Genomic DNA, 71,148 nt, shown 5'->3' with positions numbered 1-71,148 from the left:
TAATTTTTTTTTTTTTTTTTTTTTTTTTTTTTTGGTTTTTTTTTTGTTTTGTTTTGTTTTTTGTGGTTTTTTTTTTTTTTTAATTGACTACTAGAGCAGCTAAGTCAAATAGTTCTCAGATATTAGGCGATCTCTCAGCTGAAAGCACCAATTGCTATTTTAGGGATTATTTCAATAACAATGAGGGGGTGAAGGTAACTTCTAATGCAGAAACAAATTTGGTACATTTTTAGCATCGAATTGAATCCTTAAAGATCTACAAAGGACAAGGTCTTTATAGATCAGAATAACAATGGTTAGATAAAAAATTATATTTTTATAGTTATTGCAATATCCTCAGATGTGGAAAAGAAAGTTCTTCCCCTTGGCATGAATATTTTGAAGGAACTTTAGGGAGCAAGTTTTATGGAAAGTAAATCTACTTCTATTTAAAGTCTAGAATTTCCCTGTTAAAAAAAAATAGAAAAAATACTATGGTGGATAAGACCAACATTTTAGTTCTTTCCTTTTGACAATTATTTGGCAAAGTCTTCTTTGGAAGCAGTCAGGTTGAGGTGACCAGGAAAAAAAAGGATCAAAGCTGGGTAGTGCTAGTGATATCTTAAGTTTTATCTTACATATTTTTCAGATTCTCTGCTGCCTTGGTGTATAACTCTGAACTTCATATTAAGTGTTAGTAGGGTCTCTTCACAAGGTAGGTAGACAAAACAATCCTTTTCCAGCTTGAGATCAAGGACAACTGTTACAAGCCTCAGGCCCAAAAAGCATAAACAACAGCAAATTGAAGAGATCAAACAAGGAGGATGGGACTTTATAACCGGAAGCTGTAATTAACAATTACAATGGGATGGGACAATTGACCCCAATATGTAAATGGACCAAAACATATAAAAATGTGAGACCTCGTGACCTGTCATCCATTTTGTTACCATTTTGGTCCATCTTGGGTGTAGTCTTGGGCAGGCTCTTGTACTGCCCAAGGTGTATCCATTGAGGCCTTTTAATACATACCTACTGTATTCTTTTAGCTCTGACTAGTCTTTGTTCCAGGTCAGCCTCTCAAGGCATCACTAGTAAGAGCAAATCCACCACCCATCCTGTACTGCTCCCAAGGGCTTCAGTTCATTCTGTTGACAAACATACACACCAGGCTTTATAGAATGACATAAGGAAATATGAAGAAAAGCTAATGCAGGAAAGCCAAATCTATCTAAGCTCTCAACAGTACATTGTTGTTGAAGGGCTTTGAGTTTCAAGTTTTTTGAGAGTGTTTTTTGGATGGTTCCTGAGGAATACATGCTCTTATCTTCTATATGCCTTTCTTGAAGTTCTCATTAACAGTCATAGATCTGACAGATGAAGAACAGTCCAAAGTCAGTAGCCGCTGTCTCACGTTAGATGAAACCTTTCACAGATGGAGTGAAAGTTATGGTGAGACTTCTTATTTAGGTATTGAGAATACTATACCCATCCAATCTCTTTTAAGGAGCCTTTTAAATTCTGTTGAAGCTCTTGCAACTCACTGTGAACAGGTTACTTTTACAAAGACAACAGTAAGGGCTCCCAGTGTCATCATAATAGTTACTTTTACAAAGACAGGTTACTGCTCTGAAAAGCGGATTACTTTGCTGTATTTAGAAGTAAGCATTTAAGCTCTTGAATAGTGGCTCTAGTACCTCTGGAAGGCAAGGAAGGCTCATTGTTCTTCCCTCTTCCTTGTAAATAAAGAGTTTGCCAGACACTGAGATAATCAATACTCAGAAACAAACCATGTACTTGAGTAAATGAGTACGTCTCATAAGGATGTCTTGTCATTGTTTTCTCCACAATGAGTTTCCCTCTCCTTTCCAAGGGTACAATTTTCTAGGACTTCTATTCAAGGTTATGTCGTTATTAGTATGTTTGTCGGAACCCTCTCTCCCACAGTGAGATGATTGCTCCTGCTCCCCCTTACCTCTACAAGACAGCTAAGGAAAACTTTATTGTTGCCTGGAATAAAACACATATCTTTCCCAAACAGCATTAAAATGATTATGTATAAGCAAATCCTAAATTAAAAGGCTTTCAAGGTGCACAATATGGCAATATGCACACATAGTGTTTCTGCATTTTTTTTTTTTAGGGTTAGTTGATTTGTATACCTATCAAATATTGTCCAGTTAGAAGAAATTGGACAATATTTGATTGTTGATTAGGTTGATTAGGTAATTTCCCCCTGTGTTCTGCCCCAATGAAATTATTCCAGGGGCTTTCTTGTTATGTCTTTTAAATTCTAGTGGAAAACAAAGTGTCCTTGTTAATCTAAAATGCAAGACTAAGCAGAATTCCAATAAGAATTCCGTAATATCTTGGAAAGTGCAGCTACTATGTTAAAGTGACAAAAAGTTAGAACTATACAGCTATACATTAAAATCTATAAAACTACAGATATACAGAAAACAGAAAAATCTTTAGGCATTAATATCAGCTTGCGAAAAGCCTTATTGTGTTCAGCAATCCTGAAGGCAGAGGACAAGCTGAGAGGTGCACTGGTGGTGGGCATTACAATAAAATAGACTTTGGAACAATTATTGCTGTTGCTATTCTAGGCCATGCATAATTTTTAGAAACATTTAGCCCTGTATTACCTGCAGGTAAAGAGAATGAGGATTTTGTAGCAGGATTACACAACTACCCTCTTCACACCATTTTGCGAGTTCTTTCAGCATCTAAATTTTATGTATTCCATAATTCATCCTACTACTTTCTCTAAGGTTACTACAGGCAAGCACAAACACCCTTCACCAGAACTTATAATGGTGATAAGAAATGTAGGGCAATCAGCACACATCATTTTAGGAAAAGATGGTCTTCAGGAATGACTGTGTGGCACTCCAGGAAGTGGAGCTGTAAGGTGTCCAGAGTGGGCCCTTAAAAGCAAACCACCTTAGGCAAAGCATATCACATTTTTTACATGAAAAAAAACCAAAACAAAACCCAAAACCTGCAAACAGGGTAAAAAAAAGTATTTAACACTAAATTTTGATCAACAAAAACCCCAAGTGGACCACAAAATAAGTAAAAAGTCTACATACTGGTATCCCTACCTAGTTTCTGGGGAAGGTTTTACTGAGTCTCTTCTGCCATCTAGTGACCCAGAAAAGGAAAAATTCCAGCATTCCCGTGGTGGTGCATGAAATCAAAATAAAGGTGATCAAAATAAACAGTTACAGAAAGCAAGATGGGAAGTGTCCTTCTGTAAAGTCATGGAATGATCAGAGTAAAAAAGGATGAAGAGAGGGAAGCAAGATATTTGGGAATTCAACAGTTACATGGGAAATGAAGTCTCAGTCTGGGCTCTCCTGTGGTTCTTTATGGCAGTTAAGTAGCATAGGAGGCAAAGTGATTGTTACAGGGAGATCTCTTATTTTTCCTACATCTGGTTTCAGGTGAAGCCAGGTCCCATAATCACTTATGAATGGAAAATATGCATAGTACAGACCTCAACTGACTTCAGCTGCAAGAATATTCTGCAAGAATAGCACACAACAGCAAGGATCAGTCCCTTTTTTGAAACACCTGAGCATGATTATTCAAAAAACCGTGGAGGATTAATGTCTTCTATGTGGTATTCCTGAACCAAAAATAGAGAAAGGCTTCTTTTTAGTGGCTCTCTGGGGAAGTACCTTTAACAAAGAAAGTATTCCAAATAAAGAGACAAGATACTTCAGAGACTTTCCTTATGTCATAATTATTGTAATATGGCCACACAGCCAGTTAGAGTCAAATGACAGTTTTGTAAGACAATTTCAGTGAGCACTTAATGAAACTTGGATTATTTAGGGCTATGAACAATGTGGAAGACAGGTGAGATTGTGTGATGCAATTAATTGCTTGGTATGGACACCAAATTTGTGTCCCTGATGTTGCTTGAGCTAAGATGCTCCAGCAGTGTGAGTTTTTCTTCAGAGAGAGGAAATAACACTGGTATGAACTTATCCATGGTCTTGTTTCTGAATCAGAAACCAGAGCTGTTAGCTCAGGCAAAGTGCCATGCTGATGAAATTATATCTGTTTCAATACATATATAAGAGACAGAAACTAAGCATGTAATGTATAGTTTCTCCTTGTTTTCCAGCACAGAATCAGACAGATGGATTTTCCAGGTGTATAATCCCACACCTGCAAAATTCCACTCTCTCATTTCTGCTAACTTTTGTTTTAACACAACTTCCAGCAATACACCCAGGTTACTATTTCTTTTTATAGATCAGGAACAGAGATGCAAAACTTTCCCAAGGGAACATGGGGTACAAAACTCACAAGTGGACACAAAGTCAGGTTTATCATGTTAGGTATAGAGCTATTCTCCCTAACATGGGGACTCCAAACATTGCAATGCAATTGGTGCTAAAGTAGGAGCACTTCCCTAGCAAGTGGAAAACAAGTAAACAAGAAAATCCAAATTTGGTATTTCTTACCTATCTTTAATTCTGGTAACAAGCAAGATTCTGCACCTAAATATTCAAAATTTTCTCATTTCATCTAGAAAAATGTGATCTGTATTTGCTGTCAGGGAACAATCAGATTGTCATGCAGGGTGCGCCCATCTCTCTCATATTTCTAGCCATCTGACATCAAAGGCATCAATCAATATAGCAAAAATAAAATATTCACTGTGGCAACCATGGCAACATATGCTTCTGATCAATGTCTTATGACGTAATGCACTGGTTGCTACAGTGAATCCCTATGCTGCAGAACACCATAGCAACAATAAAATGCTTTGATTCCCCCCCCACCAGAAAACCATCAAGATTTAAAGAGTGAACTAGTTTTCGCCAGTTAGTTTTCTAGTTTTGTATTCTCATGTTTCAGATGCATAGCTTCACAAAGCAGAACAGAAGCATGTGTACAGCTGTACACATACAATACACAATATTTTATTAAGTACTTTCATTGAGGAAACAACTTCTGTCTGATTTACATTGTCATAAGTGTGTGATAACTCCAGCTTCAGTGAAGATCCACCAAGTTTAGACTGATGCAAATAAGAAGAGAATTTGATTCAGCCGCTCATATATGAAAGTTTTGTGACCTGATGCTTGTTTTTATGTTTATACCAGAAAACAGCCTAGGGTTGCAGCAGACCTAATATTTTGTGGGTCTTCTTGCAGAATTGAGACAGTCCCACATGGATGAACTGTGGCCACAATTGTCACTCACCAGCTGCTCCCAATGCAAATCCAGCTGTGCTGGTGACTGCAAAGCAGGGCTGTGCTCCCCATGCCATGTACCTCACAAGGATAGAGATCTTCCCCTGCCCTGCACCAATGCCCTTGACACATATTTGTCTTCTACAACAGCTGGTGAAGCTGAGGTTCAGAGACACCTTCACACCTCTATGGCACTACTAAGTATTTAATGCAAGCTATTTCCAGTCAAAATTTGGAAGCCTGTTAGTGATCCACAGACTCATAACTTTTAGGAACAATGAATTTATGGCACTGCATAGTGAGAAGTAGACTGACCGCTGCATGGCAAAAAGTTTTAGGCCGTAGAAGGATTGGGATTTATGGTCTGTATCCTTGGCATCTTGACTCACTCTATTCCTAACTTTTGTAAGAAACAGGTGGTATTTATTTTGGAGAACACTGATTTGGCTTCATAACTTGCTGTGTACGACATGCCTCTTTGACAGTGTCCTTGTTTTGTCTGGAATAGGGTTATTTCTCTTCCCAGTGGGTAAAGTTCTGTATTATTGATTTAGGATGAAAATTATATTGATAACATACTGATGTTTTAATTGTTTTTAAGTAGTGCTTACAATAAGTCAAGGACTTTAGCTTCTCATACCACCCCAACAGTGAATAGGCTGGAACGGAGCACACGAATGTGGGAGAAAAGTCCTGGTTCCAGACAGGAGAGGCTTCATTTTTGCTGTAGCCAGGAGAGGGTGTGTCCAGGACCTGGTGGTTACTCTATACCAACTTATTATTCTGTACCACCTCATTATTTTATACCACCTCACACCACTGCTGAGGGACAGAGGAATTGAGTCTCTGCTGAGGTGTTGAGTAAGCGTGGAAATAAGTGAGGAGCAGTAGGGTAATGCTGATTTCCACACAGAGGGAAAAGTTGGATGGTTCTGCTTCTGACACTGACAAAGCAGTTGGGGTGGTGTAGCTGCAGGCAGGTTGAGCTCTGTAGTGACAGCATTTTTGCACGGGAATCACTCCCTCTCTTTTGTACGTTTTTGCTCTTCATATTGCTGCTGCTACTGCTTGTTTTCTTATCTCGTTGCTGTTTCCAGGAAGTTGCTCTTATCTCAACTGTGACCTTCACTTTTTGTGCCTCCAACTCTCTCCAGCCATTCACAGGGGGAAGGGGGAACAGGAGGAGAAGTGAGCGATTTGTGGTGTGGTTTGGAGGGTCTCAGTGAGAGTACTACATTGGGGAGTACTATTCCTAAACCATGACACACACAGCCCGAAGAGCTGACTCAAACTGTTTGTAAGGATATTCCATGTCATATGGTGTCATGTTCAGTTTAAAAACTGGGGGGTAGGCTGGCTGGGCGGCTGCAGCCTAGGGACTAAGTAACCAGTAGTTAGTGGATAGAAATCAATTGCCTTATGTGTCACTTCTTCTGTATTTATTATTACTTCTGTATTTATTATTATTATTATTATTATTATTATTATTATTATTATTGCCTAAAACTGTCTTTACCTCAACCCACAAATTTTACTTTTTTTTGCTTTGAATTCTCTTCCCTGTCCCAGGTAGCAGCCAGGAATGAACAGGTGACTGGGTGGTGTTTAGCTGCCTGCCAGTTAAATCACAACATATAGTCAACAACTCACTTGTTCACAAAGGTATACAGGTTGCAATGGCTGCTGTGATATGTAGAATAGGAAAAAGGTTGTTTCTAAAATGTCCTTGTTTTTTCCATCTGCCCCTTATCTTAGCCAATTAAGATAGAAATATTCCTGTTACCTGCCAGACATCCCTAATTTGCATATTTCACTACTTTTCTAAATTGGGTCGAGGGAGAACTCGGTCTTACTTTAAGGGCAATTTTCATTGATCGTACATGTTCTGAGCATGATAAAGGCTACACAGTAGATTTCCTGGAACTGTTGCACACAAAACTGCATAAAAGTTTTCCTGGAATTTTTACCAGTGACTTTTAGTGACTAACACCCTGTGAAAGCTACAGCACAAAGCTATTAGATATGTACTGACATCCAGTGGGTAGCTTGTGAGGGTGAGAAATTGAGTCATGCCACTAATGCTTCATTCACTTGTCACCTTCATTAGTTCCAGCCTATTATGCACTGCCATTCTGATAATTCTAACTTTGAAGAAAGTTAAACTCTCTTTTTTGCAAGACCTTTGACACAGAGCTACCTCCACATAGACTTCATTTGTTATTTATGAATTGACAAAATATTCATTTACATCTTTGAGCCTGTAGGTGTAGAGTGTGTGCTGGGTTTACGAGGCCAGGTTTTGGTAGTGGAGGGGGAGAGGGAAGTATGCTACAGGATGGCTTCTTTGAGAAGTTACTGGAAGCTTCCTCTCCATGTCCAATGGAGCCAATTCCAGCTGGCACAAAGATGGACTTGCCACTGGCCGAAGCTGAGCCCATCAGTGACAGTGGTAGTGCCTCTGTGATAACTATTTAAGAAATGGGGAAAAATCTGCTGCAGAAGCAGTCAAAAGAGAAGAGTGAGAAAATGAGAGAAAAAGTCTCCCAGGTCAGTGGAGAAGAAGGGCCAGGAGCTGGTCCAGGGAGAGAGCTGAGATTCCCCTGCAGCCCATGGTGCAGCCCATGGTGTGGCAGCTGTGCCCCTGCAGCCCAGGGATGTCATGAATATGCAGAGATCCACCTGCAGCATGCAGATAAGACCCACACAAGACCAAGTGGATGCTCGAAGGAAGCTGATCCTGCAGGAAGCCCACATTGGCTCCTGGCAAGATCCACGGCCTCATGGAAAAAGAAGTTGATGCTGGAGCAGGGTCCTGGTAGGCCTGTGGAGAGAGGAGCCCACACTGGTGCGGGTTTGCTGGCAGGACTTATGATCCTGTTGGGGACTAACACTGAGACAGCCTGTTCCTGAAGGACTGCACCCCATGGAAGGGACACATGCTGGAGCAGTTATGAAAAACTTGAGCCCATGGAAGGACTCAAAGGACTCACATTGGAGAAGTTTGTGGATGACTGTTTGCTGTAGTAGTGATGCCACAGTGGATCAGAGGAGGACTGTGACAATTCGTCTTCCTGAGGAAGAAGGAGGGGTAGAGACAACATGTGATGAACTGACCACAACCCCAATTCTTCTTCCTGGGCTGCTGGGTGGTGGGGATGGAGGCAGAGAAAATCACGAGTAAAATTGATCACAAGGCACAGAGGGAGGTTGGAGAGAGCGTTTTTAAGATTTGGTTTTGTTTCTCTGTATCCTGCCCTGAACTGATCAGCAATGCATTAATCTGCCCCAAGTTGAGTCAGTTTTGCCTATGATGGTACTTGGTGAGTGATCTCTCCCTGTCCTTATCTCAAGCCATAAACCTTTCATTGGATCTTCTCCCACCTGTGCAGCAGAAGAGAAGGGTAGGGCAACTTTGGTGGCACCTGGCATCCATCTCACCACAAGGTCAACCCATCACATGTGCTAGCAAGCATTTGATTAAATCAAATGTTTCTTTTGAGGTCTGTGATGCAGATTTGTTGCTGCTGGTATTGTGAGAAATGTGTTCCTGGGCACTGATAGTTCAGGGTCCAAGCTGCCAGGGTAACTCCAAGCTGGTGAAATGCACTATCCCACTTTTGTGTTGAGAGAAGCACAAAGAGTGCTACACTGGATTCCTAGCACCATCACAGAGAGAAAATAGTCACCAGAACACGTGATGGTACTTGGTAGCAATCCCCTCCTGCTTTCACTGCTGTTTTTGCTACACTTAAGATATAATGTCCCACATATATTGTCTTTAGATTAATCCATCATCAAACCAGGTGGGCAATCTCTTTGAGCAGGTGTAGAGAAATATCATATATACTCTGCAAAAATTGCCTTCCATCTAATCCAGCTATAGAGGAGTCTTAAAAAGGAAAAACACCACATTTCTTCTGCGGGAGGAAGGCTGTTACCTTCAGCCATATGAAAGACTTTTTTAGCAGTTTATGCATGATTGTATTTACTAGCCCAAGCAGCCCTTTTACCCAGCATATAATTGTGAAATGGAAAGAGCAGCCATTTCAAAAGACTGATATTAAATAGAGCATGGTAGGGAGTAGCAAAGAAGGAGAGTGCCACTGATGATTTGTAAACAGAGCACATGGGGTGTGCTCTTCTTAACAGTGAGAACTAATGTTTCTGATTAATTTTCCATGAAATAATATATTACTCTATTTCAGACTCTAAACTTACTTGAAATCCAAACCCTACTATAACCAGCATGTTGGATAATACTCATGGATCAAATCCATGCATTTTCTTTAGGATGGATTCACATTAAATATATGAGCTTATATCTGTCCTAATCAGCCTTATCAACATCCTTTAAAACAACTGAAAATTGAGGATGACATACCTAGGTGGATGAAGCTAAAGAAAAACACCTAATGATATAAAACCAGAAATAAAAAAAATCACAAGTAGTAGCAATACTGATAACTTTTCTGGGGATTAAGTTAATAAATTGAGCTTTACAGGGAACTAGCACTTTCACAGTAAGTTGAAATAAATAGCCCCTGGAAATAACTGTACTGGCAGCTGTCTAAGTTAATGAACTTGGATTTCCTGGAAAAGATTCTGCAGTAATTAATGGAAGCTTGAAAAATTAGTAATTGCTTTTCCTGAATAGACCATCTGCACAATTTTTATTTGCAGAATGTGTCAGAATTTTCCAATGTTCCTGTACTTCAGTTCTGACCTTTTTTCCCAAGCCTTTAGCATCAACAATGTCAAAGGATAGTAATCACTCTCTCTCCCTATTTCTGCACAGAACTTGCCAGTTTTCAAGTCCTGAAAGTTCTGAAGCTTAAAAGTTCTGAAGCTTAAAATCATAACACACTTTCTTCTTCAAGGAGATCCTGTGGTGGTCTCCTACATTAAGCTTGCTTGACAGGGAATATTCATGGTATGGACCTGATTTTTCCTGCATTTGACAATGGTCAAATGTTTATAAAAGTTCCTTATTGGTGACTCCAGGATAAATTTTCTCAATGGTTAAAAATATAGATTTAGAAGAATTAATGCAGGAAACTTTACTTGGAGGCTGGACATTTTCATTCATATGAGTTAATGTAAACAGTGATGAACTTCCTGCAGCCTCCTGTGGGCAGAAGGAGGACTGTGGCAGAGTGGCTAGCCCCCAGTTTGGGTGCTTCAGTGGCCAAGCTGATGAGGTAGAACAGGCTTGCAGCTCAGTTCATGTGCAGCTATAGCTACCTAGGTATAGGTAGGAATATATATATGTATATATCTATATATGTGTATGTATATAATTACCTCTGCAGAAAATGCAGATTTCTCTACAGAAAAGTAATTTCTCTGCATTTTCTTTCGCAGAAAAGTAATTGATCTTCATGCAGTAAAGACTTCTTTGCCATCAAAAAGGACAGAAATAGTATTAGAAATTAATGGTAACTCTGAATATTATTTCTAGTTCATAGTTATCTGTGAGTGGCAGCCAAATCTTCTGAATCTGATTTTCTTCATGCTTATAGCAGTTTAATCAGGAAAATTAGTTAGTTTCAGGGTAGAAATAAAAGCAGGAGAATCAGGCTTAGAAATGTTCTTCTATTCTGATTTGTAGTAGGAGAAGAATTCTGCAGCAAGAGGTGTCTTCCATTTATGCCAGTTTAATTTATAAATAATTCCAAGCAAGTCAGAGGAATTGGGCTGGTAAGAGATGAAAATAAAAATTGCATGGGGGAAATTCACACTCATTGTAGCAAAGCAAATTTTTTATTCCCTTTCTTCCAAGGAACACAGTTCTTATTTATGATCAATCCTGTCAAAAAAATTCAAACTTAACCTAAGTGCAATGAAAAGCAGGTTGACCCAGTATTTGGCAACACACTTTCCAGGAATTCAGACTGTAGTTTCCCCCAGGAAAGATCTCCTCCGAATGATTTGCCCTGGGGGAGGAAATAAAACAGAAATCAGATAAAACTCCGTTTCACAGAATCTTGTCATGGGAATCTCTCTCTGCAGTATATGTATATACACACACACATGTACATGGCAACACACGCTTTCTCCAAAGCAACTTCAGATGTGTTAAAATTTTCATGAGAAACAAAATAGAGAGAAGACTTTCCCAACTTCAGCCAAGTGCCACATCCAGACCCTCTACCTTTTTATCAGGATAACTTCTGGTTTTCTGTAGCAAGTCCACATGCCTCTGGTACATCCCCCTAGATAACTGAAATGATTGAGGTCTTCACTTCCCTATTAAATATTTTTACATTTTCAAAGCACCTGCTTAACATTGATTCTGCTAAAAATAGAGCAGGCTCTTGTCTTTGTAGCAACATGGTAGAGCTGAAATTAGTGTGATGAGGAAAAGTTCGAGTAAAGAAGAAATAACAATGATTGAATGTACTCAGAGATGATTTTTGCTGTGTAAGTTCTTCTATTTGTAATAGCAAGAATAAACCAGGAATTAAGAGCATTTATTCTAAAGTAATTAGTTTTGAAAATAGAAAGAAAAAAAAAAAAAAACCAAGCACATTAGCATTAATTTGAAAGGTTCTTGCCATAACCTAAATACATAGATTCCTTTGATTCCTTGTGAGATAGTATTAAGTATATCTGAATATATTCCTTATTTAATATCAATATTTCTTTCTTCTCTGCCTTGGATAGAGAGCTGTGACATACAATTTATCTTGAAATATTTTTCTACTTTATATGCATGTAAAATTTTCAATGTAAACGGGCCTGATTATTATTATCTTTAGTTACATTATAGACAGAAGAGGGAAGGGACAGAAAGGCTCCTGACTTTTTTTCAGCTACTGCTAGTCTCAAATACTAGGTCAACATTAAATTAGTTCAAATATTTTATTTATTTTCTTGTTCGTATTTGAGATAAACTAAGAATCAATGAGGGCTAACTCCTGGCCCTGCGCAGAGCACCATCCAAGAGTCACACCCTGTGCCTGAGAGCATTGTCCAAATGCTTCTTGTCTGTCAGGCTCTGGTGCTGTGACCATGTCACTAGGGAGTTTATTCCAGTGCCCAAACACCCTCTGGGGGAAGAACCCCTTTCTAACAACCAACCTAAACCTCCCCCAACACAGCTTCAGGCCATTCCCTCAAGTGCTGTCACTGGTCACCACAGAGGAGAGCTCAGTCCTTGACCCTCCTCTCATGAGGAAGTTTCAGCAGAGACATTTTGAATTGTCTGTTGGTTCTGTAGGTGTTCGTCATGCAATGGAAAAATGCCCCAAGAAGAGGAAAACAATTCAACAGCATTAAAATAGCCATTCCTCTAAAAGACACTAGTTCACTGAAAGAAGATGCCTAAGAAAAAAAGCCAAATACAAAAAATAAAAATAACATTAGGTTTGCAGAGAAGATATGAACTCCCTAAATTTTACTCCCAGGGGATAAAGAGTTCTCAATACCTGGTGAAGAGTTGCTGGCAGCATTCAACTAGCTCTGTGCTGTTGGCAGGGAAATCTGTGAATTTGGAAGCATTTCCTAATAAGATGTGGCAAGGATCTTCCAGACTAGGGACAGTCAGCATTCCTGTGAAGTAAGTTACAATTTCCTTAATGAATAATGAAGAGGAAGATAAGATTTGAGAATGTGAGTCATGAAGCCATGATCAAACAAACCATTCTCTCTGACGCAAAATCACCATTTGAGGTGGTTATGTAAAGGTAAAAGGTCAAAACCTTTGAACTGTGGGACTTCTAATCTGAATATTTTTTTAAATTTCTACATTTTTTTATATGTAGGAATTAAACTACAGCAACCTGTTACACTTGGATAATTTTGGTTTTCTACCTCTTTAATGATATTAATATTGTGTAGTAATGCCTTTCTCACTGCTGGGTCGGTGTGTTTTCATTAACTAAGATGAAGCTATGCTGTATTTATAGAAGTGCAAGTAAATACAGAACCTCTTATTTTGTTTTAAATTGAGTTTGCTTTGCTACATATTCTCTAAAATTTCCTACAAATACTAATGTCATCAGTCACTGAAGTAATGGAGACACAAAAATATGAAAGTGATAGCTCCTCCTAAATGTAATGTTGTAGAACTTGGACACATTTTTAATACGTTCTTATCTTAACTGGGGTAGTAGAAATTACTTGGCTTTTCTACTTTCTCCTGGGTGTAAGGAAAACATTTACCATGGCAGGAGTGGGTGGAATGCAATTTTCTTTCCAAAGCAGATTCTATTATTTCAGAGAGATTTTCTCAGTGGCTGTTCACAATATTATTCTTAAGATCAGTATTGTGAAATGACACATTTTAGTAGGGCTTCCTGGTTCCTCAGTTATTCAGAGTAGTGTCATGTATTAAAATATTACGGATGGCTGTGAGACTAATGTTATTTCAAGTATGCCGGTTCTGTAGCCTTCTGAAAATTGTGTGGGCTCATCTTTAAAATGTGGATGTTTCTGTTGCTACCATGAATGCCAAGGCATAGAGAAGTTGTGGTAGAAACTTACATAGTGGTTTTAGCTACATAAAGTACCAATATCTTTCTTCACTGTTGAAATATGAGCTTTAACCTTTGTCATACCACTTCATACCAATTTTGTATACCACATGCTCAGGAAAAAGAGCTGGAAAACGGATTGTGAAATACTGATAAATTTATAACCTATGGGTTAAATTTTTAATTTAATTTTTATAGGATAAATTTATAACCTATTGAAACACATCAATTAATTAATCTTTTGAATAATTAATTTGTTCTTTTTAATTGACTCCCTAAAATGACTGTTGCATTGTGATTTTTCACTCAAATTGAAGCTGAAATTTGAAAATAAGGATCAGCTGTGGAGTCCCATTTTAGGATCATTTCACAAGCCTAAGCACTCTGTGGAAATATTATCCCCTCAAAATACCGACTTAACATTATGACAGAGTTGTTCAGATTCTCTCTCGCTGTTACCCTTTTGCACCCTTTCATTCCATTTTTCTGTTTCTTTTCCAAAATGAGTTCTCTATTCCTAGTATCTAGTGGCGTGGAGGAGGGCTTGCAATTAATCTATAAACTGCTTTGTTTATGAGTCACATGTTTTGCACAGACAAACTAACAAAAAAAAAAAACCAAACCAAATCAAACCAAACAAACAAAAAACTCCCCCATTAAAACACCATACTCCTCTCCTAAAAACAGACATAATGGAAGAACTGAAATATTTACGTATTTTCAAATTCTAGTTTTCTTGAGCCTTTTGTCTCATATCAACTCTTAATCCTGCCAAGCACAAAAATACTTGTGTTTGAGTGACAGGGGCAGCCTAGGTGGATATAGTATGGTGCTGGTGCACTGCCCCGTGGTGGTCACTGGCTGCAGGGGACACCAAACCCAAGCACTGTACCTGCGACACAGGCTGTCATGAAACAGGCCACCGTTCCTGCAATCATTGCTCTGAAAGCACCATCGGCTATTTCCTTCTTTTTTGAGGGAGCAATGCTTGCTAGAAGAAATACAAAGTGCATATCAAACAGAAATACATATAAGGAAAGTGAATCTGCCTACTTTTGCCCGTGCAGGAGTAATTTCCCACCCTGCAGTTTAAACTAAGGGAAACATGGAGGAAAAAAGGGACATTTTTTAGTGGGTTTTTTGAAGGCCAAGTGCCAGTGTTGGCTCTCTCTCTTAAGAGGGTTGCCTATATTTAAAACAGTAACTTTTGTTTTCTTCGGCAGTTTGCATGTCTGTGCTGGATGATTGTGCCCTTCAGAAGAGTCTGACCCCATGGCTGGGTTTTGCTCCTCTATGCTGCCTCGCTGCTGAGCCCACTGTGGCTTCAGGGTAAAGATGACTGCCAGCAATTCTGACTGCCTGGTGAGGAACTCAGAGGGTTTTTCAATTTTTCTTTTTCCACTGAGATCTGAAAACCTTTTTTAAAAATTCTTTCTCTATAAACCTTCTGCATATATGTGATTTTTTTACAGGAAATAACCAAATTCATCTCTCAAACCAGCATGCTATGGAGTTGACCTGCTCTTGAAGCCCATGGGCAGTAGTAGCTCATGTTCATATTTGAGGTCTAAACAGACAAGGCTATCAGAAGGGCTTGGTTCCTTCCCCTTGCCTTCAGCACCTCTCCCAGTACTTCCACACCAAAGCCTGTACCCCCTCTGGGCCCTTCCATTCACAACGGAGTGCTAGGCTTTGGCAGAGCAGGCCCTAATGCTGCTTCACCCCCAGCCTGCTCCTTTTGGTGCTTTCTTTGGGATCTGCTCCACAAATTGTATGTGAGAGTGGTTCTTACTCAGGCCTCCTATTACCAGTCCCAGGGAGCCAAAGTTGGCAAATCCACAGAGAGCATAGGTGGCGATGACTTCAGAGCGAACCTGAAAAGCAAAGACACACCCTTTAAGTGGTTTGAAACAGCTTATTGTGATTTAAAGGTCTGAAAACATGGCATTGTAGCTCTGCCTACAAAAATAACTGTTTTGCTTGGTTGCTGCCCAAGGTGCGGCTTCCAGAAAGGTGAACTTGTTTCCTTGTTGAAAGTCACAGGCTTTTATACCCACTGCCCATGTGAGGACTGACAAACTATGCGATGATTTTATCTTTCACATATGTTGTTGTGCCTTTTTGAAGTGAGTAGTAGCAATTAAAGACAAAAAAATATCTTATCTTACTGGTGGCAATTTAACTGCTGCTGAAAGTATGAGTCAGAGAGCTATAACTCAACTTGTTTTTCCACAGCTGGATGCCTCTATAAAACTCTTTTGAAACCTCAAGTTTTGGTATGCATCCCTGAATTCTTTGACCCTGAAGAAGCAGAGGGCTCTATATACAAAGCTACTTTGTGCATTCTCCACCCTGTGCAAAGAAGACAAATTGGTCTGCTAGGAAGTGGGCACATTGATGTGTTTACAGGCAGAGAGGGACATTATGATTTTTGGAATCCCCATTAACAGCTTATTTCTGTACTGACTTCTGCCACCTTTCTCCCCTTGGGTAACACCAACTAAGCCTGGAACTCAGAGTAGAGACAAGATTGGTCCTTTAGGTGAAATCAGGCTACAAACCTTGCAAGCCTGCAGTTAAATGCAGTTCAAACATTTTGAGAAAGGAGGCAACATATCTCAGCAAATGGATTTTTGTCTCCCTGGCAGCTCTGAATTCCTGTTTACTGTGGTTTAGGTTCAAGCTGAAAATGAGTGAGTGTTCTAGCAGGTTTCCTGTTTATTAGAAGTTCCTCTGGTTTAATTCCTCTTTTATGAACATCAATTTGTAGATACTTTCAATCAATCTGTACAAATGCAGGAAAATGTTTTTCAAGTACCCACTCTACCAGCTTTTCCTAGAAAAAGCTCTGTGTACCCTGCTTTCATTTGCACTCTCCTAGCTCTGAAAACAGGAAGCCATATAATTAATGACTCAGGTGAAGACACTTGTTTGCTCAGTCTGAGAGAATATCTGTGTGTGGATGAATTAGAGAGCTCTGAAACTGAAGAGAAACTAAAAATGGAAGCCAAGCACAACCTTACCTGTTGTGCTGTAATTATAAGGATTGTCAGTCATTTTTTACCAGCATCACGAATTAAAATTTTTGTTTCTCAGAGCTTTTCACTATGGAAGTTAATACAGCACCTTATAGGTATTAGAAGTGAATGTGAAACTTCTATGTGACATCTTATATTGGGGGGGGGTGGGGGTGTGGGGGAGAAGTAAATAGAGTTCTTAGGATCTGTGTTTTAAGGCTGTATTCCATACTAAAATACCCTTATTCACTCATTCAGGAATTCAGTGTCATATTCATGTAGTAGAAGGAAGCACAGCTATAGCAGGGCACATCAAAGATCTTTCTAGTCCAGGGTTCTATTACCTGGAATTTCAGGAACAGTGGTAATGGATGCTCAGACAAGGGTGTGAATATTTGATCAGACTGCCTGGCTTTCTACCTCCACCTGTGAAATATGTTCTGTCAATCAGGAATTTGGTTTTGGTTTTCAATATAAGAGGTATCCACAGCATCCCATCTGATTCAAAGAAGCAAATAAGAGTTGCACAAAATACTTTCAAATTCAGGGTTTCTCAAGTGACAATCTGCCTTGATTTAAGAAAGAAGGATCAATGGAGGTATAAAGTGGGATATCATGGTTTTTGTTGCCTGTGCTCAGGACAGGGAGAATTCAGCATGTGCTGTGTGTGTGAATGCCAGATAGTGGAGTAGTCATGTCCACAAAGGTCAGCTTTGATCACTGAATGACCTTTGGCCCATGCACACATGCAAGATGCCCTTAGCACTGCCTTTTGCAGGGCACTGTAGTAGGAGCTGCACATCTGTTAGGTAAACTGAGAATGAGAGGCGGGACAAGGTTGGAAAACTTGATTGAGGCAGACTGGTTGGACTCAGTGCAGCAATGGAGGTGTATGGCATGTACTATGTCTTTTATTACTGCTCTCTGCAGAGGGAACAATAGCCTACAGTAAAGGTGTGCCAGTAATGCCATCTGCTAGAGTTTGCTGGATGCCTCTCTTAGATTTAGTGCTTGGACAAACCTTTGAGGGCAGGAGGATCCTCAGTTCTTTCTCAAGGTTTTCTTGGAGAGTAGGTCATAGAGAAGTACTGAGTATCAGGTAAGAAGAAACGCTTTGAAGACAGCCTCTGTTTTAAGTGTGGTGTCCTGTGGGATACTGCATGCTCCCCAAACCCATGCCCTTCTGTTTCTATGCTTGTTCAAGACAGCTTGGGCAATGACAGTCACAGCAACTGCACAGAGCAATGCTGCACTTTCATAACTGAACTCTGTTGCTCAAAGACACATCTTAGAGTAATATGCAACTCATATTAAAAAATAAGTCGAGTTTCAACATTGAAGTATATGATCAAATAAATCTGTAGAACAGAAAATGTTACTTACTGTCATATACTGTTTCACACCATTAATGTACATGCTTCCACCCTTTTCTCGGTTTTGAATCAGTTTCGAAAGGCGCTCATAAGCCAAAAATTCATTGAAGAAAGTTTTGTAACCTAGTAGTCCACCAACAATAAAACTGTCTTCCCAGTCTACTCCCATCATGAAAGAGAACGGCATGAAAACATAAGCACAAATGTTCTGCAGAATGTATAAGAAAAAGCAGATCAAAATACATGCCAAAAAACAATAGCAGACAGTAAGTTTTCCAGACTTAAAATAAGGATAGTTTTATTTTAGCAGAGGAAAATGGCCTTCAGTTTTTGCTGCCATGAACTCTGGGAGAGTTTTTCATTGTCAGGCATGCTTGAGTACCTTTTAAAACATTTATCCAGACTCTAAATAGAATGAAATATTTATATATCCCTAATTTTATATGTAAAATAAAACAAAGGTTTCTGTGCCTTCTTTTCCCTCAATAATGGCTTCAAATTGGGCACAGTGTTTGACAAAAAGAAGGAAGATTGAACTAAAAGAGCTGATAAGAGAACTGAGGATTCTAATTCTTCTGCTAGATTAAATCAAATGTGTTAATGAACATGCTTAATTATCAGGTTATTGGACTCCAACCGGTGTAAACAAAAGAGTTGTCTCTGCATAAAAGCTGTGCATCTGACACAATTAAAGCTGTACCTATTTTTTCCTGGCATTATAAGATTTATGCAAATTGAAAAAGAAATCCCATATCACAGTACAGCTTTATATGAGAGAAAATAGCTCCCACTGTGAAAGGTTTTGGTCAGATTGTCCTTAGGGAATGTAATGGAGGTCTTTAAGCAGTTACTATTTCTGGCTGGTTTCACTGCTCACAGAAGGTTACACATTAGTGTCTCTCCCAAGGGAAGATTGACTGGACGCATCATGTCTGTGTGTCTCAATTCCTTGTGGACTATCTACCTGTCCAAATCTTACACCACCCAGCAGTTATGAAAATACCAGCCCTGCATGAGTATGCCTAAGGCAGGCATACTTGTGCCTCTCCTCAGCTATGGGTGTCCGGGGTGCAGTGAGATATCGGTGAAAGCTTGGCAGGGTAATAACTTAGTGTTGCTGAAGCCGTATCTGTTATGAGTGGCTATTTACTTCGGCAACACCTTTAACACAAGTTATATGCATGTTTCTCACAGGGCTTTTATTAGGGTCTTGCGAAACAAAAAGGCCCAAAACATTGAAAATAGGTGATTGCATTGAGTTAAAAACGACATATTGACCTAGGTTCAAACAGAAGTCCTGTTTGAAACCCATTTCCTCAGTTGAGTGATTTGGGTACAGTTTTACTTTGTATTGAGAACTAACTGATATCGAGTAAGTCTGGTTTCAGGCAAGTCCAGCCTTTTCCCAGTGTCCCATCTAAGTGAACACAGTGAGCATTAAGGGTTTGATGGGGCCTTTTGAAGATAAAGCCACTTTTAGGTTTAGCTGAAGGAGATGTTAATGGCTTGGCAAGCATGTAACTGACAGATGTGCTGCACTGCCAAGTCAGAGAAGGCAGGTGCCAACATACTCTGTATAAAGATACCCTGAGGGTTAGCAAGAACACCACAGAGGGAAACTAGGTGCAGACTAATAGATACAAAAATACTTAAATGGCAAAAATTTTACTTTAACTGTTAAGAAATTTTTCAGAACATGTAAATAAAATATGTGTTTATATCACGTTAAAACACAAAATGAGAACAAAAAACAACAAACCATACAAGCACTTAAATTTGAGAAAGACAAATTATGCATGCATGTCAGCTGCATGGGGAACTGGAGATCATACCTCAAAGGTCAGCTGTGGATAGTCAAACAAGTTGCCCACCCAAGAAAGGGCCGAGTCAAGGAAGCTCAGAAGGGCAAGGAAGGAGATCACATTCACGGCGATGTTTGCTACCAGCCCGATGGAGGTAGAGGCACCCTGACTGGCTGCTTCCAGCAGATTCTTTGATTCACTTTGCCAATGAAGAGAAAACCAGAGTGTGAACATCTTTAAATTCAAGAACAAATAACAGAACTAAAAGGTACATGCACTAGAAGTCTAGGACTGAAGCTGTCTGTACACTCATAGGGAAAATAACGAAGAGGAATGATGAGGTGAAGTAGGCTTTTCCTGTCAATCCTCATGGCAGACACTTGAAGCATATGCTTGTGGTGCCCTGAGGATGAATTCTGGCACATTCAGGGTTGAGCAAGATATGGATCAGATCTCAAAACTGTAGCACTGCTTGCATTAGGCAGTGGTCACTGCTTTTCTTCCACACAGCCCTTGCAGAAATGCTTGGGCCATTCAGAATCAGATCCTTAGAAGCCTTTTTGCTTTGCCTGTTGTTCTCAAGAGAAGTGTCCCTGCAGACAGGCAACAAATTTGCTGCTGTTGTGAAATGATTGCTTTGCCTTTGCTTTTTACATATTTGCATTTGCAGACCTCATTTTTGCAGTAGCATTAACTAGCACCTAGATCAGCTTACCTTTTTGCCATTTGTATGCCACTCCTTAGAGTTACCATAGGCTTTTCAGTTTCAGGCCAGAATAATTTGGAGACAGCTAATGATGCTGGTGCTGACATGACGGAAGCAGTCAGTAGGTGGGAGGAGGAAACCTAGAATTCCAGGTGACAGAAAGTACTCCATGATAACCATATTATGCACAAATATGTAGGAATGAAATTAATTTTTTTAGTTGTTTGTATGATTATTCTACAGGAAGTCATTAAAAGTTCATATTGCTCATAAGGAAACTAAGAGAATGAGCTGTCAGAAGACCATGTATTTTTGTGACTAATTCTTTCAGAGACAAAAAAATCTCAAACAGAGGGAATGATTGAGGGATACTTTCAAAGCATTGTAGCTGGGTGAAATACTTGAAAGATTTCAGATAAACCATATCTTTTCATATATATAGTTCTTTTCCCCTGTCTTACCCCAAAAGAAATATATGCCCCTAAGACACTTCCAGCAATAGTTGAGAATCCTGCTGTCATGACTGCATGGAGTTCAGATTTGGTGATATATGGTAAGTAGGGCCGTACCAGGAGAGGAGACTCTGTCTGGAAGTGAAAAACAAGCATCAAATAAAGAAATCCCTAATAAATGCCCAAAGATTTCTTTTATTAGGGGCAGAAAAATGAGTGTCTGCATCAGACTCTCTTAGGTATCTTTGATTAATTAATCCTAATGCTAGCAAGTGCTTCAATTTCAATAGATTGGGGCTTTTTTATCCCAAGAAAGAGAATGTCTGAAGACAATTCTGGCTGGTTTGCTGTCTCCCTGAAAAGCATAATGAAACTGCCAGGAAATTCTATTCCAGTTCTGAGTGACTTGGGGACAGCCACAGATCTGAGCCACAGATAAGGCTATTAGTCAAGTGAAACATGCCCCTCTGGCATGTGTGTGAGCACATCCTGGAGGCAGTGTCATGCAATGGTACCACTCTAAATCTGGAAGCAGTGTGATGTAGTGATGCACCACTGCTAAATATCATGCTAATAGTGCATTTCGTCTTGGATGTTAATTGTTGATCTTTCTACATTGCTTCTAAGCTTGGGACAGATATTATTGTAAATGTGGGTTTAATATATTTCCCATTAAAGTGGTCTGTTAGGTGCTGTCCACTCTTTTTCTGAATAAGGTCTTATACTGCTAGCTCTGGATCTTAGTTTTCTTCATTGTCTCTCTCTCCTGCCCCTTCCTGCTTTGTGTGCCATCTTTTCATACCATTTGCCTTTTCAACTGAAAAAACCCCTTGAAATTGTTATTTCTTCATAGCCTTGGAGTAGTCTAGCAGGGAGATCTATCATGTACATTTATACTTGACCTTCTGTTGGGAAAACATATCACTTCCCAAATCCTTTCCATTGTGCATCGCTGCCAATATATGAACATACTGCAATTTTGGAAACCTATCATCAAACTTGATGTAGTGGAATCCTACCTTTGAAAGAGATTATTTTTTAAATAATCATTAAATAAATGTTTAATGAGCAGCATTATTTCCATAAATTCTGTAATATTGTTAGCATGTTTTTCTGTGCTCCAGCTCACCTGTCCCACAAATATGTTACCCGCAGCTACCAGAGACTCAACAGGAGTTGTTCCCATGAAGACATGCATTATCCAACCAACCTAAAACAATTTTTAAAAAAGAAACAAAAATTTGTTCTGCCTATTCCATGCCCTTCTTGAGTTAACAATATCAATCTAAGAGTTCAGAGACATGTTACAATACTTCCTGAGTTAATGATTTCAGCTTAAAGGTATAGCACATCCATGTAATTGGTACACGCTAAAATAAAACAGAGGAGAAGTAATTTAACAGAACTGTAAGTACTCCAGGCTCCTTCTGGGCATAAAAATGTTAAAATAAATTAAACAATAAAGATATTTTGATGTGTTCTTATGACTTATGTTCTTGTCCAAAAATACTTAGATCATATGAAGGGGAAAAATGTGAAACTTAAATTAAAGCTAAAAATGCCTCATTGCAATTTTAGCACACTAATGTCAGCTAGGTGATGTTCATGGTACTTTTATAACAATCCTGTGAATGTAAAGGGCAAATAACTTTTAATCTAAAAATATCTTCAAATTAGGTTTAACTACCACCATAGAGGAAGATCTTTTTCTGTCATATGACAGGTTTATTGGACAGAGACGACAGAAAGTGGACTTGATCTCATATTAGTAGACAGTAGCACAAGACATAGATGCTGACAGAAATTAACACTTTGAGAGTGAGGTGAGGAACCTGCTTTGATTTTATCTGGGTATCTGTGACAGGAGGGTATATGCGATTGCTACTGAAATGCTTATCAGAAATGTACTCTCTGTGATTTAATCTCCATCCTGCACTTTGAGGGCTGGGAGAAGGGCAGGCAGAAAGGAAGATTTAAGCAAGTATGGCATCTGAGGAACACTAAAGCTAACCAGGTAAATCTAACAATTAATATGACAGAAACAATGAAACCAGACTGAGAGATGCCAATCAAGATTTCGCAATGGCAACATTTGGAACTATTTCCAGGCTATGGCTCCTTTGCACATGTTCAAAACATTTCCCACACTAGCCAAAGGAGCATCTAATTGGCAATAATGCATACCTTTCCAACAAGCCACTGCATGAATCCAACGTGGTAAAGCATAGACATAACCGTACTGAAGAAAACCACAATTGGCAATACCTGATTTGAAGACAGAAGATCATTAAAACTTCTACAGTAGTTTCCTTCCTGACTTTCCTGTTTGTGCTGTAATTAAATGATTTTCATTTATCTACATAGCTTTCTCATACAACTGCAATTGTTTAGAAATTGTTTAGCTTAGCATAATATACATAAGTGAATAACTATGTTTAAGTCAATGCAAACATTTACATCCTTTAAAAACAATCTATTTAAAGGTATATACTTACTAAATACAAAAGGTGAATACAGGTCTCTCACAGTGGAGACTGAAAAATACTTCCTTTCAACATAATTTAAAATAATTGCATGAATGCCTAACCCCCTCTCTGATGGGCTATTAAAACCACTATGTATTCCATGTATGTGAAATACACAGGACACCACCACTTCTATGCTAGTATACAACAGAAAGAAAAATCCACCTCCTAAATATCCAAAATTAGTCAGACAAATTAGTTACAGCTACTAGAGTACCACTGTCATGTGAAAAGGGGAGACTTCCTAGACCATTAATGTGGAGAGACTTATTTGCCCCTTAGTATTTAATTTGTCTGTCAGTGTCCCAGGAAAACCAAGACACTTGTAGCTGACCAGTCTTTCAGCATCCCATTAAGGAGACCCTTAACTGAGCAGTCCTCCTTGATTGGAGAGTGGTTTGGCTGTGTTAGAGAAACACACTGCCAGCATAAGGGAATCCTCCCAGCAGGTCTTGCCCCTTACTAGAGTGTATTACCTGCTGCCGACTGCCAGCACCCATAAAGGATTTACGCTAATAATTTCAGGAATAACACTCTTATTAATATAAGACTGCAACATGTTAAGGCTAGAAGATTGTTGCTTTTTGTATCTGACTGCAAAAATATACTTGAAGGAATACACAGACAGGCTCTAATCCCAAGTAATACTATTCAGGGCACATAGAGCCTGGTTTTTACCAGTTTACAGGTGTCTCTATGGGGAAGAAGACAGTTTCAGCCCGTTGACTGATCCCAGCAGTTAAGATGGAGTTGTCCCTAACTTTCCCCGTTTCTCAACTTACTTATATACTATTTCTTTATGTTTATGTGGAATTTGAGTGACTCTAGTAATAGAGTGACCTTTGTTACTGATTAGCATAAATTCTCTCCCTTTGCTTTTAAAGATACAGTCAAAAAGAATGTAGAGTGCATTCCTATGAGGGTTGTTCATACATCAGGAGCAGATAACTATGACGTGGAGGTGTACATTAATATTATCATTAGGCTTTAATGAAGCAAGTTTGTCTAAGGAGAGGGATTTCACCACAGTTGCTGGCTCACCAGTGAGACACCTTCCCCTCTTTCCCTGGTATACTGTTTATCAGCTGGTATGCCGTTTATCGGCTACAAAGTACCACCAAGTTCCCTTCCCTGCAAGGATTTCCACAGAGTCTGCCCACGGAGCCTCCACTCTACTCCACCCTCCATTCAATCCCCCTTAACAGGTGATGGGGAATCATTCTGGAAGGGTTTCAAGTCATGCACCAGCTATATTCCGTCCAGAAAGCAGCAATTGTGATTTATCCTGCATTATAACTCCTGTTAAAATGTGAACATAACTGCTCAGTTTCCTCTAAGTGTATCTCCAGTTACCAGTCCACTGGGCTCACAGTCATTTTCCCACAACCACGAAGACTAGGAAGCTTTCATGTATGTTCACTAAGGACATAATGCATTATAAATAAAATCAAGTAACAGAAGGGAAAACAACAAACCACTCTGTTAGTTCAGATCTTTTCAGTCCCTAGACTCTATGCCTTTCTAGAGGAGAGTTGGTACTATAAACAATTTTGATAAACATTTAGAAAATCAATTTTGATGATCAGAACATTTCTCTGAAAGGACAGAGTGCAATTAACCAATATTGTTGTGCTGTTCAACAAATTAATATAATGCTGCTTTCTCTAGCTTGGTTCCTTGATCCTTTTTGCAATTCTGCAGGAATAGTTTGCCATGCAGTAACAGCAGACAGTTTAGTTTAGTAAAATTAATGTCTTTCTCCCTGCCTTTTCTTTTGTTATTGCCATACAGAGCAGGAAGTTAAAATTGTTGTCTGCTCTCAACTCCCCTCCTTTGTGGCTTGATGTTTAAATTTTTCCCTATTTTCCTTTAAAGAAGTTGCTATTGATGTTTAAGAAACATCCTGCTTTTTCATATACTCCTAAAGTTTGACCTTCAAAGCAAAGCTTTTCTCAGGGAACCATAGTTCTCCTGGTATAAAAAAGAAGCTATAAATTTAACAGAAGTCTAACTTCTTCCTCGCTCAAAGGAAACTTTGTCTTTTGTAGTCAACAGGATAGAAGACTTAATAGTAAAGGTCTTTTCCATCTACTTAAGTGCTTGGAAATGCTTTTTTATGTGGGCAAATGGGTATTTTTTCAGAACTCTGAAACTCTGCATCTGCCTGCACAAATACATAGTTAAAATAAACCTGTTTATGCATGCAAATATGTGCATTTTTGACTAACTAGTGCTTCCAGAACCATGTGCTCAAAGACACTGTGGGACTGATGGAACTGGTCAGAATATATACACGTGTGCATATTCACAAATGGGATGTGTCTACTCTGGTAACATGTCTACTTCACCTGGCAGAAAACTGATGTGTCCCTGCATATTGCTGAGGATGCAGTATGAATACAACTGGACTCTGACAGACATATCCTGTCCCTTGTCTAATCTCTGAGGAGCTAAGCATTGTCTTTTGGATGATGCTTTGAAATATCTTGGGGTAAGATTAAAAGAGTTCATCACAACATGCAAACCTCATAAAATATCTGAAAGACACAAAAAAGCACTTTGGACCAACTTAATGTCTAAATAAATAACAAGTGTTTCAAGGGAGAACAGGCTGGCTGTCACTCACTGTTGTTGGAAGAGGGAATTCCCTGTCCAGAGGAGGAGAAGATGGAGCATGTTTTGATATTGCTGTACACGTTTCTGCAATTTCGTTTACCATATTTATATGTATATATTCCTATATATATATATATGCAGCTCTGAAAACCAACTGGTTTTCTTGCTTTTCAGTGTGAGATAATATACTTGTTCCTGTTATCATCTTCTAGAAATTCCATGGTTTTTCTGGCTTGAACCATAGGATAACACTGATGTATGTTTGCCTACAAAGAAGCAAACTTTTAGCTGTCTAGTCCCTAGTTATGGCTTTAGTAAGCAAAGTATTTTGCATCATCTGTGAGGACTCAGAACCACCTTGAAAGAATCATATTCATAAAGCATTGCCAAAAAACACGAGAAAAATTACATGGGGGGGATGTGTAGGTGGGGCAGGAATTAAATCATTTCATCCCTAAAACATGTAGTTGAGAATCAAAATTGTTATTTAAGTGCTCAAATAAGTAAAGTAAATACCCCCCAAAGTAAAGGGTGGGAGGAGCGGGAAAGTGAAACAAAAGGTACAAAAGAACTGCTCTTAAAATATAATTCATATTTATTGATGAAATGCCTAAATTTTTTTTCCCTTCTAAGATGTTCTGACTGTTCTTAGTAGCAGGCTATTTTACAGATAGCACTTTCTCTCTCAAGTAATGAAAGAGCTGAGTTTGCAGAATATCTAGTTTGGAATATCACCTCAAGAAAAAAAATAAGAGAAAAGGCACATAAGCCCACGGTCATATATCTGAAAAATCAAAAGAATGGTCTCCAACTAAGTCCTGATACATTTCTCATATTTGTTTGGGGTTTATTTATTTGTTATTTGGGTTGGTTTGGGGTTTCTTTTGTTTTGTATGTTCTTGATTCTAGCCTAAGCAGGCATTGTGGCATGAGCTGCTTCTCAGAGCAAAACCTTGAAGGATGCTGGTGCAGATTAGAGAACATAGAGCAGATAAGCTGTATTCCAGCTGTTTCCCAAAAAGGTCTCTTAACAGAGAGATGGGAAATCCCTCTGTGATCTTACTAATGCAATATCATGTAATTCTTCCTGCTTATGCATCTTCTAGCTCTTCCCCCAGGTGTGAATAAATACACATCTAGGCTCTCCACTTCTTCAGGGGGAAAGTTTGTGAAGCAGTGGTCTGTACAGCACTTAAGGGTACAACAGCATGGCATGGCAGAGCACTTTTAGGCATGGAAAAGTGGGGAAGATAGGCAGGAGGTAATAGTTCTGTCAGTGGCCAGGTAGAAGCCTTTTAACCTATTCCTTGTAGAAAAATATTCCAAAATTCTGTCTACATGCAATGTATGTTGTTATAATTAGACTAAATAAGTGCATCTAACTCAGTGTTTTGCAGTGAATGAAAGGGTTCCCAAATTTTCTATTCAGAATATCACACAATAAGGAATAGTTTACCTGCTGATTTCTCTGGTGATTATATAGGTATCACAAGCCACACAATTTATTTCACAGCTATACTGTTCCTCTTACCATTGTTTATCTGCCACATACAGCGTACAACAACCATCTTACCTTAAAAGCAAAGAAATGATCTGTGTATTTGTCACCAAACACAAACTTGGCACCTGCATCAGAGTACTCCAGAAAAGTCTGGGGACAGAAAGCAAAGTAAATTAGCCATAAGCTCTGGGTACCTGCCAAAACCACACAAAATACTGCTAGCTGTCCTGCAGAAATATGGTGAGGTCCAAGAAGCTTGATTTGTAGGGGTCCAAGCCTTGCTGACTGTATTTGGCTGAACTGAGGGTATCTACTCTGCTCTGTTGAGTACCTGACACAATGGAGGCCATAAACTACGCTGAACAAGAATTTACTTTTAAATCCCAATACTGTGCTGCACTTCTATGCTCCATCTAATGCAAATAAGTACAATGAATTATACAGCTTAAAATGGAGATTTGACAGCTGAATTAATGAGTTTTGAAAGGTGTAGCTAAGAGATAGCCTGAGGGAATCTTCTACTTTTAAATTTTGATCCAGTGCATTTTATACTTCTGATGCAAATATATGCATTACTGATACAGTTTAAAATGGAGTTAAAATACAGTTTATAATAGCTACAGTAATTAGTTCTGACAGGATAGACTGTAAGACTTGAAAACATGAAGCTAGCAAAAGGGGGTACCAGACCTGCTTCACTCAGAGACTGAGAACCTGGTGACAAAACCCAGATGACTCCTGCTGCCTGCAGATTAGACAGACATCAGATCTGTGCCTTTGCTCCTGCACAGAGACAGTACATTCTGCTCTGTCTGGTTTTACATGTCCTTAATTATCTGTGAAGAACAGCTGTGAGAATAGTATCCCCGAGGTGAAAAGTCTGAATGTCCCTCAGTGGATACTCTCTGATGTATATTTTGGATATTGCTTATTCATTACTTTACAGTAACTGACTTTTTAAAAAAAATTTTATCTGCAGGGCTACCTGTGGATAGATCCCATCCACTATCTTAAGATCCCTTTCAGCATGCAGATTTGGATTTTGCCACCTGTACATAGCTGAATTAATTTTCTTGTATGTCATGAGGACTGTGAAATGTCTCTGACATCAGGACTGTTGCTGCTCTGAAGATAATTAGGGCTATGTTCTAAATCCCAAGCCTTTTCAGCGTATTGTGTTTATTGCAAGGATGATTTGGAGTTGAGCCATTTCTAAGAACTCCTATGAGTGCCCTGACACAAAAGTAATTTGTGTTTCAAGAATGCCAATTTATAACTTCAGCCCAATGATGGTAAAGCCATTAATAAATGGTATTACTCTGGCCATTGTATTAACAGAACAAAAAAAAAAAAAAAAGAAAGAGAAGAAGGTTGAATGCAGGAAGTCAATGACCTTTCTGAGAATCCATTCTCAAGAGAAGAAAAAATCAAGAGATAAATGGATCCTTGAACAGCCTGTTTGTACAATGTAAGACTCTCAAGACAAAAAATTATATTAAACAAGTAAGGATTTTGCTCAATAGCTTACCTGGATCTGAATGCCTAGCCAGTTAAATACATCAAAACCCACTTTGGTCCTCAGAATAAGAATCCCAAGAATAAACTGCATTCCTATTCCTGAAAATACTGGTCTCCAAGCAACCTAGATAGGCAGAAAAATAAAGAAACTGCTTGTTATTTAAATAAATAATAGTTTACTTTGGATGTTTGTTTAAATAATGTAAGGGGATAGTCTGACTATCTATACTGCAGAATGGGAGCAGCTGCCAAAACAGGTTGTAAGGGACATGGATCTTCACATATTTGGACGGAGCACAAGGAGATTTTGCTACAGCGTTTGTCCTTGGGTAATTCCAACTCTGTTTATGTCTCCTAGCTTTAAAGACTTTTGATAGTTGAGAACTGCTCAGTTTTATATTGTGATTCATCATATAAAGGCAGTCATAGGAGAAATTCTGGCTGCTCATGATGATGAGTTCCTCTTCACTACACTGATGATTCCTGTTCTGCTGCCTCAGAAAACATCTTTGTTTTGTGAAAATTGAATCAAATCACTTACAAAACAAAGAGCTACAATGGCATTCTCTAATTTAATCAGATCATATTTGAATAACACAAACCAATTAGGTGTAATGAGGGCTTGTGGGAGAGCACAAAGCATTTGGAATATGAGTTTTCACCTCAGTTGGAGACAGCATCAGTTGCAAAGGATAGGGCAAGTTCATTAGTCCTTACTGAGAGGACATCACCTGTTAAGAAAGTCTCAGCACTGATGGAAGTCATGAAAAGTATTGGGAAATCTTGGTGACCTGGACAATGTATGTATGATTAACGAAAGGATGCTGAGGTATATGAGGCATGCAAACAGGAATAAAAGCTGAAGTGGTAATTGTGGTGGCTGAACGAAGCCCTTTGTAATACCACAGCAAAACAGAGTGGACATTTCTCATAGAAAATTAAAATAAATGGCATTTGTGAGACTATGGGAGTGGGTGAGCAAAAAGTGAGGACATCAGCTCGACACCAGCTGCTGAATTTGCAGTGGAAAACAAACTTGTGAGAGGTTAAATCTACATAAATCTATCATATCTCTGGTTCCAGGCAATTTGTACTGATGTGATGACAATGTCCTCAAATAAGTGATGTGCTGAGGACTGTGGTGACACTCTTGTGTGTGAAAGCATGGAGAAGGCGTAGCTCAGTTTGAACTGTATCAGGGCTGGAACAGAAAGTGGGCAGCAGCTTCCCAAATACTGAGAGACAGGTGTTGATACAGCCCCATACATGGTCCACAAGAGCAAAATTACTTTCTTCAGAAATTAAACACAGTGCTTGGTCTTAGGCAAGGCTATATTCTTACTTTCCCACATTTTGTTACTCTTACTAGACTTGGGTAGGGTAGGGGAATAGTTTTTTAGACACATAATAAAAAAAATCCCAAAAGGCGCATCATGGAATAAATACTCACTTGGGTTGGATATTTGGAAAAGATAAGCATCAGGACAACATACATCACAAGCCCACCAAAAGAGATTAGCTGACGGGATCCTCTTTTTGTTGTGTCAAAGATAAGCCAGCAGATGGTCATTATAATAAGAGTTGCACAAAACATCCTAGGAAATAAAAAGCATCATGATATCCTGAAAAAGATGTTTGGAATATTAATTTCTCTTCCCATATCCAAAACATTTACATCTCTGTTTGTGAATAAACTCTTTGTACAATGTATTACACTGAAACCTGTACCTACACAAGCAGGTACCCGCCTTTACTGATGTGCCTCTGGCAACGTCCTTTGGTGGCATCTGGAAGAAATGTCCTCCAAGCCAGAGTAGCCAAAAAAAGCATGAATGACCCTTGTTTGGATGCCATTTCTATTAAACGAAATGCAATATCTTCCTTTCTCACTTCATGCTTCTTTTCTTTCCCTTCCTTTCCTTTATTGAATCTTTAGTTCTGGGCAAGAGAGGCTATGGTATTTATGATTTGCACTGTGTTGTTTAGCTGGTGGGCCCATGAAGCACATTCTACTGAGGAGTAGGCTGGAAACAGTTCCTTTCTTTGTAACCATTCGTAGTCCAGCTATCTCAGAAACAATGACATGTATATCTGTGTTTCAGTGTTTATATGGTCTCCACTATCAGAACCACGTTAAGCTTATTTATTGAAGGTAATTATTCCAACAACAGCCTGGAAGGCAACAAAATACATCACCCCATATACAGAGAGGAAACACTGTCCCAAGTCTTTGATGCCAGTTTTGTCTAACAGTAAGGTTTCACTGATTTCAGTGGTACCTAGATACATCAATTTGATCTTTAGATGGGGATTAAACACATTGCAGGTAAATTCCACAAAATGGCTTGGCCATTGCAATGCTGAGTAACCCTTTCTATACCTGAGAGACTTTATCTCTGTTGGAAGAAAACAGTTAAGCACCTAACCTGTGATATGTACAATTTAAATATTGCAGCCCAGGTAATACAGCACTTACTGCCCCCATTTGTTCCATCTGCTCCTCAGGACTCTCCTGTTCCTTTTACTCTTTATCTCCCAGAGAGGCTGCCAGATCATCTACATGGAAATGCCTCTGTGTGACTGCTCTCTAATATGGCTGCTGAGCAGAAGGACCACAATCTTTTTAGCACCTTTCTTAGCAAAGCCATTTCTAAATCTTAAGAATAATCTGGGACATTATCCTCTACTGAGAATGACTCCTCCTTAAAACTCTTTCTTTCTCAGCTAGTAGGTGATCTAGCTGAAATAGATAGTAGCTGGCCAATTTAGTTTTCCTTTTTAATGATATTTCATTTGTTTTTTCTTTGGTCTACAAGACTCCTTTTTCTCCTCATTTTGCCAGGGATAACTTCAAGATCCCCAAACACTGCTCAGGAATACTTGAGATAAGTGTCTGACAGGTCTAATTATTATCTAATAATAGATAATAATTAGATTATTATCTAATAATCTAAATTATCTGCCGTTTATCTACAAGATTAATGTCTACTATCCCAAATTAAGGTCATACAATCTTATTATGACATTAAATCTGGCTGGCATGTTTTGATTCCTGAAGGTCAAGTAAAAATTGCTAGGGGGACATTTGGAAAAACAGTGTTTAGATAATATACTCCGGTCTTTAGGAGTTTTCAAATGTTAGAGTTAAGGTTCTTATTGACCTAACAGCTCTGTGAATAGTGAAGAAATTTTTGGTTTTCAGAGCTAATGCAAAAGGCTGCAACACACATGAACTTTTGTGAACATATTCTCTTTCAACCACAAACTTTTCCCACCTCAGTTTGTGGTGTTTTCCCTATGCTTTCTGCCAAGACTTTTGATCCCTAGCTACTGCATTGAAATCCTGAATGTGTTTCTGATATTTCCTGGTAAATACTGAATTATTCTGTGATTTTAATGAGATATGTGTGATTGACCTATCTCCCTGTTCTTATGGGAAAGTAAGCTGAAATAAAATCACAGGGGTACCTTGACTAGTGCATTGTCCTTCTACATTAATAGAAAGTAATTAAAATTTACCATTTCAGCCAAAACCACTGTTTTTTCAGATATTGGTCTCCAGGGGAAAAGAATGCAGCAATTCTGTCTTCATACTTAGCTATAAAAAAATCCCAGAAGATGAAGAAGATGGCTAGGACAGTGGCGACAAAGAGTGGCAAAGCTCTCTGAAAATTCAAAGTGCAGGCTGCAATAACTACTGCCAAGTATGCTGTCACAGAAACAAGAATATATATGTCAGTTAGGTTGGTCTTTTCAAAAACAGGATAAAATTTTCAATTTATAAGAGGTGATCAAAATCAAGCCTACGTTTATCTTTTCAGTGCTTTTCTGACTCTCAGCCTAAATACTGAAAAATCTTGCTTGTTTGGATTGTTTTGTTACTTATGATATGCTCATTGGTATGAAAGGTGTCAAAGCAGATTATATGCTTTTGCCAAGGTAAGTTCATATGAAACATGTTTATCGCTCAGAAAAATGAAACCCATCTACAAGAACTTCTTTTTCCTGTGTAAAATGTATGAATGAAGAGCATTAAGTCATGCTCTTTTTTTCAAAAGAGGGTGAGTTTATCCAATAAAACTATAAACAAACACTTATAAACATATGTCAATTGACTGATTTTGATGACCTCTAGTAATTGTGAAGCTTAAAAGTAATTTATTTCATAAAGTAGTTATGAAAATATTTATTTGACAGGTTCCCTGCAGATAAATGCTGGCCAAAAAAAATTCAGTGCTTGTAAAGAATAATTGGATTTTTTCTGTGGCAAATAAAGAAGGACTACTGCTTTTTGTAATGCAAACTGGTTTTTGTGGAATTAATGTATGAAATCCTGACATATTCTTAGAATTCACTTTCTTGAGCCACAATATGTCTGTACTATGATAAAGCAAGACCAGATGAGTTATGAGTGTAGGATACTCAGCATGCAAGCAACACTTTTATAACCTCCTGGTGTACAGTCTCATAGACATAGTTCAAGTCTCTTTGTTCTCAGTGTTCAAGTAGGAAGATCTCAAAAACAAACTTGGTGAAGTAGAAGGAAACAAACCAACCTACTGGCTAATTAGGAAAGGGAGAAAGAAGAATACCTGAATGATTTTGCAGTGCATACTGTCATAAGTACACTTACTCCAGAAAAAATTTGCGGTGAATATGGAGTGATATGGGTCAGCAAAGAAAGCTTTCATTTCCAGCCTGATGAATTAAGTCCAGTCCTATTTAGTGCCTGACAGTTTTTAAAGTGATTTCACGGTCTTGGACAAGTTACTGAAACTATAATTTTGGAGTCAGCTGGTAATGGAGTAGACACAAAATCTGAACTATGCTGTTATCACAAGTGTAATTGCTAGTCAGACTTTAAACATGCTGGAGAAGCAGTTAAACAAGATTTGACTTTTTGTTGTGCTTGGGAATGAGTGGAGGTTTTGCAATCTGGAATTTTCTCTGGAACTAAATTCTTAAGTACTTTAAATACATCATTAAAGACAGTCAAGAATTTTTTTGCCAGACAAAGGCAGCACAGTCTATAATCTCATACAGGTAAATAAATAAGGCTTCAGCAATCCTGGGTGCAATATACTGTACCTGTTATTAAAATTCCATAGACCACATAATGAATTCTGGTTTTATGTTTCTTGCAAAATTCACATACTTCATCATACCTTTTTTCTAAATGCCTAGGAAAAAAAAAACAAAAACCCAAAGAATAGAAATTTTAGCTTTTGCAGAAGAAAATTGTGTTAAATTGGTCAAAATTTCTCCACTGAAGTTCACTGAATTTGGAGAGGATTATATTTGGATCTCAAAGTGCCAAATATAAAGTGCTTTTTTAAAGGGACTTCTTTGGGTTGATGTTGGACAGGTGAAAAAGAAAATATGGCATATATCTAATGGGACAATCTGTCATCTACATAATGGGCCAAAGTCAGCAGACCAGTTCTGCTACCCTCTGAAGTGCAGCTCTTCTGTGAATAGATCTGTCAACAGGGTTAGTGCAAACTGAGTAGGTAGTTAAAAGATTCAGTGTCCATTACTAGACCCACAAAGTCTGTTAATACAGCCAACCCAGCATTAATGATAGTGGAATAATAGTATTGCTATAATTGTGAAGGTCTAAGGCTGCATTTGTGTGTGTGTGTGTGAAATAACCAATACCCATCCAAAACCGTATTACAGCATGCATAGATGTTTCTGAATTTTTAAAAATTTGGTTGTTATTACACTAAGTTTTCATCTCATCATCTCACGGAAGTTAAAATGGTTTGTTATATTTGAATATCATGCTCCAGTATCAGTTCTTCCAATTATAATGTACTTCACTTTCTTTTTTTTCCTCACTAAAGGTAACAGCATGATTTCATGAGGGAGGTCAAAATTTAGGGAAATAGCAGTTAAGGGAGTTAATTCAGCAGAGATTTCCAGTGTTAAATATGCTGGTGACGTGGACATACATCAATTACAGAAGCAGTGGCTAAAAAAAACACCTTCATATTGTGCAAGCTGGAAACAAATTACAGCTATGTCTCTTTCCTCTCAGAGGCACTGCTTTAGAGAAGCACATCTCTGAAGCAGTCTCTCGCATTCCCAGTCCATAAGGCAATGTTATATTTAGAGATGCTAATTATCCAGACTGTACTTGTTTGGAAACTAGATGCAGCTGGAGTTAGATGCACACTGACATCCAGCATGAATACCCTTATTTTCTGCACTCAAAAAATTTCAATTAATTTAAAATAAATTTGAGATAAACAAGAAATATTAATTTAAATTATATCAGTACACTGAAGAACAGAGCAGGAACACGCTCCTTCACAAGTACAGAGAGTAATAGTTCTGGGAGAAATCCTGATTACCTTTGATACTTCAATTTCAGTTCTGGGAATTCCTGTAGCTTCACAAATCATAGCACTTTTTTTTTCTAACTTGTAAGAACATTAGGTTGTCTACCCAATCTCAGCAGAAAGATTAGATACAACAGGAAAAGAAAAAAGGAGAAATAAGAGACAAATAGATGAAAAAGGCAGTTACTTTATCAAATTTATTGTTCATCCATCACCCAAGAAAAGGAAAAAAAATACAGTTACTGCTACTTATGAGCCCATTGGGACTTAAAATTGTTGTTTTCAGATTACAATTTTTTGTAATTTCTTCTTTTATCTAACATCTCTCTCTCCTCTTTTTATTTTATTAATTTAGGCTATTATGACTTTGGTACCAGAATATCTTAAAATATTTAAGCACATAGGTCATGAATATGCAGCTCTGTTCTGAAAGCTGGCAGAAAAAATATGTTCCTTATGAAATATGGTTAATTTACTAAGGAATCATTCTTTTCTAAAAGCTGATCATATAGGCTTGAAATATAACTGAAGACATTGAAAAAACAGATCTTACTTTAACACATTAATGTAAAATATTTGTATATGTCAAAACTATTCTTGCTTGCATTTTGTAACTCAGAAATCAATTTTCTGTTGTGCATGCACTCAAGAAGTGAATGTTAAAACCCAGCACTTGCAGTGAATCTGTGTTATCTACAGACTGATCTTTCAAAAGGGCTGTGTCTTAGACTGCAGAGTATTCAGTACTATCTGTTGAAAGAAATCAGTGACACATATGAACATTTAGTATGATTTTAAGTATTGTGTCTTAACTTTTTTAATGCCTTAAACAGGGTTTGCAGTTTTCACAAAAATACCTAAACCTCAAGAAAAATGTGAATGTGTGTTTTCACCCTGTGATCACTTGGACGTAGAGCAAACACAAAGTAAAACTTTTGTTCCATTAAAATGTCTTTTTTCACAGCTATTCTGTTCTTACTTTGTGCTGCAGCAAATGGCTATGCAAACTGAAAGACACTAGTGAATCTTCAACTTCCTGAAAGAGACCACTCTTTAAGACCTCTGTGTAAAAACACTGCTCTAGAAATATTGGAAAAGAAGTTATTGTACAAGAAAAAATAAAAATAGCGCTCCTTTAATTTGCAAGGCTTTAAAAGGATAATTCCACAATCACAGATGTCATTTGTATGGTATAATAATTTTAAACAAGTGGTGTTTCTTTATTACAAAAATTGCTAGGCAATAAAAAGGTCTGTGTAGCATAGGGGTACGGCATTTAGAGCTGTCACTCCAGAAGCAAAAACACTGGCAGCTTTTTGCTTAGGCCAGGATAGAGTGGAAGACTTACTCATGCAAAAACACATTACCCTTTCAAGCGTGGTTGTTCATCATCTACGGAGGCACGTTTGTTTTCATGCAGATCACTCTCAATATTGATGTATTCATCCCCCTGGAAAGCAGATCAGTGCCAAGGTTGTCAGAGGGGTTTATGCTTCTTAGGTAAGGTGCAAAAAAGCATCCCCACTGGCAGCTGGCTGAAGCAGTCTCTAGAATCTCCTGTCTGCACTGCATTTATGTCTCCAGCTCTCCCACCTGCCACCAAATCTGTGATCAGTGTTTTGACCAGCTGAGGAGTTTCCCAAGCCACCCGCACCATTTTCAAAAGGGAAATTAAGGGGGGAATAATACCAGTGTTACTCAGAGCAGATGAGGGCAGGGCCTCGTAGGTGGAGGCCCTGCACTGCGTACAGTTGAAAAGGGCAAGCTGTGAATTAGCCAGCTTGCCCAGCACCTCCTGTAGACACCCCCAGGTTTTGTTGCTTGTCTCTTTGCAGAACTTCAATATGATGGAACCTTTGTATATGGAGACTGGTTAAACTGGGTGAGGCTCAGTGTTTTAAAAATTTAACTAAGCCAAGAATTTTATTTTGAAGAAAAATTGTTGCCTGAGTCCACATAAGCATGGCTCTGTTAAAGCTTTTGTATGACTACAGGCTGCCCTGCAGCCTGTCTGAGGAGAGAGCCTTGAGAAGGCCAGGAGGCGCACAGCCTCTCAAAGCTGCTCACACACCCTTGGGGGCTGTCATGCCCACGCTGCACCTCTTCCCCTGTCCCACTCCGGTGGGGCACAAGGACGGAGCTTGTGCCATGGCTACTTACCTCCATGCTCATGGTGGGGCCTGCAGCGTGGCCAGGGCCCAGGGCAGGAGACCATTGTGTTCAAAGACAGCAGCGTACGTGCGTGTGGCACTCACGCCTCTCCCTTTGAGCACTGTGACCGGCTGACCGGCCTGGAGTGTCTGGCCATGACCAGGGTGATGACAGACAGTCTTGGCCTGGCCTGGCAGACATGTTCTGCCCTCTTCACAAGATCAGCCCACAGTGCTCAGCCACTTTTGGAGCAGTGACAATCTGCAGGTGAGTTTACCTTTTGTTATTTTGTCACTTTTGTTTATGGTAAGTCAATTCCCCAGTCTGCTGCGGAAAGCAAGGCCCACCACAGACCTTGCCCTGGCCCCTGCATTCTGTCTGTCTGTCCTGCTGCAGGTGCTGCCAGAAGCCCTGGAAAGCTCTCAGTTAGTTGCCGGGGAGAGACTTGAACCACAGAGTCATGGAAGGGCCTGGGTTAGAAGGGACCTTAAAGATCATTAAAAATCAGAGTTCCAACCCCCTGCCATGGGCTGGGACACCCCACACTACACCAGGTTTCTCAAAGCCCCAACCAGTTTGACTTTGGACACCTTCAGAGGCATCCAAAACTTATCTGGGCAAATTATTCCAGGGTCTAATCACTCTTACAGTAAAAAATTTCTTCCTGATATCTGATCTAGACCTACCCTTTTTCCATTTAAATCCAGTCCCCCATGTCCTTTGACTACATGCCCCTATAAAAAGTTCCTCTTCCTTATTTTTTTGTAAGCCCCCTTTAAGTGCTGAAACACCACAGTGGGATCCTGAAGCTTTTCTTCTCCTAGCTGAACAGCTATTCAAACATTTCTCTCAGCCTGTCAAGTATCTTCAGGCTTTAATGATCTCAAAGGCAAAACTAACACATGGTGAGACCAGGGGAGTATATACATAGAAGCTGCTGTTTATTCTTCTAGGGAAAGCTCAGCATAAGACCAGCAGGAGTCTTGACTGCAGTTTTTGGAGCAGTATTCTTCGTCATATGACCGCATCTCACTAAATTCCATTTCTTTGCCTTTTTGGTCTTGACTGTGAACGAAAGCGAACCTGAAAGATGTCTACTAAGTTACTATTACTTCTGGTAGCTGTCAGTACTTTTCTCAATGGCTGTACAAGATAGGCTTCTTATCTGAAGGACACTGAATGGTGATAATATGTAAATATAATTTATTCCTGAGATTAAATTTGGGATATATTACATACCTGTGCTTCTCACAGATTCTTTTAACCTACATTATAAAATCAGAAGAGCCCTAGCCCTCTGGGTTGAAGCACCATGCTTTCACATTTGCAGGCAGCTACACTCCCTTTGGCACTCTGTCAACCCTCCTGGTCACAGCCTGAAGCTCATGTCCTACAGATATTCCTTTAATCTCCACCATCATTCCCACTGCCACCACTTCTTGCACTGCCTAGGCCAGGTCATGCTCTTCTATCTCTTTTCCCCATGCCACAGCATACTGCCTGTGCCTGGATCACCCACAGCCTGAATTCTGGCTCTCTGAATTTCTGAAGTATATATTTTGTTTTGAAAATATAAGCTATATTTTCTTTTGAGTATGTCAATTACAAAAGCATCAATCTACATCTTTTCACATTGTTCACGATGTGTTTAATATACTTAGAATATTACTATGTCACTCTTGTCACAAATGCTTTCCTACAATGATATTAAAATGTGAGAAAATCTGAAATCGAAGACAACGTTGTATGAAAGTGTGTAGATACAAAAGGAAATTGGAGAATGGATGTAAACCCATTTTATTCTTTTTCATGGCCAAACATGGCACCAGGTCTGGTGCATGGAGAGTTGGCTCTTGCTGAGAGTTACCTAAGGGTTGTGTGGAGCACGTGGACTTCTGCAAGCAAAGGGAGACACTGCTAAGTCCATACTGTAAGACCATCAAAATAAATTCTTACGCCTCTGTCACAGTGTACCAGAGAAATAGGTGTGAATATACACATCTCTGATGCTCTTGCACCAAGTAGTGGCAGAATGTTTTCAGATGAACTTTTTCAGTGGGAAATTGGTTTCTCTGATAAAAATAAATTTTTCATAGATGTCAGTACTTTCTCCAATTTTCTGCAATTTCAATCAGTTCTGAAAGCCCTTTTTAAGTATTTTTTTTGTTTTGTTTTAACAATTTTTTTTGCCAGCTTTTTTGAAGACGAAGCTATAGACACCATCTACCACCTTTCTGTCCTAGGATCTCAGAAGCCAATCTAGTTTCCAGGAGTCCTTATCAGAACAGTCTAAGTGATCCTTTCCATCACTGTATATCTGAAACTAATTCAACTCTGAGAGCAGAGACATTACTTTGCACCATGCCTTTGTTGCCTCTGATCATATTCAAGAAAACAATAGAAGAGAGAAATGAGTACCCACTGCATCAAGTATTTCTTATATGCTGCTTTGAGTACCATTACCAAACTTGGCAAGTAGATATGATTACAACAGAATAGAATTTTTAGAGTAGCAAGTTATTTCTGGAGTGAAAATATTAACACCTAACAATGGTGAAATACCTGTGGATTTTTTTAACCCAACTCTCATGTTTTCATAGTGGGATATTCAGTATGTGGGCTTAAACAAACACACAGTCAAAAGAAGTCAAAATGAATGTGTTTATTATTACAATAATCTGCATTGTGCTCTCTTCTTCTCTGGTCAATTTTAACAGGACCTGTTGCCTCAAGTTTGTGTTTGTCTGAAATTTTCCCTATTTAGGATGTTTATTTAATAATTCAATATTATTATTCTATATTTAGTAATATGAATTCTTTGTCTGACTGAAAGAGTGTATCTCTAAAACCAAGGATTACAAATTCTCTCTTTTCACCTTCTTATTAGAAAATGCTTTTAGGGCAACTCCTTGTTCAGACTTCCCTCTGATTACCATTTCTGATGCCTCTTTTGTATCTTGCATGAAGCCATTATGACATTGGAATACATTTTTTCTGAGCCTTACACATGCAGGTTTTTTTCTTTAATATATTTTCTGAGAATGGAACTTCTGTGTCCATTTATACAGTTTAAATTATATTCAGATTTTGTTAGAATATCTGTCTTGGATTTACTAATACATTGCTGACATTAACTTTGAGGTTTGCTAATTTTTATAGGGTTTTTTGGAAGAAAGAAAAAAAAAAAAAAAAGAAAAAAACCATACCTGATTAATATGCACTGTTTCCTTATTTTGTGAATACTTGATTCTCTGTGAATTGTCTCCAAGACCTTTCAGATTTGTATCATCCACACCATCATCACTGTCATTCTAGGACCAGAAATTACATAGGCTTTCAGCTTCTGATTTGAACCATTCTCATGTACAGTAAGAACTGATTTATTATCTGATGCCTGGGCTACCATGGAAGCAAGTGAATGGGTGACAGGAAATGGTCTCAAGTTGCACCCTGAGAGATTTAGATTATTGGGAAAAATTTCTTCACTGAAAGGGTGGTCAGGCATGGCAACAGGCTGCCCGGGGAAGTGATAGATTCATGCCTGAAGTGTTCCAAAAACCTGTAGATGTGGCACTTTGGGGACATAGTTAATTGGTAAACATGGTTGTGCTAGATTAATGGTTGAACCCAATGATCTTACAGGTCTTTTAATATCTAAATGATTCTTTAATTCGTTGAAGACAAGTTTACCACAACAGGGACCCCCAAAACTTGGTGTGCAAAGCTTGGCTGTTCAAGTCCCTGCACTACTGCACAGAGGTGCCTTGGTCGTGAATGGAACTCAACTAATGTGAATCTGCTGTTTTCTTGACTAAACTCACGTGTCTCCCATGGTGAATTGTGCTGTCCATTGTCTCAGGACTGGTTCAACAAGTTTACAAAAATCCAGGCCTTCTCCTCACCAAAGGCAAAATGGACTATTTGGGGCCTTCCCCGGCTGTTAGTACCTTTGCTCCAGCATTTATGCTCCTGTCTTTAAAGAGAGGAGTTAGCTTTACCACATTAATCCTCTGAGGTATACCTTTTATCAGATAGATGAAGACAGCCATAACCAGCCCAATTAATTCTAATTTTTTTTAATAAATCCTGAATCTCAATTTTCTGGTTTCTTAATGTTTTGAAGGATAAGTTATCTCTTTTTAATGGTCCTAGACCATCTGGTTCTTGATTTTGTAAGAAAGCTGCCTAAACAAAATTTCAGATAACTTACATCTGCAATTGTTGGGAATGTTTTGTATTTTAGTGGAGTCTTATGGCAGCAGTACGGTAATTTCACTGGGTTTTACTGCATGAAATATCTCATTATTTACATGGTAATAAACTCAGTAAATTAGTATTTACAAAGAAAACAATCACTTCCACATGAACAATACAAAGTAACCTGAATCATAGTAAATTAATGAAAATTTTCAAAGGCAGGAATAAGCAGTACTACTAGAAATAAATTGAATTTTGTCTTTTAGCAGAAACATGGCCTTAGAAGCAACTAGAACAATGCTTAGTCACACTTTTCCTTAAAGATACTTTGCCTCTAGACTTCACAAGAAATCAGTTTCAAAGTGTTTTTGTAACTTTTTGTGTTTCGGAGAAGAGAGTCACAAGAGGCTGTTTATTCAAGTGCTGTGGCCTTGATACTCTTCACCTAGAAGTGAGGAAACTGATGTATCTTTTCCATCCCTTAAGAGAGGTGTTTCTATTTCAGATACCATTGTCACTTGTTTGCCTCCTAACCATACCATCATAGGGGTTTGCTGTAGCTGCCCCTGCAGCCAGCAACAAACACAGCTACTGAACACTCCAAACAATTAAAAAAAAAAGAAAAAAAAATCACAAGAAGCAGAGATTAACTGTAGCATTGAGATATATTAAAAACACTACACAGGACAGCATAGCAAAATCAAAGTGCTATAGTCTGTAATTTACATGTACGCACACCCACGCATTCCTGACAATGGTGTCTTTGAAGATTTCCATACTTGTTGCTGAGGAAGAAAAAGCAGAGATTTCCTAGAATTTTTTCAGTAAATGTGTGAAAAACAATAGGCATGCAAGTTGCTGTTCATGAAATACACAAGTAAAGAGTCTCTGTTGGAAGACACCTTTAGAAGTCACTTTGGTGAACTCACTGCTCAAGTGCAATAATTACATAAGAAGTTTCATTTATAGAATAATTAAAATATATGAATGCATGAGTAATGTAACAAAACCAGTAAGAGCATCGCACAATTGCTTGAATTCAGTAGCCCACGCTGCAGATTGATAGATTTGTGTCCTTCTCTATGAATTAAAAAAGTTGCTATTTCAACTGATCATATAACATTTCTGGATTATTACTGATTAAGCAGAAACTGGTTAATTACTATTGATAACAAGTTTACTCTAGTAAGATTTGTGTTGACTTGAACAGTCTTTAAATGAGTGCCATGAAGCTGAGTAATTTTCCTATTTCACAGCTGATTTTTTAAGATTCTCCCCTTTACAGAATTTTTTGTTTATTTTGTTTAGTGAAAACACATTATTTAACCCTACTGCTTGAAGAAAAATAAATATTTTTAATTTCTGATAAGGAAAGAAATATTCAAGTGGCAAGTAAAACTGCTTATTCCCCTTTCCTGCTTACTTAGTGTCTGAAGGAACTCCTCAACAAAATGTTGGTCTGTGCTTATTACCTACTGTTGCTGATTGCCATATGTAAGCAACTCAGCACAAGCAGAAAACTTCTACCTCATTTACTCAGTATCCTTTTCAACTCCCTGTAAATGTCTGAACAAGAAAACAGCGCAAGAGAAAATGAGAGTTAAAGCCTTAGGAATTACAGTTAGCACAATCCTGTCATTAGCACAGGCCAGTACAGCAGCAGGTAAAGTCACTTCTGAACCTACTCGACCTCCAGGTGACATGATAGAGCAGGAAGTTCACAGAGAAGCTTCAACAGGAAAATTCTCTTTGCTTTAGTACACAGTTAAAGGACTACAGAATTGGTCCATCTATTTTGAATGCTTGTAATATGAGAAGTGTTTTGAAGCTGTGTTTCTGCTTTCACAAACTGCTTTACTTAAGAGCATGGAATTCCCCTCTTGTAAAATACTTGATTAAATGACAAGGACATAGCTGTCTCAACTGTGTATGCTCTTTCAATATTTGTTTAGTTCCCTCTTGACGAGCTGTTAATTCACCTAGTATTGTTGCATGACTACATTCATTTATCTTCCCTGCCATCTCCTCCTTGATTTTGAAGGAGGATGGATTTTGCAAAGGGCTAATAGCTTCTATTGTGCTTTTAACAATAGCAGACACTGGAGTAGATGATGTAGGGAGGAAAATAAGATGGCCAACATTACATTGAGGCAGCTGCTTAAACTGTTTATGATTTAAGGGTGGGTCCTTACTTTATGTTGGAGATTTGAATCAGAATACTCAAGCAACTGACTGGAAAAGAGATGCTTCAAAAGCAAATAATTCAAATTATAATGTCGGGTTCTGTTGCAACTCAAGAGAATTGTATTTGCCCAGCAGAAGTGAAACCATCTAGTTTACCGTTCAAAACTTGCTTATCTTTAAATATTCAGCGACCCTGAACACCATTCATCTAGGTTTTCCCTAATGAACTATCTTTTGTTAGCCAGTGCTATGATTCTGGAGTTTGAATGCATTTTAAATATTGAGGAAGAATTTATTTAAATTAGTAATCACAGCACTCATAAATACCTGTCGAATTATAAAACTCAGTCTACAAGGCAGGAAGGATGAATGTTCATTATCCATGTACTAAACTACAGCAAATGAGTAACAACAGATAAGAAAACATAATAAACAACAGATAAGAAAAAGGTTCTGCCAGATATAAATTTAGCAGGCTATGTCTTCATGGGTTGTTTTGAAAAGGACTGTAGATAAGACTCCCCACCTCTGAGTACATTGTTGTTTTCTTAAAAAAATTTAGGTTGTCAGGGTAGGACAGTTGGCTATTATCCTGAAATGTAGGGGTTTTTAATTAAAAAAAACAAACCTCAGTATGGCTTTGGAAAGCAAGTCTTGAAAATGTGGAAAAGGGTTACATAATTTCCTGTCTGGATCTGGTTAAATAATGCAGTGCAACACCACCTTTATTTCCAAGGGTAAACATAACAGTGATGCTCATGAAATACAAATTTGTAATAACAGCTATAGTCTTAATTAACCAATCAGACAAGAGTATCTAGGAAACTGTGAAAAATGGCAACAAACAGAAATTACACTTTTTAGGATATGTTTTAAGCTTGTTTGAATGAAATGGATGAATGCATTATGGAAATACAAATGTCCTTTGCACTGTGAGCAAAGGGCAGAATTTTAAAGGGGATCCTTTCTCAAGTCAGCTACTTAAGGGCATGCTGTGTTCTGCTATAAAAACAGATACAGGTTGTTTATGCATCATAACACTAGGAATAGGAGGCCAGTGAACAATAAATATTTATTAGCTGTTATCTTTCCTTTGCGCTGTGTTTATGTTTGCCTCTGTGCTGCTTTTAACTGTAGGGCAGTTTATTCATCCCACCTACTGTTCCTTTTTAAGATGCAGCTTTTATCATTCCTTATGGAGTGTGACTTGATGTTTAATGTCATCAGAGATCTGAATCATCAGAACTGATTAGATAAAAATTTTGCCACTTTAATGAGGGCTAAAGACAAGCTACGTAAATCCAATCTCAGTTTTAGGGTTATTGTTAGTGATACATGGTTTCTGAGCAGGAATCTGTGAGTAAGTGTAGTGGTCCTCCAGCCAGCCACTCCATGTATGAGAGATTGACTGAACCAACTTGAAGGCAAGAGACACAGTAACATTTCCACACATTATGTATGACATTATTTTAGCTATAGATACACAATCTGGTTTATGCTGGTACACTTAGCAGGACAATTTTCTGAATTGAGTATAATAATCTGCATTCCTTAAATTACATGACATTTTTAAGATGGAAAAAAAAATTAACAATCTGAATGTCTTATTACAAACAGTGCAGCAATCTGTTGATTCTACCTATGAGGCAGCATCCAAAGCAGGTAACTTCAGCATGTACGTCTTAACTGCATTGGATTTCATTAAGTTAAATACTTTATTACTGAAGGGTAGGAATATGGTAGGGAAGACTGGCAGTATGGGTAAAGAAAGCTATGTATCTTCTTAAAATCTATAGAAAAAACTCACTCATTGTATTACACCCAAATGGCTGTTGGTAATTAAGATATTCCTAATATAAAAATAGATAGACAAAGAGAGAAACAGCAGAGGCGTACGTTTGGGGTTTATCGTCTGTTGTCTTTCGAGACCATTTTGAGCTGTTAATAAGGGGGAAAGTTGCTTCTGGGTCTCCCAGCTACTGGCATTATCACAAGGTAATAATGCAGGACCTGCAAATTCATGCTATGCTCAAGTGCAAATGCATAGTGCACAAATGAAGTAGCTGATATTTTGCAGAACCAAGCATTTTAAAAAATGCAATTAATGGTATTAATATAACTTCGTGCTGCATGGATGCAATCCTATTTGAAAGTTAACATTTGTTAAAAGAAGGTGTACTACACTACCATTGAAAATGGTGATGCAGTGAAAATCCTACCACAGTACAAACGGATGTGTGTGTTTACATATCAACAGCAAATGAGAATTTGAGAAGAGCTCAGTTATCATCCTTTGACCATTTGTGTGACAAATCAAAAAGCAGACTACTCTATACTACAACTTCTTTATCCCGTTAGTCTCCCTTTGCAACAGAAAGCACAATGCTTCTCATTCTTGACTTGATAAAGGTCCTTCATCGATCCCTTTTTAGCCTTGAGCTGATTTGTATTACATTGAGAGCTGTTTTACGAACTTAGGTACTTTGCAAATTACCTAACTCGGATTTACGTTGTCTGTCTCTTACTTTATCCCTATGTCCATTAATCTTTAAGTAGTTCAGGTGCATCTGAAGGTACCTATGGATACTTAAAATGGTACCTAGATGGATACTTAAAATAGTTTAAATTACACCTTTTCCAGAACACTTTTATATTTTGTTGTTTAGGTAAGTTACTCATTGCTTAATGCATTAAGACAAATTTATTTTGGAGGAATTAAAGTATTCACTCTTTGTGCAAGAAAAGCTTTAAACACAATAAATAGTGGGACATGATGAGACTGTTTACTTTTCAGCGGCTTTTACTGTGATTTGTTTATACAAAGAATTTTACTTATTTCCTTCTGTGTCTTATTTTTCCTAGGCAGTGACTTACATTACATTACATTACTTACTTATTGAAACAGAGATAAGACAGTGTAAAAGTAAATAAAAATGGCCTGGGTAAACTACCTGCGTAAGGCAGAGGGTTAAGCCGGGTTACTATACTGTGCTACACAGATCTCTGAGGGAAAAGGTGATTTTCAGCTCATTTAAGAGAGTTCAGCACCGAGCTTTTGAAGCTAGGGACGCTTCTCCTTTTTGAGTTTGTAAGAACATATTTAGGAAGCGGATGGCATAGCTTACTTACATATTTTGTGTGAAAACACGGGATAAAACCTCTTATCTCTCACACTTGAACTGGCGGAGACTCAAATTCAAATTGCTTATCTCTCTGCTCCGAAGAACAGACGAGTTGAGGGTGCTCTGATTACTCAGCCTAACCACTGGGCTATCATGTTTTAAGACTTAACTCTCTTGTCTACATCCCGTAAATATTCCCTGACTGGCTTCTCTGTCCATATAGCGCAATGAATAAATATACAGAGCGGTTGAATGTCGGTGATGTTATGTTATAGTCCACATGCTTCTACAGTTCACAGCATCTACAAAGACCCTTCTGTGTTATTTGGATAGTGTCGGCAGATACCCACATCAGCTACCCACTTCCTGCTACCTGAAATCAGGAGCAGAGTAAGGACCGAAGACTGCAAAGGGGAGCAAGGAGTTGCTTTGTTAATGTATCCCTCTTCAGAGTATTTCACAGCTACTGTCTCTCCCCGACTTATTCTACTTTTATCAACAAGTACAGTGAGCCAGCCCGGCTGCGGGTTCGCAAATTTCTGTTTGTGTCTGCTCTAATTCCAGTGCAAAGCACAGGGACGCTGGGCACTGGGAAACAACAACTAAATACTTTTGGGTTTGATTTTTTTTTTTTTTTTTTTGGGTGGTGTTTGTTTGCGGGGGTTTGTGCTTCCTCTTATGAAATCTGCGTTGTTTAAACGGCTATTAATGTTACTTTATGCCTAGAAAATGTAAAACCTTCTGGATTGGTTCCTTAGTCTTCTCTTTGCACTCTTCTCGAGAGCAAAGAAAATTGCACTTACTTTATGCATGGAAGAATGCTACGCCCCACTATGATTACATTATTACTTTACAATTTTTCTCATATTATTGAAATACATTGCTTTGATGAGTTAGGTGTCAGCTGCATAATGCTGACACTTCTCTTCAACAGAACTGTATATGACCTATCCTCAGGAAAAAAACAGCAACTGATACAGCAGACGGGAGCCAGTTGTGAGATCCACCAGCCTATGAAATATTACCGAGTCAGAACACTTTTCAAAGCTAGCTGTATACCACTGAGTAGAGCAAACTCCTGAATAAGTCAATTGTGCTCAGCTTTTTTTTTTTTTTTTTTTTTTTTTTTTTTTTTTTTTTTTTCCACAAGAGCCGTGTACTTTGGCAGGGTATCAGGATGTAGAATGTTGTAAAATACCTGCAGGCAGAGTGCAGAAAATGCTTTTTCTTTGTTCGGGGTCTGAATTAAACATTGGTCAATGTTTTTAACTCCTTCCCCTTCCCCAGATACCGAAGGAAACCACACTTACCTGGAAGGCCAAATTGTGTACTCCTGAGTGATCACGATTGGTCTCTGTCAGCTCCATGTGCCCGGTATGGAGTTTTTAGGTGAATGTTGGAATGTAGGAAGCTACTTTCAGCACAGGGCAGAATCAGCCAGCACCTGGTTAATCCATCCACAGGACCGGCATCACTTGAAGTCAAGTTAGCTGGAGGCCTTCTCAGGTTACTCTTACTCCCACTTAGCTCCACCTTCTCGCTCTGCTAGCACAGCCCCTTTCAGCCAGCATGGAAAACGGCCTTCAGAGACAAGAATGGAGGATACCTGCAGGCTCAAAAACATATTTTACCCCGTATATCTCTGGGTGGTCCTAAAGGCAAATGTGTGTACTTATATGACTTCTGTCTTTCCCCACTTGTGTGGGATGAATTCTGTCTTTCCTCACTTGTGTGGGATGAAATCTTCCATGTCCAGATTTTGAGAGGCCAACACATTTTTTGTCCTTTTTTTTTAGGGGTATTCTCAAGTCATTATTTTTGTGATATTATGGTACCTTAATTTTCATAGTAGCTGGAGATTTCACCTAGCAAGAGAAAAAACGAGAATGTGAACAACACTCAAAATGCTGACGAGTGCTGGTAAAGCCACTTTCAGTTGGATCCTGTATTTCATGGCACAATGTCTTTTGGTTATCTGTCCACAGATTACTCACCTTTAACTGATGATACTTTTCAGGCTTGCTATTTGCAGTATTGAAAACAGATGTCCTTAAAACTATCAACTGGACCTCTTACCCATGTTTTTTGTTGACTATGGAGTTTGTGTATATGGCTTGTTCTGTATAAGTCCTGAAAACACTAGCACTATTACAGACACCAATGTCAGACAGGATTTGTGTGAATAAAAATTTTGCCATTAAGAACAGCAAAAATGACAGTGTTCTGTTTCTTGGAAATACAGCAAAGTATATTTATGAATTAATTAGCTGCCTACATTCATAACTTTTTACATGCAGATGGAAAATGTCATGAGTCATGCCTCACCTTGTGAAAAGCAAAAAACTATGCCCTGTTTTACGTATGAAACCAGAATGGATTGGCATGACTGAATATATTATTCAAAATAATGAACAATTACATGAAAAATAAGATGATGCGTCTTTCTGAGTAATCTTTACTGTTTTACGGTATTATAAATCATACTGTTGCAATATGTACTTTCTGAATGCTATAACTATTACTCGAAAAGGAGGACTAGCTGGGGGGTTTTTTTGGCCCGATTTGGCATGGTTTTTAATGATTTTTAAGTTTGCAGTGTTCAAAATATTTTTGGAGAACCAGGTTTTGGAATTAACTTGTTTATTGGTAATTGTATTTGCCCTGTGAGTAGAGGACATTTTCTGACTAACTACTTCTTTCTGCACAGTCTTCAGCAAGAAATAACTTAAACAAGTTTTTATACAATTGCCTGCTGATTTCTGCATACCTCAGCTGCTTTCCCTTCCTTTCTTCCTTCTCTCCCCCATTCAGTTTGAACATGCTTTTATCACAAGAAGGTAGAAGAAACAATTAAATAAATAATTTTCAAATCCAGTCTATGCAATCTTAAAATCTGCAATTTGCATTTGTATAGATGGAAGAAAGGTCTACCCTCCTAACAGTTACAAGACAGTTCCTCGTCTCCATTAGGTAACCCATTAGGTAATTTTTAAAACAGTTTTTCTCATTTAAAAAAATCTCAGAATAACACTGACTCAATAATTTCAGTGAGGTTTCCTCCTTTGAATTTTATGTTAGAAAACTCACAGTATATTTAAAACAAAAATACCTACACCTCCAAGAAAAATCCTGAACTCACTATAAAAACTATGAAATATTGCTATTTCTTGGTGGACAGAGGACCATATATTTAAAGAAAATTAGGTAACTCCCTGATATTTTTTACATGATCAGTCAGAATTATATTTAATGTTTGATTTGCAGCAAACCCTTCCTGTTTCTGGTTATTTTAAATACTTACTTGAAGATATGTTTTTTAATATCAAGACATGTTATGTGTCTGAGGAATATTGCATACCACCATTTCAATTGATAACAAACTGATAATTGGATGTCTGTTTTCCTCTTATGTGATTCTTTTGGCTTCGAGAAAGCATTAAAAACACACATTCTTAAATTTTAGGGTGTTTATACAAGAATAGATTAATTGCTAGGGTGAAACAAATAGGAGTTGCCAAAATTCTACTGACTAATAGCAGAGAAAAAATTTACAATCATCTTAGAGCTGTTTCCAAAGAATAGTGATAAGAAACTTTGTGTTCCATCCCACTATTTCTGCGTAAATTCCAAAATCTCTTTGTCTTATTTAGAGGAAGACCAAACAAAAGGCCTAATTGTCTCTGAATTTCACATAAGAATGAGATTTATATTTTTCCTAGTGTGAAAAATACATGGAGGAAGTTTATTTTCATTTGAAGGAATAATTTTCCTGAGCGTTTCTCACTTCCATTTTTAATGGTAGAAGTTTATGAATTTATTGAAAGAATGCTGGTTTTTCAGTTGGCAGGCCTGAGAAACTAGAGAAGAAAAGCATTTTATTGTATTAAAACAACAATCTGGAAAAGCAGAAACTACTTTTCATATACAGACTAAAGAAAATTTAATGTTAATGTGTTGGGTATTTTTACAATATTATGTAGAGCTGACCTAGCGAACTACTGTTATTTCATCACACTATGACCAACACATAGAAAATGAATAAAATTTTGTAATTAATATTTTGTAAAAAGGTTTCAATATAACCAACTATTTTCTTGAATCCTTTCCTCAAAACATAGGAAAGGTGGTTTCTCTCATTCCTCAGAAAATTTTTAAGGAAGAGTATGTTATCACACCTTCAGAGTGTTTTTCCTTGTATTCTAACACAGGTGAAGGAAAAAGAGATCCTGTTAGTAGGAGAGGCTTTCAGCTGAGCTTTTTGCTTAGAGATCTGAGTGGCAAAGAAATGGAATACTGTGTCAAGTAAATAAAATATTTTGTTAGCAAATGAAACCTTCCCACTGCTATATAACTGCCATGAAATCCTAGTCACATGGCAAAACATTCAGAACCTCTTTGTTCTTCAAGTAACAGCACAGCAATGCTCAATATGCTCTGAAATTGGCACATAGACTGATGAAAGCCAGAAATGTTTTTCGAGTAGTATAAAAATATTGACCAACAGCACAGCTTGCTGTACACACAGCAGGAAAATATATAGGAACATGATTCTTAATAATTTGCCGGGTGCATAGAGAAGATGAGCAGGACTATGAAGAAACGAGTAAGGTATCTAAAAAAGACTAAAGTTATGTTAGGTTTTTTGATTGCTGAACTGTGAGAAGCAACTTCATACTTAGAACCCGCAAAGTTAAAAATTTAATAATTTTTACATTCTTAATTGATCCTAATAATTATGTATAATTTTGTTAATATTATTCAGCTGTGATTTCAAGAATATTTCAGTTAAAAATTTCAAAAGCATTGAGATAATCAAATCCCAATTTTTCATACATGACCTGAATAAACTGCACCTCAGAGGAAAGGTGAATGAAAAAGACCATGGTTGCCATTAACAAATGGTTGGCAAGTTGTTACATTTTGGTATATATCTTAACATTTATCTAGCCAGTCCAGCTTATCACTCTTCTGACTTCTCTGGGTGAAAAAGGTGCCTTCCATATTTGAAAAAACATGGGTCCAGAAAGATTTTTTTGTAGGTTAATGTCTATAACCTACAAGCTTCAGGTGTTTGCAATTTGGCTTATTCAGTTTTTAGAAATATTATCATACCAGTGTCAAAGGTGAACTATAACCTCCACATCATTTTGAGAACAAAGGGTGAAAGGAAGAAAGTACTGTTTTGGGGAAAGGAAACACAATATTTTATGTGTGCAAAATTGTCCCTCAACATAAACTTTTCTTGGAGAGTGTGACTCTGGGACTTGTCTTTATGAAAAGGGAATTTCCCCTCCAAATCCTTAGGTACTGCTCTTACATTTTTAAGGGAAAAGCAGACAGTGAAAAGCTCTTAGTAAGATAAAAACAGTTTTAAAAAATCAATATGGTGTCAAGTTTGATGAGATGTGGACAAAACCCCTGGATCTGCATTTTTAAAAATCGTTTCTATTTGTACAAAGTGACTGTAAATGAGGGGGCTGAGTGGCCAGGTGTTGCCTCCATTTCTCTCAGGTTCTGCTCTGAGTTCAGTTTTTGATTCCTGTTAGTCATAGACTCTGGCCCAGTAAATGTCCAGCTCTTACTCTGTCTTGCAGCTCTCCCTCTGAGATCTTTTAAAATCAGTATGAATTTGAGCAGACTTACGCTCTTCCTTGTTTCTCTAGGTGTTTTTTTCCCAACTTCCTCGTTTTTCTGTGACAGTAGAAATGAAACATTTGCATACTTACCAGTTGAACTAAAGCTGCCTTTTCACAGGATGGAAACACCGCAAAAGAAGGGCATGTTTAACAAAAGCAATGAATTTGGGGGGAAAGACTTTTCAAAGGAAAGTCAAGGGCTCTGAGGGCTATTGTGTTTGACCTTGTGGCAAATACCTGTGTAATGTTAAAAAAAAAAAAAAAAAAGGAATTCTGGGCACGTGTTTATTTTTACGTTGTAATAATTTTACTTTCTGCAAAATTCCCATGCCAGTGGGATGAAGTGTATCGGTTGACTCTACAGTGAGTCAACCAGACAGCCAGTCACTCCTGTTGTGAAAACTAGACCTCTGAGGTGCAAAGTGAATTACAGGTATAATCACTTGTTGCACTTCCTGCGAAGGCCGGTAATTTTAATTTCTTCATTCTACCATTATTATAAATTGATTTCCCAAAGGGGTTGGGAAATCAATTTATAATAATGGTAGAAGGAAGAAATTAAAATTATTTCTGTGATTCCAGTTGTAGTGTAGGTGGCATTTGCAAGGACTGTGTATACGAGGGTATGCCTCTGGGTGTACCTGTAGCGCTTCGCGGGAACTTCCCAGCTTGTTTCTGTGCTGATGAGAGTGGGCTCATTTGTGACAAATTACTTCACTGAATTCCTAGCTTGCTTTGTCTCAAAGCAACTGCCTAGTTGACGCTGGATCTCTCTAAGTGAAGTGCTGGATTCCCAGAGCTTTATGCTGCCAGCGGCCAAAACAGACTGAGACAAGTTGATAGGTGTTACATGCACATTGATATGTGTCAATGTATATCCTGGGTGGAGGAACTGAGTAATCCTGGGAGCTCCTCCGGGCCAAAATGTGCATAGATAAGAAAATTTGAATAACGACTAGACACTGTTCCAGCATATGTAGGAATAGTAAGGTCGAATAGTCTTTTGTCCACTGCCAAGATAATTAGAATGTTTTGTAGGTACATAAAATTAGCCCATAGGAATTTATTATACCCTTATTAGGGTAGTTATCCTGCTTATAGGACTAATATAGCAGGATCACTAGGGCTGTAAACATTTATTTCAATTATACAGTTCAGAAGTCTGATCTGATCCAGTGAAGATGCCATTGCAACTCTTGCAATGTGGAGTCCTGCACCATCTGCATAGTGACTGACGGTCTTGTTTGAGAGATTTGGTTCTCCACAAAAGCATTACTGGTTATCAGTGCAAAAGACCACAGGAAATAATTTTTGTAACTAGCATTAGGTCTGTGAATGTGTGTACAGGTCAGAGAGTATTCTTCTTAAAACAATTTGGTATAAACCAACATAAACTATTTCTACTTGTTTAAAAGTGAGGTGAGAATCTGAGAAGTCGGTGGTTTTTTTTTTTTTTTTCTTCAGTGCTTGTTGTGTATTTGTGTGTTGCTGTTACAATCAAACAATGCTACTTACCTACTTGAACTGTTTTCTATGTAATGAAATAGAGATATCCTGCCAATGCAGTATAAGCTCAAGCACAGTATTGATTTTCAAGCTCTAGCAGCACAAATTAACATTTTCCATATGGTAAAGAATTTCAAAAGGAGTAAAAAGGGGACAGCCATAGATCAGAAAACTAAAAAACCTGACCAAAAGTTCTGAAAGTGTTTAGATGTCTGTCTACAAGAAAAGCTATACTCATAACACAAAACTTATTCTTCTGTGTGATTATTGTTTTCTTTGCAGTCTTAATAGGGTTTCTGGAGCTTCGAACTGCAAGAGGATGATGATAAGCAGGAGTTTAAACCAGGCAGGGGAACCCTTACTGGCTGGGGAATGAAGAGAGAGTAAAAAAATTCTATACTTATATTTCTTACACTTAATGATAAATCACTCATTGTTATTGGGATCCAAGGTAATTTACTGTGAATATACAGTGCTCAGTGTGGTTCCCTGAGGAGACACTCATTGTGCAGACAACAAAGATTCACTGCTGTAAAAATGGCAACCAGCACAGTTTATAGAGCTGGAACCATCAGATGGAAGTGAGGTTGAACATTTTTATATAAAACTGTAGCTTCAACTGCAGTCCAAGTTGCTTAGATTTGAAAAGCAGCAGCATTGATGAGAGATTTAACCTTGAAGTCTCTGTAAGACTGTCTTAACTGCCAGCAAATGGCCCTATTTTTTCTTTTTAAAAAAAACATCAAGTGGTCACACTGGCAGTTCAGAAAGCTTCTGTTTTTGGAATAACAGAGCTAAGGGTTATTCTCTAATTTACAGCACCTCTAGCTTCAGGGGCTCCTTAAGAACACAAAAAAAGTAATGGGAGGTAGAGGGTGTATGCTACTCTGAGTACCTTTAATTTAGTGTACTAGTAGTAGAAGTACTTTTTAACTGGGAAAGGTAACAAGGCCTATTCAAGGACATGAAATGCTATATAATACAAGCTCTTTTTGGGTAAATTTCTTACTCATTAACTTTTCGTTTGTCTGTTTTGGTCGAGTTTTGTTTTTTTGCTTATGTGATGCTGATACTTCCTCTGAGAGAATGGCAAAAACACTACTCATACACTTCCACTAAACAATACTAATTTAATTGCATACATAAATTTTGGTGGAGTGGATGACTTGGAAGAAATGCAAGCACACACTGAGGTTTTGAATTAATATTCCAGAGGTCTACAGCAAGAGTAAATCTTCCAAAATGAGACCAGTATGGAGGATAAAGTCTTGAAGGATAATGAGGTTGAATTCAAAGTTACTGTGCTAAATCTCTCCCTCATACTGGTTCCCTAGGTGCACTAGAGATGATGCAGAATCTCTCTGCTTGATGCAATGGGAACACCCAGCATGATTCTATTAAAGGTCATTTCTTGAGTGCTGAATGCAATTTGAAAGAAATAGAAGCATGAAAACCTTTTACAAGAAAGAATTCTACCCTTTGACTATCAAGAAGTTGGCTTGTTGAAATACTTAAATATGATTAAGCACCCTTTTAAATTTTTTTCTGTCTATGTATTTTACATTTATTGACCAGATGCAGAAGTCAAAGTAAAATATGCTTCAGAATAGAAAATAGATTCCAGGGTTCTGAAATACTACACCATCCAAGAAGAACATGTGCAATGGCTTTGAACTCCAGGGCATTTTTCAAAATTGCTGCCTCCAGGGGAGGGAGAAGCACAATTTAAAATGGTCTTTTGAATTGTTAATAGATATTTACAAGTTCAAGCCTTTGCAGCAGTTGAGAAGTGTTAAGAGAAGAGGTCAACAGTGGTTAAATAGCACTCTTAACATACCGCTGTTAACGCAGATAAACTGTTATCATCCTGATAGCTTTCAGGCAGGACCCGGCTTAGAGAGCAATACCGAGACCTCTGGGTTGCCCCAGCATCGCAGCAGAGCTGCCCAGACCAGTTCTTCCAGCTGAAATCTACTGACTGCTGAAGTCTGGAGGTGTTTGTGCCCTGTGTCATCCCAGTAGGACCGTTTCACCCACGCCCTGCGCTGTTTGCTTTGTCTGGGAAACAGTCAAACTCATCATGCAAGATAGCCAGCCTGGAATTATGCCTAAGAATATATATTCTAAGCACGGTTTAGTATAAGGAGTTGCAATCTCCCACTCCCCACTAAGAAATCTGGGATATTCGTTTAAGGTTCAAGAGACAAAAAACTACATCTTGTCTTTCAAGGCAAAGGTTTAACAGGGCATAAGTGGATTTGGACAACTAATACCATAAATTATTCCTCCTTTCACCAGTGGATCCTGTGTTTGTGCAACTAATCTGCTAGTGGGAAATCTGTATTTGCAGTCTCATTTTTGCAGCTCTCGTTTGCCTGTGCGTAAAGAAATTCCAAAGCTTATTATAATGTTTCTGTTCTACAGGCTGTATGTACTGCTTGTTCATTAGTACATTTTCATCTAAATATTTCCTGGCCTAATGACCTTTTGAGTTTTTTAAAATATACTGCTTGATAGAGTAACCTGCTAATAAAACAGACACAGCATGACCTAAAGACATTTTTTCATTATGTTGCTGACAGAAAAAAAAAGTAATCTATCTCATTTGACCCTATCACTAGTGTAATTTTTCTTCCAGATTTTTCAACAACAGAGTGCTGTCTAGCAGATTTGTGTGACCTAGATCCAGAGACTGATGACACTAGCTTGTTTATCTAGCTTGAACGAAAAACACTTCTGAAATTTAGTGATACAAATGCTCAAAGCTTCTACACAGAGGATTCTGTTCACTTTAGTCTTCTTATTCCCCATATAGTTCCTTTGAATATTGGCAGAACTCATACAGGTTGCAATTTCTCCACGTCTTTAAATTCCACCTGTTTTGTCCTGAATAGGTCTATGAAATCCTTGAATGTTACTAGTGAATAACTTAGACCTTTTTAAGAAGTAGGCAAGATTGTACCATGAAGAAAGTCAAACTCTAATCCTTCCAGGATCCATTTCCAAATCTTTGTTGGTTACCCAAACACAACACAGTAGAGTGAGTCAGGCATATTCGGAATGTGTGAAGAGTCAAACCTAGCTCAAAAGTAATGAAGGAGAAAATAATTTGTTTACCATTGGACTAAAAAGTACATAATTAGTTTAAAAGCAGGAAGGAATTGCAACCTGAGGGCAAGATGTTCTAGTTAATTATGGAACCGGGTGAAGCATAATGAGAGAAAAGATATTGTGTTGCAGAAAACTAGCAATTGCCAGTTGAATAGTGAATACTACAAGGGGAAAAGAAAAGTAAATACCTAGTCACATGTCCCTTTAACCACTGAAAAAGTATTTGCTACTTATTTTTTGATCCTTGCCTTCTTTTGTGGATTTCTTTCATATTAAACAGGCTGTCCATTGACACCCTCTGGAGCTGCTAACTGCCATCGAAGTCAGACCCTCTCTCAGAAAAACTGACTCTTCATGCCATGCATAAGCAGTAAGATAAACACAACACATCTGTTTCTGACTGAGTAGCCAAGTCCTCTAAGGACAGCTCTAATTATTTGTGATGGATTATTCATTTTACAAAGCATTACACTCAAGTGCTTTAAAGTACATTCGAAAATTCCACTGGAAGCAAATTGCCTTGCAGAGTTGTCTTGCACCAGCTGTATTATATAAGATTAATTGTTAGGCAGCACCAAACCACACTGTGTGGGAATCATATTACAGTCCTCGTAGTGATTGATGTGTAGAACTATGAAAGGTCAGGTGCACTTCCTGACCCCTTTCTTTCTTTGAAAGAGGAAACAAGCTCTAATAAATTATGTAATTTTAAGCAGAGGAGTAACATTTCTTGGTAGCAGAAATACAATATGTGTGTGGGGTTCTCCAGATAGGCCACACACCAGAGACTGTCAGAGCAGGAAGTCTTTGTTTATTCTAAAGTGACAATGTTAGCAAGCACTGGTCTTTTGAGCTGTCTTCCAGGTCTGAATAGTGAATGTAAGCATTATTCTTCCTATTTCTGGTACCTGATTATTCATATATATACCCTGATTCCCTGATGAAATAGCGTAAAGAAGTATCTGGTCCATGCATACTGACAGATGCATTCTTTAGTGTACATTCATATCCGTTTTCCTGCCAAGAGTCAAAGTTTGACTTGAAAGAGACTGCTAGATTCCCCTGCTGCTTGTGAGAACTCCCAAAGGGAGAGGTCATCCTTGGTCCCAGATTCTTCATGGAAACACAGGAACAGCCAACTTGCTGCCCACAGTCTCTGGTGACACTGAAATCTCACCTTCTGTTTTGTTGTGGTATCTATACTACTTGGATTAACTGTAATTTTCCTTTTTTCAGCACTTACATTAAATAACTCCTGTCTTGTTTATATCTGGCCTTTCTAAGTATGGATTTCCTCTCTTTGTCAGTATAAGGATCCTAAAGCTCAACTATGGCCAGTAGTACTATCATACTGATAATGAATACACACAGAATAATTAACCCACTGCTGCCTATAAAATGATATTCTTATTAAGAGTCTTGGATTCCATTTAGGGACATTGATTATCTGATTATCTTCCTATGTCATATTCAGGCTTTTAGTCTTCACCTTTATGCCACATGTAATATTGAAGCTAGGCATTCTATTTAATCTCTTCTATGTTTTTACCTTGGTTGTTCCATGTAGTCATATTTCTGCTTTAATCTACAGATATTTATTGTAAATGCCTCATAAATTCAGTTGCCTTTCCTAATCCTTTAATTTCACCATTTCTTTAATCTCTTTCTCTGCTTTTCAACTTCCTAGACCCTGCCCTGGTGCATCCTAATCTTCAAGAAGCTGCACAATTTCTGTTCACCATCAGTCTCCTTCAAGCCTCTCTGAAGAAAATTTAACCAGAAAACTTTCCTGCTCCTGCTTTTTGTACTGATTATTGTTGTTTGAACACAATTCCCTTAAAACTTTTATTTACATTGTTCATATAGTAAGTCACACAGTGAAAATTAACATCATCAGAGAACACATTTGTTTTTGATGACTACAAAAACCTCTTTGTACATTACCTGCTTAAAATAATAAACAGTGAAAAATTGAAATATAAATATTTTACTGAGAATGCATCTGTTCCCTGCCATTTTTATGAATCAGCCATCTCACAAGATTAATAAGAATAAAACTCAGCTAGGATTTCTCTTTTTCACTGGAAATCACCAGTTTTCAAAAACTACATACATTCAGTTAGATTTTATTGAAATTAAGCAGTAAGATCAAAAGATGAAGAGGGGGAAAGAGTTTGTTGCCAGTGAGTCAGAGAGTCAGTGTGGTGTGTGACCGCCCAAGTAAATAGGAGGGAAGAAGGAATAAGGCCCAGGAACTGGTTTCTGCCATTGGGTGGTCAGTGCCCTGGGGGTGCCCTGTGGGCTGGGAGATCCTTTTGGATGTTGTAAGGTGTTGCCTAAGAAATCCACATTAATGGCAGCCCATGAGGGTGTGGCAGTGATCCCACATGCTTAAGTGCACTTTCTCCGGAAGATCTTGACATCTCACCTGAGTTCTGAACCAAGAGAAAACAGTTAAATTCAATTTTGAGGCATTCCAGGAAATAGAATAGGCTGTACAGCTACAGAAGCCCAGACACAGGGAGAATGATTTCCCATCCTGGCTACACTTTTCAGACTCTAATGTATCTCTGTTGTCCCCAGGAGGATGGGTTTCCATTGACCTGTACATTCAGATTTGTTAACCATTTGACTTTGTACCAGAGAGAATTGTATATGAACATACACCACCAATGGCTGCCGTGAGTTAACACTCTCATCCTCATGTGTGGATGTAGATGGAAGAGTCTGCACTGCTAACAGGTCTCTTGGACACTTGATGGCAGTATTTGCTCTAGGTTCTTCCACCGGTTACTCCATTAGCTCTGTTAAATGCAATCTCTGGAGAGCTGTAAGCATTTTGGGAAAGGGGTGCAGGAGGGAAGGGAGTCGCAGAAGAGGAGTGGAAGGAGAATAAATATTATTTATTCTCTTCAGTCCTAATGCCACAGCTGTCAAAAACTATTTTCCTTTAACTATTTCATTTTCTTAGTTATCATTGACTTTCTGCCTTGGGAGCTCTTCCTGACCCTGTCTGTTCGATCTCAGGACAAAAGTTACATAAACAGATTTGAAACCTATTACAGTGCAGCTAATAACATTGATCTGGTCTCTATTGATTAAAAGTGAAGATAGGATTGTTATGGCAGCATTAGCCTCCAATAATTATTGTCTTCAAGGGACTAAATTCTTCTGTAGTGGCTGAAGTACTTGTCAACTTGCAGGTGCTGTAGAATATGTCTAAACAGGTGAGTAGGTGAGAGCAGTCCCCAGGTGTAATGAGCAGCCTCCTACACAGCTTCCTGCTGATTCACCACTGGTGATACTTTTGGAAGTGATTATCTGAGAGTGGCTAGCCTGTACAGATGACCAAACCAATCCTCTGCTAATGCTGCACAGAAATGGCAGAGGTAGAAATGTGTCAAGAAACCATCCAGGGGGAGTTGGCAAGTTGAGCACCCTGGCTCAATGAGCAGGAATGGGCACCCTGGGCTGCAGTGAGCAGGAATGCACAAACCACCTTAGCACGTGGTTACCAATTACTAATTTAAACCCCTTCTGTGCTCTGAAATTTGCATCAAATCTACCTTATTATCAAATAAAATTTGTGTAAATGCTTGTGTTTCAGTTTTGTTTAGGTTTTGTCTGTTTTTTGTACACATGAACAGCAGATTAAACTGGTGCCACTAGTAAAAGCTACATTCTGATGCCCCAGTAAAACTGAACAATGAAGTCTTCTGGGTAGGTATTTTCTTTCCTTAATGCAATCAGATTTTTACAGTTAATTAGAATGAAAATATATTTTAAGGTCCCCCTCCTCCCAGTTTCAGTTCTGCTTTTTCTGCTTGGGAAAAGGAGAGGAGAGAATCTGTTGGCCTCATGAGATAGTTTTTACAGTATGCAATAAATTCATGTTACATTATGGCTTTCTTCACAATGCTCAAAACTGGATTTTTGTCCTGAAAAATGACATCAGGATTTAAAAAAAATCACACCAGAAAACAACTCAGTCTCCCACAAATGCTAAGAGAGGTCTTTATTTGATATAAAGCAGTATATATTTAGTATTGCTTGCTTTTACAAACCAGATCCACTTACTAATAATTTTAGTGATGAGGCTGGGGGATTTTCATTTCCAGTTGAGTCATCCTTCTGTATGTTTTCATTTGAAAAGCAGTGAACAGAAATTTCCCCCTCTTACTACTTGGGAAGTTCAGTCCCCTTCTGGTTGTTGTTGTTTTTATCAAGCTGAATTATTTCTCATCCCCTTGAAATTCTTGGCAATAAATAAATAATTTATGCTAAGTGAAGCAGTACTGCTGGGAGCTGGGAGTTGAACTAATCAGAATTCAAAAGTTACAGGTCCCATTGAAAACATTTGCTGAAATCACTGGCTCCAGGAGATATTAAGATATACGTATATATGTGTGTGCATGTGTGTGCGTGTGTGTCTGCGTGTGTGTCTGCGTGTGTGTGTGTGTGTGTGTGTGTGTGTGTGTACATGTTTGGAGAGAGAGGAGACCTTTGGCCTCTTTTTAATTTCCTGAATGAGTAGCAATTGCTGGATTTAGAAGACAGCAATGCACTGTGTGATCTTTCTCAGAAGACTCTGGCAACTGAAATTCCCCTCCATGGAAATTTCAAAAAATATTCTCTTCTCTTTGGAAAATGTAAATCAATTTTCTAGCATTTTCAGTGGGATGAAAAATTTGAGAACCTTTAGTTAGCAGTGACTCAAATAATTTATTTAGGGTATAGTTGTAGAGGTCTTTTATTATTTCCTTTGGGAATCCACATTCTGAACTTAATAACTTGACTATGGGTCTCCCAGGGAGAAGCTAGCTGTTCTGAAACCTACAGTTGAGGCTCTCTCCAGCTCTGAATAAGTAGGAACATGATACCATCCCGCAACTGCAGCCCATGGTGGTTCCAGTGTTTTCCCTGAGCTAGCTGTTTACAGTCCGGAGAGGATATGGCCATGCCTGTTTTGTTGGACTCTGTTCATTAAATATTTCAGTTTTCACAGAGTACAGTTAAGAAAATTATATGAAAAGCCATTTCCCATGGAAACTCCCTAGCCCAACTGTTTTCCATAAACAGGTCAATACTGGGGATACTGGAAGGACAACACAGAAACAGTGGTTGCTGTTGTCTCCCAAGGCACCACTTCTGGAGAGTGGATTATTGCTTCATATTGCTGGAACTGTAATGACTATGGCCATTGTGAGACAAACCCACATAATTTATTAAGATCCATTATATATTTATGCCCTGGTATCTCATGTAATCTTTTCTTGCTGTCCTCCCAAGTGAATCTATGTAGCCAAGCCCCTGTTGCCCTGGGTTGCATGGGTAAAAGCTGGGTTGTTACAGGTCCTGAACTGTGCATTCCAAGGGACTGATTCATTCCAAAAATGAGCTGTAAAAATCGAGATTGCTTTGTAATGTATTTGCTGTGTGTGACAGGAATATTTTTGTGAAATAGTCTTTTTTTCAATTTAGTCAGCTTCTCCACTTTGTAGTAAAACAGGAACTCTCCCCTCAGCTCTGATGCCCCCACCCCCCTTAAGACTCCAAATCATAGAAGATACAAAGCTGTTCACTGCGGAAAAAAAAAAAATAATTGCTCCAGTGAATAAAGAATTTATCAGGTACCAGCAGATGGTGCTCCAGAGTATGGAATGTTATTTGCTGCTTTACCCAAACAGAAAAAATTCATCGCAATTTTTGAGTAAAAGGGATTTTTGGAGCAACTGTCCCATTATCTTCTTGAGGGAGTGTCCCATTATCTTGAGTACACAGAGGATAATGACTTCATTTGAAAAGATGTCTACTGTATGCATCTCCCAGTAATTTAAACTAAAAGTGCAAAACCCACTCATAAAAAATGGCTGCAAGTTTTTAAATGTCTTGGATAACTTAATTTACTCGAACCCAGATTCTCTTTAGTGCCTCTAGGAAATATAGAAATAATAATGGAAATAAATAATTGAACACACACCGCCCAAACAATAGAACAAAAAAACGAAAACACCAACCCAAACAGACACAATTCAGAGAATAGAGGCTAGAATATCTGCAGTGCAAATATCAGTCCTGAACTAGTTCTTTGCTTTCCCAGTTTTACAAACAGAAAATAATCTGTTTAGATTTAGATTTAAAATTATAGGGGGTTGGTCTTGGGTTGCAAATTTTTGTAAGTGGTTTGTTTGTGTTTTTTTGATTTTGTGGTTTGTTTTTTTTTTAAATTATTGGTAGTGGTGGTGGTGGTGATGATGCTGCTTTGAGTTTTGGCATTTTTTTAATGTGCATTGGGTTCTAGTTTTGGGGTATGATTTTAGTTTGGGGTTTTTTTAGTTTTAGGTCTTGCATAGAGGACCTAAACCAGCAGCCAGAAAGCAGAACGGTTTGTCTCCCTTGTCAATTAAAAAGTGGTTTGGATGAGCAGAGAAGACTTGTGTTCCTGCAACCACCCACTCATCTGTTCATCAGCACTTCCATACAAATGGCAAGGGCAGGGCATTTCTCCATATACAGACTTCACTTGACTAAAGGCACCTTTAGCACACTGGTTAATTTAGTTTTATAGACTCCCTTAATATTAGATGTTAAAGGAGCTGCAATATTGTTAAAATGGTCTAAATGTCTGGTCTAAATGTTGAGATAAAATATGATCTGAAACTTGGCTAGGATCTTAAACCACATGTAGTTCAAGAAATGTTAATCCTAGACATTTTTCTAACTTTATAGTGATAATTCAAAATTCTTATCTGGGTTTTGTTTCCATTCTACATCAAGAGCAATAGGCTTGATTGCTCTGATTTAGACTCATCCTCAGCTGCATTTTTTAATCTAATGATAATAGTTAAGACAAATAATATTTAAGGTAAGTCTTCTCTACAGTCATCTGCCCCATATAGCATTATAATTTTCAACAATAGAAGTGTTGAAATGTTTGATCTTCACAGTGTAATTTCAAAAACAAGTTCTTGAAGCAGTGCTCAATCACTGCATTACTTGCATATGCAATCAACAATGAAACTCATAAAGACATCAGCAGTAGAATTTGCTCTTGGCTTGAACTTCAGGAGAAAGCTTTTAGAATATGGAGTCAAAAGAATATAAAAATCAAAGCAATGTGCAAAAATTCCCTTGTCTGAGACTGTGGCCCTTTACCTTGTTATGAGATTTTTAAAATTCTGATCATTGTGAGTCTGGTCCCAGTGATCTCACTGTGTTTAATTACCATGGGCTTACCTAAGAAATAAGGCAATATTTCATACAAACAAGGTTGTTGCAAGTTTTTCTACAATGCATAGGAATTTCCTATAAATGGTACTCTAATCTTTCCTATGGATTCCATACCTTCATTAACACACAGAGATCATCTCTCCCCTTTTTGTTCTATGAAATTCTCTTTGCTCCCATGTAAGGGGATCTCTTCAAAACCTAGGAAGCATGAATCCTCTTAAAATAAGTAAGAAAAAAACCAAAATACCAAACCAAAAAACCCCAAAAAAGCAGGCTGGAGCATGCATCTCTCAAACTGTGATTCCATGACATGACATTTTGATGTGCAGTACTTGTATATGGATCAAAAAAGCTGCACTACTATGATAAAACCTACCAAAGTACTACTATGTTTACCTTCCCCTCACAAAGTGGTTTTAATATATTTTGCTTGTGGTATTGCAGGCAAATTTTATTTTGGAACAAACATAATTTGCCATAACTTTCTATTGGATCAGGGATTGTTTGCTGTGGTTAATTTGATAAAAATGCAATTATATATCTACACCTGATTCAAATCAAATTGGTAATGTCTGGTAATTCAGTAGTTTAAAGCTCCAATATTATGGACTCTGAAACTGCATTTTATATAATGGACAGATACTTCCTTTTGAGTGCAGCAGCATCAGCTAAAGATGTTACTGTTCACTCCCTGTGGGTATCTTTGTCGGATGGTTTGAAATTTCCACCTCCCACTATTGTGTTTTGTTAAACTGGTCCTGGAATACTTCCTAATTCAGATCAGGCAAAATAAACTAAGTTAATTCAAGCTATTACATGAACTGTTGAAATTAATGCAGCTGGTTTGCTGGCAGGGAAATAGGAATCATCCACACGCACTGCACTGCAAGGGTGGCAACCTACAGCAAGAAAATTGTTGCTAGCAGTTGGGGTGTGGAAAAAGAGAAATCTTTAAGTAGCACATCTGTGAAGAGCAAAGGTCTCTCTGCAGTTTTGATCCTTATTGAAAGACTTATCACCTTATTAAAGACAAATTGTAAGTGAGCTAAATGCTGAACCAGTATGAAATAAGATGGTAACTGTTCACACCATGTTGTTCTTGAAGGATGGACTGTTTAGTGCTCTTATGGCATATTCTATGAGTACTGTGAAGAGCTGACCTGATGCCACTTAAATCTGATAATTCAAACCAATAAATATGAACATCTGGAAGTCAAGCATATGGTGCAGGACAAAAATGTAATACCTAGAGCTGTAGACCCTTCTTTCATTTTATATTAAGTAAAGGCACTGTATTTCAGAGTGGTGCCCCAGAAATTCTGTAACCTGAATAAGTCAATAGGAAATACCTGAAAGCAGGGATGTGGTGAAATTTTATCCCTTTGAAGAGGGGTTGAGGAGTTGGTAGGGGCTATCTTAATATGTTAGACTATCCTCAATGCTTGATCTTAAGCCACTCCTCCATATAGACAGGCTTGCTGGTACAGGTCTTCAACATGTGCTCCTCAACTTTTTGCTTGTCTCCAACAAATTCTTTTCTTCTGCACACATACCATGATTGGGTAGAAAGTATAAAATTTCTCAGACCAAAAAGAGGTAGCTTACTGTTCAAGCTGGTGGGAGAGAGGGATACCAGTTCATATTCTTAATTTTCCCTATATCTTTTCTGATGATGTATAACAGGGTCAGTTGGGTGTTTTCATGGCTTGAATCCCATCAGAGGAGGCTTACAAACTGATTCTCTGCTGCCTATGTGACTGCTTTATTTGCTGTTTTTTTTTACAAAAATGAGGTGGTCTCTTTTGACTGCGTTTTGAGAGAAAGCAGTGAACAAACTTTGGTTAGAGTCTCTGTGTAAGAAATGTACTTGCAACATTCAACTGGACAGTAGTACTTATCAAAGACCTCTTTCTTGTATGCTTTTGTGGCAGTTAGACAATCCTTGTCAAGTTTAGAAACAGAACCAATAATGTCTTACAAAACTTCAGCAGGAGAGTAAATATGCCTTTCCTAGCTTCATTTTCACATCTGAATGTATTCAGATATGGGCGCATTCACCCCAGATTCTGGCTATAAATCCTGCTTAAGCATATCTGTAAGACAGATACCTCAACAAGGGGTTCTGATTTTATGCTAGTGTTATGCACTTTGAGCTGAGCAAGATGAAAAAAAATGATACAACTATCTTGTCTCAAAGACATATTTGCAGCTAGAATGTATTGTACTCTTGAATTGTACTCTTTTACTGCTCCACCCACTACCCTTGAAGAATCTGACGTGACAGTCGTAAACTCCTTTGATTCCTTGCTTAGTATTTATTTGCTTTTTTTTAATTGGAGGTTTTCCATACCTACACCTGCTCTCTTAATAAACATTAAAGCACTGTATTAAAGTTCTGAATTTATGGTTGCCCATGAATTTCAAAGTTGGAGAAAATACAGTATAGCCTTAAAATATGTCACTGTAAAAATGTAATTAGAAGAAATGTGGAGAGGTTACTGATAAACCATCACAGAAAAAAAAGTTCTAAAGTATGTATAAATAATAGGAATAGCACTGTATTTCAAATATTAATAGATTATTGCCATCAATAAACAAGGGTATCAATCTCACATACTTACTATAAATTACATCCATTAGGTCTTTCTTTCTCAAGTACATAAATCCATACAATCTGAACATGTATCAGTTTTTAAATCCATAAATATATTATGTAACAGTTCTCCTTGAGGAGATAATGCTTTGCTCAATATTCTGTTAAAATGTTTCAAATGAAGTAAATGGGCTTCTAAAGTCTTATTTATGGAGGCTCAGGAGAGCAGAACATAAATCATCCAAGTAAAAACACTTGCAAGCTCAGAGAGACCATAGCACCATATTCTTCCAAACAAATTGAGAAACTGACTGAATTTCTAGATTCATGAAACTCACTGGTGTCTGAGAGAATCCTGACGTTGTTAGAAATTTTACCCTGCAGGAAAAAGAAAAAAAGAAAAAAGTTACCTAAAGAAAAATATTTTTTTACCTTTTCCTGTGGTGTTCTTTTGCTGTATCCTGGTAGCTGATATAGAAAAGCCAGATCAAGGTGGCATAGATTTAATTCTATATTCACATAGGAATTAGGGCTTCTTCCCTCTTCAGAGTAACAGGACTGATAATTCTACTGAATTGCATGTACACCAATACACACACCACAGACAACAAACAGGAGGAGCTGGAAGTCATTGACATAGTTGCCATCATGGAAACAGGGTAGGATAACTTGCACAGCTGAAGTGCTGTGGTAATGCTTCAGAAGGGATAGACAGCAATTGAGAAAGTTGTGGACGCTCTCTGCCTGGACCTTATTGAAGCCTTTTGTCATGGGAATGCTAATCTCTGATTTAGTATTCCTGCCAAAACCACACACTGCTTCTTCGTCCTGCCCACCCCCTAAGCTGGAGGCACGAAATGCAGAGATCATGGTTTGACATTAGAGGAATTTGCTGGAAAGAGCAATGTGATAAGAAAACGAACAGTAACATCAACAATATTAATGACAAAATGTATAAGAAAAGAAAGGATTCACTTGGAAAGCCTGCAACAGTAACCAATTACCAGATGGCTTCCCCCACCATGTTTTCCTGACCAGAAGAAACTCCTCCCCAGAAGAGTGTCTTTTGTTGTCACTTCTGACAATGATATGAGGTAGTGTAGAATAACTTCCCTCCTGTTACTGCAAAAATTAATCCTGGTCATAACCAGGACACCTTTGGTAGCATTTTTCTAGAGAAAGTGTCTGTTCATACTTTAGACAGGTGTAATCTTTGATGAGTTAGGATAAGAGGAAATTGCCCCTTGCCATGTTCCAGGGGAAGTTTAGATTGGATTGTTATGTATTGACACTGGCACAGTGCCAGTGCCCCTATGAAAGGTGTATTTCCCAAAATGGTTACTGTGAGATGTGACCCGGGAACAGAACAAAGCAGGCTCTAACTTGGGAATGGAGGAAAAAACCAACACTTTATTAATCTACACAGACACAAAAAGGAAGGGGAAAAAACTACACACACAAAACAATCCACAATAGAACACTTTCAAAACACTCCTCCTCCTCCCCCCAGTCTTCTAACATTCAAATCCCCTCTAACACATCCATTCTCAATCCAATACCCTCCTTTCACACAAGCCCCCCCAGTCCATTAGGAGAGAGAAGCCTCCCTCTTGCACCCCCGGAAACACAGTAGAACTTCTGTGCTTCCATGTCACACACGGCAGCTGCTCGAAGAGAAATCTGCCATGGTGACCATCTTCCTTCCATGTCCAGTGCGCTCACCACTGTCCATGGATCCAAACTACTCCTTAGGTTCTTTTTAAGAATGCTTTTTACTCAGTTCCAAGAAGATGGCCTTCTCTCACCATTTGGGACGCCTGTCCCCCCTATTTCAGTGCCCTGGGGCCTGGGGCTCAGGAATAAAGATCCTTTGCTGAAGGCCGAGGGTTCTAACACACCCTCCCCCTCAGTCTCTGCTCTTTCTGCTTCTCCTTGCGGCCTTATCATTCCTGGTGTCTGGCCAGCTGCCTCTCCCAAGGTGCAGTCTGTGCATTAAGGAAAGAAACAGGCTTCGCCCGTGGCTATGTAAGAGGAAAAGTCCGGCCCAAAGCCACTCCAATCATCTCTTCTATCTCGGGTGCTCTATCTGCTGGCATTCCTTCACTTACTCAAACTTTCTTCATCTTTCCTATCTTCTGTCCTCTCTCAATTTCCATCTGAAGAAGATCAGTGTTTTTACAGCTTCTATTGTTTCAACACTAAAAGAGTTAAAAGCTCAGCCTGGTCTGGCAGCGGCTGGGCACCTTGCCCCCCCCTTCTCCTCCCGACTGCTTTATCCTTCGCTCCCGGGGGGGCCGCCTAAACCATCCCAGAACTCCTTCACCCCTGAATCTTGCAGGCTTCGGCTTCTCTCTCTCTCAAGCTGCATGGCCTCCCCCTCCCCCACCCCGACACAGCTGGGCAGGGGAGAAGTCAGATCTGCTCACCTGCCGGACTCCAAAGAGGAAGTCTCTCTGGGAGTGCTCTGCTTTTAACACCTGTGTGTTCTCAGAGGCGTATTTAAGTCCCCAGTGGCCACACCAGGTGCCAATTTGAAATCTAGCCAATAATTGGTTTGACCATAACTTCCCAAAACCTCACTTCCGGGTCAAACCACGACAGGATATTAGGAAATATTTCTTTAAGGAAAGAGTTGGAGAGTTTTTGAACAGGCTGCCCAGGGACATGGTTGAATCACCATTTCTTCAGGTATTTAAAATATGTGTAGATGTGGCACTCAGGGACATGGATTTGGCAGCACTACAACAATTCAACTCTATAGTCTTAGAGATCTTTTCCAAACTATATGATTCTATGATTCTGTAAATCAGTAACTGAGCTGGAATGAAGATGCATTTTCACTATTAATGCTTGGTGTTGTGTGAGTAGTAGAGATTCCAGTTCTGGTGAAAATGTGACTTTAAGATATACATTACCCATGGCATAGTGAGAAGAGCTAGGAAATGAGTTGAGTAGAGCATATGCTACTGATTCAAAACACAACGGATTTTCTAAACTTTCTTTATGTAGGTCTATATAATACAGGCTCTCTCAGGTTGCTTTCACTCATAAGAAATACACAGTAATTACGCACTTCCTTTCTAGTATCTGTAAATATTACATCAAGTGTTTTGCTTTCTGTGGCAATAACATTAGGATTTCCAGCAAGGAGATGGTCAAATGCAGGCTTCCACTGAAAGGCCTACAACAGTTTTTTGAGAACTTACTGACAGGTTATGTAGTTAAGTGTTTCTCAGACCAAATGTTTGCCACAGAGCCAGACACAACCTTTGTGGTTGTGTCTGGCTGTGTGGCAACCAAAAAATCTATTTAAATAAGAGGTTATTTTTCTATCAGGTTTGTTCCTTGCTCTGATTTGCTGCATAGTTGCTCATGCTGGAAAAGCATATGGGGTAGTCTTGGAAGAAAACTAGAAAGCAGGTAACTGCAGTGGGAAAAAAGGAGGAAATCAGTCACCTAAAGTGGTTTACTCACTTCAGCTAAATATGTAATCCTGCTTTAAGAGATGGGAGAACACATAAGAATGCAACCTCATTGCTGGGACCACGTCCAGAATGACCAACAGTGCTGCAAGGGAAATAATTTTTCATTTGCCTCCCCTAAAAATTTAATAATGACTCTAAACAGGATATTGACTGCTCCTATGTGCCATATTAACCATATACAAAATTCAATGTTGCTATAAGGATAAAAGTTCATAGTAATGTAGAATCATAGAATGGTTTGGGTTGTAAGGGACCTTTAAAGATCATTTAGTGCAACCTCAACATATTTCACTAAACCATGTTTTTCAAAGCCTCATACAGCATGACCTTGAACACTTCCAGGGATGAGATACCCACAGGTACTCTGATCATCCTGTTCCGGTGACCACACTCATCATAAAAAAAAAAAA

At 38.3% G+C, this 71,148-nt stretch overlaps 1 protein-coding gene across 1 annotated transcript; it reads right to left on the bottom strand.

Annotated features, from left to right (window-relative positions):
- Positions 1-11,025: 11,025 nt before the first annotated feature.
- Positions 11,026-48,544, bottom strand: SLC28A3 (solute carrier family 28 member 3). Its single transcript, XM_041480772.1, has 18 exons — positions 48,488-48,544; positions 40,881-40,985; positions 36,891-36,973; positions 34,268-34,359; positions 32,699-32,888; positions 30,630-30,774; positions 29,190-29,303; positions 27,734-27,811; positions 23,204-23,284; positions 22,149-22,229; positions 21,029-21,154; positions 20,577-20,707; positions 19,892-20,060; positions 18,070-18,267; positions 15,462-15,543; positions 14,562-14,660; positions 12,623-12,746; positions 11,026-11,128 (listed from the first exon to the last, which is right to left on the bottom strand). The coding sequence occupies exons 1-18, from the start codon at positions 48,542-48,544 to the stop codon at positions 11,026-11,028; spliced, it is 2,058 nt and encodes a 685-aa protein (XP_041336706.1).
- Between the last annotated feature and the right edge of the window lie 22,604 nt (positions 48,545-71,148).

The sequence above is a fragment of the Pyrgilauda ruficollis genome, unplaced genomic scaffold (genome assembly GCF_017590135.1).
Source record: "Pyrgilauda ruficollis isolate IOZ18807 unplaced genomic scaffold, ASM1759013v1 scaffold53, whole genome shotgun sequence".
NCBI lineage: Eukaryota > Metazoa > Chordata > Aves > Passeriformes > Passeridae > Pyrgilauda > Pyrgilauda ruficollis.
This window is presented reverse-complemented; position numbering and strand designations above follow the sequence as displayed.

Coding starts and splice junctions, on each gene's coding strand:
- SLC28A3 (XM_041480772.1), bottom strand. CDS start 48,544: ATGGAGCTGACAGAGACCAATCGTGATCACTCAGGAGTACACAATTTG. Junction 22,230..23,203: donor TGCAGTGGCTTGTTGGAAAG/GTATGCATTATT, acceptor AAATTGTTTTAG/GTTGGTTGGATAATGCATGT. Junction 18,268..19,891: donor ATCCACAGCTGACCTTTGAG/GTATGATCTCCA, acceptor TACATTCTGCAG/AACATTTGTGCTTATGTTTT.